The 72,089-nt window shown below is 32.1% G+C and overlaps 6 protein-coding genes across 11 annotated transcripts in view; 1 reads left to right on the top strand and 5 right to left on the bottom strand.

Annotated features, from left to right (window-relative positions):
- The window catches only part of LOC117692256 (uncharacterized), an 11,113-nt gene extending 10,483 nt beyond the window's left edge, over positions 1–630 (top strand). The window contains exon 5 of one of the 3 annotated variants that reach the window (XM_066072287.1): positions 118–629. In XM_066072287.1, the coding sequence (XP_065928359.1) occupies positions 118–362 (245 nt within the window). In that variant the 3' untranslated portion in view covers positions 363–629. Of the gene's footprint in view, positions 1–117 lie in introns of all 3 variants that reach the window. The other 2 variants (XM_066072288.1, XM_066072286.1) reach the window with 2 other exon arrangements.
- A 3,779-nt stretch (positions 631–4,409) lies between these two features.
- On the bottom strand, positions 4,410–12,828 carry LOC136271348 (transcriptional regulator ATRX homolog). Its single transcript, XM_066071211.1, has 6 exons — positions 12,750–12,828; positions 12,149–12,530; positions 9,430–9,595; positions 8,071–8,144; positions 7,258–7,388; positions 4,410–4,800 (listed from the first exon to the last, which is right to left on the bottom strand). The coding sequence occupies exons 2-6, from the start codon at positions 12,509–12,511 to the stop codon at positions 4,557–4,559; spliced, it is 978 nt and encodes a 325-aa protein (XP_065927283.1). The 5' UTR covers positions 12,512–12,530; positions 12,750–12,828; the 3' UTR covers positions 4,410–4,556.
- Positions 12,829–13,842: 1,014 nt separating this feature from the next.
- On the bottom strand, positions 13,843–22,021 carry LOC117692648 (uncharacterized). The gene is made up of 5 exons (XM_034481195.2): positions 21,854–22,021; positions 21,602–21,698; positions 21,334–21,465; positions 14,443–14,507; positions 13,843–14,246 (listed from the first exon to the last, which is right to left on the bottom strand). The coding sequence occupies exons 1-5, from the start codon at positions 21,938–21,940 to the stop codon at positions 14,034–14,036; spliced, it is 594 nt and encodes a 197-aa protein (XP_034337086.2). The 5' UTR covers positions 21,941–22,021; the 3' UTR covers positions 13,843–14,033.
- A 1,178-nt stretch (positions 22,022–23,199) lies between these two features.
- On the bottom strand, positions 23,200–29,924 carry LOC136271899 (eosinophil peroxidase-like). Its single transcript, XM_066072475.1, has 11 exons — positions 29,675–29,924; positions 29,277–29,322; positions 28,954–29,063; positions 28,652–28,750; positions 28,005–28,091; positions 27,443–27,768; positions 25,894–26,057; positions 25,560–25,772; positions 24,930–25,096; positions 24,083–24,185; positions 23,200–23,584 (listed from the first exon to the last, which is right to left on the bottom strand). Exons 1-11 carry the CDS (start codon positions 29,922–29,924, stop codon positions 23,437–23,439), a joined length of 1,713 nt encoding a protein of 570 aa, XP_065928547.1. The 3' UTR covers positions 23,200–23,436.
- Positions 29,925–30,017: 93 nt separating this feature from the next.
- Positions 30,018–34,634, bottom strand: LOC136271795 (lactoperoxidase-like). 4 transcript variants are annotated; one of them, XM_066072321.1, is made up of 4 exons: positions 34,522–34,607; positions 32,118–32,274; positions 31,004–31,124; positions 30,018–30,433 (listed from the first exon to the last, which is right to left on the bottom strand). In XM_066072321.1, exons 2-4 carry the CDS (start codon positions 32,260–32,262, stop codon positions 30,178–30,180), a joined length of 522 nt encoding a protein of 173 aa, XP_065928393.1. In that variant the 5' UTR covers positions 32,263–32,274; positions 34,522–34,607; the 3' UTR covers positions 30,018–30,177. The 4 variants fall into 4 exon arrangements, 3 of the variants coding, with proteins under 3 accessions (XP_065928393.1, XP_065928392.1, XP_065928391.1); XM_066072320.1 differs by having other exon boundaries at positions 30,023–30,433; positions 32,118–32,263; positions 34,522–34,619; XM_066072319.1 differs by having other exon boundaries at positions 30,023–30,433; positions 34,515–34,618.
- Positions 34,635–54,082: 19,448 nt separating this feature from the next.
- Positions 54,083–55,732, bottom strand: LOC136271900 (tripartite motif-containing protein 3-like). Its single transcript, XM_066072477.1, has one exon. It carries the CDS (start codon positions 55,730–55,732, stop codon positions 54,083–54,085), a length of 1,650 nt encoding a protein of 549 aa, XP_065928549.1.
- Between the last annotated feature and the right edge of the window lie 16,357 nt (positions 55,733–72,089).

A 72,089-nucleotide genomic window follows, 5' to 3' on the forward strand; every position in this document is an offset into this window, starting at 1 on the left:
AATTTTTTAATGCAATATAAAATATAACAATATACAATAACTACAATATAAACAATAAGAATCGTTGGATATTTTTAAGAAGGAAACATTTCTTATGATGATTCATTGTCACTGTAGCAAGAAAAACCTGTTTCAAAGGCTGGACACTTGAGTATCATGGTTATCTTATGGCGGGTCATTATTCACACGAAGCTGGAACAACATTCACCTGTATTGATAGCCATCCTGACACTCTACATGGTGGCTCTACGAGTAAAGATGGTAAATTTTTTTACCTAGTAGAGGCTACATGTGGTTCCTTGAAGTGTCCACCTTATGTTGCAGGAAGGGAATTGGTTTGCGCTGTTTGTTCTAAAGAATAAAAAAAATATTTATGAAAGAAAACGTTTTCAATCTTTCATACTTAGTTTTGAATGTCTGGGGATTTTTTTAAAACTGCAAATTATTCCAGAGTATTGCATGTAACAACTGTTTGGATCTAAACTCTCGTTAGTTCGAAAACATGTTTTACAGTTTTGAAATGTATCAAAACACATTGGAAACAACAATGTCGTCTATTCAATAAAAAGATGTCAATTATGTTTCGAAGCAAAACATGCTCTGCAAAAGAGGTGTTTGTTTCGAGAAAGGGGTTTGAGAGTTTCGTACCTTAATAACCAGATACTCTAACATGTATTTGCGTTAGAGTGAGATGATATATTAAGCTTTAGAACGAGCCTTGATTCTCTAACATCATTTTTAAGATATATACAAAAAATATATATTAAGGTTTGTGTAAAAATAAATTAAGAAATGTTTAAATAATGTTAGCACAATTCAAATGCACATGATAAACAAAGACGATTGTATGGAAGTCTGCCTCAGAGTAATATTACGCAAAGTGAATATTAGATTTATTTCAAGGTTTTTGTATAAATGAATAAAAGGTTTTAACGAGAAGCTTGATTATGAGCCTTACTTTGTTTCAAATTCCATTGAAAATCGCTGTACGAACGGATTTCATGCAAACTGGAAAGAGAAAACGTTCCTAAAATGCAAGTGTCGATAGTGTTCCAGTTGTAATCTGGGAAAAGTGCACATCTTTTATTTTCTGTCTAGGTTTTATGAAATGTTAATAGTGCTGACATTTTTCGAGTTTGTGACCTACACTGTACTTCCAACAGACACCATGATTTATAAGGATCGGCTGAAACTTAGGCTACATTAAAAGTACGTGATTCATTGATTTGCGCAGCTTTACCTTATAAACTTCCAAATAGTTGCTGATACGATTGTTCCCGTCACATGTGTGGAAAAATGTGCTGATTTTCCGTAATCCCAGCGGGATTTGAACTCGGTATGTGCGGATCACAAGCCCCACACTTTATCGACTCGGCTATGAGTTAGGATATATGTTTATGTCGATAAATTCCTTTTAATAAAACAAAATGTCGTTTCGACCAGAGGTCAGCCATTTCGTGACGATGTGTTATTCCACCTTAAATGAATTTATTTTCACTTTTATGTAGTCAAAATTGATATTAGTTTTGTTTAAATTCCGTTTCGTTTCGATTTTTGGTTTGGTTTGGTTTCGATTGGTTTTGTTTGATATCGATTGGTTTCGTTTCGTTCGATTTCGTTTAACTTCGCACTTTACAGGCGCCCCAAGGTATTTCAAATAAAAGAATTATACACATTGTCATTTAAACTATTAAGATCTCAAGATTATTTATATTATAGAAACTTTGTTAATATCAATATGAAAACACTACCTGTATATGAATACACTACGTCGCTAGGCTGGTATCAGGAGAAAACGTACCCAGGAGAAAACGTACCCAGGAGAAAACGTACCCAATTTCTAGGGTACGTTTTCTCCTGGAGAAAACGTACCCGGGTACGTTTTCTCCAGGAGAAAACGTACCCTATGAAAATAATAAATATACTACTTAATAGTTTTTAATACTTTTAAATACTATTTTACACTAAATATTCCGGAAAGTATGAATTTTATAGATATATGAATTTAATACTTTATATATTTAAAGGGTTTGGACATATAAGATAGTTTTCAAATGCTACTTTTATGCATATTTTAATGCATAAATATATAGAAATGTATTCATTTATTTTAGTACGAATGACCTGTCATACATTGTTATCTGTCTACTTCTTCTAAGTTTTCCAATTTCCATTTACCGTAAGCCTTACATATTTGAGTATTTTTATGCGAGATCCCCTGATTGCCTTTTAATTATAGAGATAATCAATTAAATACCTGAACAGTTATTATTATGTAATGTTATGCATTGCCTCCCCGCGCTAAGGAGGTAGAAATATTCACTCCCCACACATTATACATGTCAGTGCCATCGGAAGCAAATTGAAAGTGGGGGAGGGAGGGTAGGGGCTAGACTTATAAGGATTATTTATGGTCAGGAAATCACATATTTACTAAGACTGACTGTTCAGTGTGTTGTAGTTCATCTCGTAGTATTTTTCATATATATGAATCAAACAAATATTTAAAAGACTTGGACTTGATTTGAGCTAAAAAATTTCAACTTAGTTTTATAAATAATTTTCAATAGTTGATAGAATTTCAGTGTTCGTTATAAGTAATCTCCTATAAACCTTTGAGACTTTCAAAGTATGGTCAATTCTTGAGACATTTCAGCAATGAAAACAAAAACTCTGAATATAGGTGACATATTTTATTTTTTTATTTACAACCTATATATACATAAAACATGTAAAACGCGCTATCGACTTCTTGAGATACTCATCATTTAGTTCTCCAAATTAGATTGCAGTAAAATTCATTATTTAACGGTTTCCTTTATTGTGGATCAATTGCCGACTCAGGCGATGTTCGTGTATGTGAATGTAACAAATTATTGTCTAATTAAACAAAATTATTATCTTAATAATTTATGTACGTGTTATGTATTTAAAAACAACAGCAACATTTGAACAATGTTTATTGTATATTTTATTTTGTTTCATCCAAGAATATTTATGAAAAATACAATTTATTATTTTCACAGGGTACGTTTTCTCCAGGAGAAAACGTACCCTAGAAATTGGGTACGTTTTCTCCTGGGTACGTTTTCTCCTGGGTTCGTTTTCTCCAGCATTCACTAGGCTTACATTAAATATTGAATCGTGATTTAAAAAATAAAAATTAAAGGACAAATCTCTGGCACTTCATTACAATATTAGGTTTCAAAAGCCAGGACAAATGCATAATAGGTACAAATTACTATTGTCAAGTGGCCTAACCCTTTACTGTTCAAAGACATCTTGACATCAATATCATCATTTCCTCCCATGAGGCAACTGTCAGATATCATGACCAATAGGCGCACATCAACGACCAGTCATACACAATATAAATTGTCTCCCTTACCTCAGTACATAAGCAATAATGGCTAAGGTGATTTTTATACATTTATTATTTTAAATGATGAATATTTTCAATGAAAAATACACCCGTTAGACAAACACCTGAGAAACATAAAATCGACAATTTAAAAAGCTAAGTACTTAATACATTCTTCTCATCATATGTTTTCTTTTTTGTTGATTCATTCATTAATCTAGTATGTTAAGATTTTTATTCAAAAACAAGTTTAAAGAGACTGAAGAAAAAATACTTATTTTAATAAAACATGAGAATAAAATTCAGTATGAAATGCATTTTTAAAATGTTGAATGGTAAAATGTTTGGTTAAAAATCCATGTATTTTTTTATAAAGTATTCTGATGTACATAAAATAAAAGCCAATAAAATCAAAGAATATCATGGTATAATGCACATGAAAATGTATATAATCTCAGTGCAAACTTTTGTGTTTTATTGATATCATTTATACATATACCTGTAACAATGATTTTTTCTTATATCATATAAAATATTTATAAATTATATAAAAATACCCTGACGGTGTAATATCAGTGAATATAATCAGTGTTTTGATATATATTATTGTACATTCAATTTTTTCATTTATTTCATGATTGAATATACATGTACTAGATTTCAAATTAGCCAACAAAAAAAATCAGTTTTGATTGAAAAAAATAATGACATTTTTTTAATCACTTTTACCATTTCTTCTATCAGAATATACATTACATGCACATGTACCTGGTAAATTGAAATAATTATATTCAAATGTTTTAGACAATAAACTATTACAGAAATACTAAGTATAAGAACAATCCATTTTTACCTATTTCTATCTCTAACTAGCATTATTCTCAGTATGATCGAGGATCTTCTGAACAATCTACAATGAATAATCCAACCTTCCTCCCTTCTGTGGATATCGATTGCACATGGTTTATTTTAATACACATTAAAACATCTAATGCCCTTCAAAACATCCATCTAATTCACAACATAAGGAACACATCCTTCTCCTTCCACAGTCACGGTGGATTTTCTTCACCATTCTCCCTTTTCCTAGATTTTCTACACAACACTTTCCCTTAATTCTCTCTTCATTTATTTTCTATATCTCTGTATCATCCCCAAAACTCTCTCCGTCTCTCTGTTCCTAACTCTGGATTTTCTACACGACTCTCTTCCTCTTCAGCTGTTTGACCTTTGCCTGATAATCATCCTCCGTCAGCCGGTACCCCCAGTGTTGTAGGGTCTGTCTGACCACGGGGGAGATGTTGGGGTCATTGTATTGGGCCCCGCCCCGGTAACACTTCATGATCAGGTTGTTCTTCCACCGCCCCGTGGGGCCGGCACAACGGAGCCACCGACCCACCTGTCGCTCGTCATCAGCTGACCTACGACCTCTGTAGAACCTGGACAAAAGGGGAGAAAACTCATGCTCATGAAATTTTCAAAGTTTAAATACTTGAATTAATTTGATCAAAATATGTAATAAATCAAGTACATGGATAGGAATTTTAGATGCACGCCTTTTATTTCTAATATTATTCTAGTATTTATATCATGTGTTTTTTCTCATACTGTGATTTTACTAAATACATGTATGTGAAAGACTAACAGTATAAATGACCATTTCATGCAGTCTTGATATAAACTAGAGGTACTGTGAGCAAGCTCACAATTGATACCCCCCGCTAAGAAAAAAATCATAACGCGTGTATTTTTGCTATTATAGAAAATATTGGATGAATCTATTTCACTGACCATTTTCAATAAATAACAACTGCTCTATTTTTTGAAACTGTTAATGCTAATAGGAGTAAACAAACCAATTTCTATCCTTTAATTCCATTTTATTTTAAGTTAACTGTAAATGCATGAGGACATTTGCATCCTTCCTTTAACAACCATGACTCAAATCAAACTCGAATCAAACGAAATCCACATGTCAAGCAGCCATTTAATATTTAAACATTTTGAATTATTGGTATACTGAGCCCGATTTTTTCCGAAATTTTTTTTCCACACATTTTTTTTCCAAATAAAAATTTCATCGGGGCAGGCCATTTTCAGAGAGATGAAAATCTAAAAATAATTCTACGTGGCCTGAGAAGAGCAAGCTTTGTGTCAAATTTTAGCTTCTAATATTTCCATTAATACAAGAAATGACACAGAAAAAATTTAGCATTTTCGAAATAATGACCTTTAACTTTCTCAATTGACGTTGGGTCAAGGTCGTGACGCACACTTACTTCATAAGCAATATTTGTGTGAAGTAAGAACATTCAATGCTTCTCCAGAAGAAAGGTATGGACCGGACATGAATTTTGCAATTTTTTCCCCGGTGACCTTGACCTTGCATGAATGACCTTGGGTCAAGGTCATGACACACCCTTAGGTCATAAGCAATCTTTGTGTGAAGTAAGAACTTCCAATATTTCTCCATAAGAAAGATATGGATCAGACACGAATTTTGCATTTTTTCTGCCAGTGACCTTGACCTTGCACGAATGACCTTGGGTCAACGTCATTACACACCCTTAGGTCATAAGCAATCTTTGTGTGAAGTAAGAACTTCCAATGTCAATGTTTCTCTATAAGAAAGATATGGACCGGACATGAATTTTGCATTTTTTCTGCCAGTGACCTTGACCTTGCACGAATGACCTTAGGTCATGGTCATGACACACCCTTAGGTCATAAGCAATCTTTGTGTGAAGTAAGAACCTCCAAAGTTTCTCCATAAGAAAGATATGGACCGGACACGAATTTTGCATTTTTTCTGCCAGTGACCTTGACTTTGCCTGAATGACCTTGGGTCAAGGTCATGACACACCCTTAGGTCATAAGCAATCTTTGTGTGAAGTAAGAACTTCCAATGTTTATCCATAAGAAAGATATGGACCGGACACGATTGCACAGACAGACGGACAGACAGACAGACGGACAGACGGACAGACGGACAAGGTGATTCCTATATACCCCCCAAACTTTGTTTGCGGGGGGTATAATTACATATATGTTATCATTAAAATTAAATTCTGAGATTTCTGATGGATTGGAACTTTTAATTCAAGCCAGGGTAAGCCACTTTATGCTGCAACTCCTATAAAGAGCTGTAAATCTCCACTATATATCTGTGCCACGTGCATAGAGAAATGGAACCGCTGCTTGTTACATTTAATATTATTATGCCTACTGTCAGTTCTACATATTCAATACTCATCTTTTTTCGCATAGTATACAATGGGTTACCGTTACGCTACAGCAGCTGATGATGTAAAAGATGTTATTTATATATATAAAACGTAGAAACATCCGATTGACATCCAGCCATTAAAATTATTAATCTTTCCAAAAACACCTAATTATTGACGATAATTTTATAAGTTAAAGTTTTGTACAACAACCTGTTGATTAAATAATCAATCAATTTGAAATCAATTGATTAATTTGAAAGAACAAATGTAGCTTTTCCAGGGATTATTTTTGGGACAAGACAACACTCAAACATCACAGCTACTTATAGCAAAGCACGTCAGTATATGCAAAACTCGGCATAATAATAACAATAGTGTTGTGTTGTGCATGTACTATGCCTAAATAGTAGTCAGGGTTATTAGATCTGATATATAAATATCGGATCTAATGCAATACTTTATCTATTTCTTTTTTAGATTTATACTACATAATGTTGTGGCAATCGTGATTCTTTATCTATTTTTAACCTACAGCAAAATACTTCTCTTTTTAATCTATTTTACTTTCTCTTTTACTTTACTTCTCTTTCAAAACTTGTTGATTTTCAACACAACGAGTCAAGCACATCAACTTGTTATCACACCTGAGCAGCACCTGTGTGTTTTTACCTGCAGTACCACTGAAACCAGCCGTAGGGGTCCTGTTTGTGGATCCAGCCACTCTCCTCCCACATCTCCAGGCTCCCCCCACACTTGACCTTGTAGGTGTTCACCGCCTCGTCGTATTTGGAAGAGGTTACCTGCAAAGACACAATGCATTATACTGTATACAGGGAAATATATCCCCCAGTTTTATTTTCGCCCTCATTGCCAGAAGGCAAATTTAAAGGGACTTGGACACAATATTTCAAATGATTGACCAAAATATTGAATGTTAAAGTCAAGATATAAGCGAGATACAGAGATAAGAATTGGTTGTTATGTAAACAAAGCTTGAGTCTTAGAGTTGTTTACAAAAAATGTAGAGAATTACCATTTCATAGACAAAATGAAAATTTTAAGTCAAATCGTGTTCATGTCCCTTTAAGGCTGGACGAATGCCAATGTCTCATATCATCTTTCTTTAAACAAAATTGTGTCTAGGCGAATTCAAGAAGGGGCGAAACTGTTTGCAAGTGTAGAAGGGTGAAAATTACACCGGGCAAAAACCATCCTGTATACAGTAATACATGATGTGTTGACAGGGAAAACAAATAATTGTACTGTATACATCGATCTATGTACAGAAAAGTTTTGACAGTATTTTTTATTGCCCAATTTTCCTTTATATGAAAATATCCTTTGTCTACTGTGTAACCAAAATTAAAACTTCTAAAATTAAATACTGAATGTACCAGAATGAAGATACATACAAGAACATGTACATGTAACGTAGAATTTTCCAGACCAGAAAAATGAAGACATTTGAGCTTTATGTCCAACCTTTTTCTTGATGTTCAGTCCTTCTGTCCAATCTTTAGGCAGCTCTAGGAACGCCTCGTCTTTGTACTGTTTACCTGAAAAATTAAAATAACATGTAAATTTACATATAGTGTACCATATAAAAATAAATATCAAAAACAATAATAACAATTCAATATGTGATGATGAAATTTTATTGATTGTTTTTTTTTTAATTCTAATTCATACAACTTCGCTAGCCAAGGGTTACGATCGACGCTGTTTCTCTATTCAAGAAAACCATAGACCCACACCCTTGGTTTGTGAATATGTAAAACTTTCATTCATTTGTACAATGTGTCAGATTTTGTATAGTTTAAGCAAGTGACCACAGAGGAAGGGAATTTGAATTAAAAACAAAACACAGTATGTGAATAACATAAAATTGAAATACATGTAGAAAAAATATCATATGTGTTTCAAATGTGGTTTATACAAATAACCATGTTACGCAGAATTGGTTTTATATATAAATTTAAATTTAACTAAATATCATCTGTATCGACTACCAAATTGCCTATAATGAATGACTTTATAGTCTGCTCTGTGAGAAAATACGAGTTAACATGTCCTAATTTTAATCCCAATTTTTTAAAAAGAGTATCATATCTTCAGCGATTAGCATGAAATGAATTCCTGGGTGATCATGTTGACGATATTTGTCAAAGTCTCTTCTGAATTATGAACCTGTTCTTCTCTTACTAAGTAATTCGTTTAATATAGCCCGAAATTCGGCTCAGACGGCTGCTTGTTTTATGATTAAATTAGGTGAACTTAATCTCCTGCTTGCTTCAGTTTTTCTCTTTGGACATCCTTTCAATTCCCCATTTCTCAAAAACGTTTGCTTCTTACCTTTACAGGGCTTACATCCAACAAAATATCAAGTTATTGATTTGAGATGTTTTAATTACTTCCATGAACCGGAAGTCGTACATAAAATTTCTTAGTGTTGTTATTTTAACGATATTTTTAAAAATATATAACAGAATTCCTAGAAAATAAATAGGGTTTGTCCTTTAAACATGCTTATGAAGTGTATGAAGTTTGATTAACATGCATGCGAGGGTTTTCTTTGAATTTTGCTTAAAGGACTGAAATGGACACACACATACATACTTACATACACAGCACAGCAGCGATGCTATATCCCCCTCACAACAGGTTGCGCGAGGGGATAATTAGCATCTGCAGGCATATATTTTTTTTCAATACACTGGCAATTAGGTTTCTCTGAGGGAACTACCAACCAAAATTTGACAGTGGTTACTTCATTGGATGAATAAAATGTCATTCTGGGGTGTCTTAGTTTAGTTAGATTGACTGATCATTAAATAGCTATACCAGTAACAGATGAATAGATTGGACGAAAATAAGTCCCTCCAAAACTGCCTGCTTGGAGAACTTCCTTCGGTGTCATGTTTGGATGGAATTCTGGGAAATCAGGAAATACAAGTTCTCCTTTCTTGTTTCTGGTTGGTTCTTTTGCTGAATATTTAATTTGGCCAACCTGTTGACATAATAGTGGAGTAAAAAAATCAATGCCTATACATGTACTTAATGCCTGATAGAAATCAATGATTATCAAACGTGTTGACTAAATTTTATATATTACAAGGGAAATTTTAATAATATTTGTTTATTTTCCTACATCATCTACATACATGTACATTGACCAAAGATAAAAAAATACAAATAGTCATAATGTTATTATATAATTTAATTATGGTTGTAACGCGGCATTTGATTGGATAGAAAAATTTAGTTAAATTTGTATAACCTGGTTTGCACGTCACAAGACACGTCACAATGCACCAACGTACTAATTCACTTGACGTTACGTTTGAATTTTGAACAGATTTATAGCGAGCGCAGCTCGCCGGCGCACAGCGCCGGCGCGAAGCGAGCTCTACCGGCAAGGCATGTGTAAATAGAAAATTCGGACTAGTTGCACATTCATTCAACGGATTTTTTTGGCGTCAGTAAATCGGACCAGTAATGCATCGTTTTAATCGTCCCAGTAGTTCCCTGTAATCATGGCAATTTTTATCACTTCACACTCTCACGAGAATCAGCAAGACAAATTTAGACAGTAAAAACAATAACGATGTAAGCGACATACAGTCAATGTTACCTCTAAAGTTCACCTCAGTACACTTTCAATCAAAAATAATCGTGTGACGTCACAAACGTTTACACATTGATCCGATATATTTTTTCGGAGTCAGTAAATTTTGACCCACAATTCATAGTACCAATGGTTTCCAACCTCACGTTCCAACATCACGTTCTCCCGAGAATCAAAGTAAACCTTTGAAAAGCTTATAAGATGTGTAATTTTAAGAACATCATGCTTTTTAAGTTAATAAAACAGTATACTTCGCATACTTTTATTTCTCAGGGGAGTTTTAAAGAGTAAGACGACACTTAACCAACGTCAGCTTTAACGTCACAATAAGCACTGATAAGGGGAAATTACTCTAATTGAAGTTATTGTAAATCTGCTGAAATGACCAAAATCCTCTTAAAATCTTGCAAAGGCTAAGATAAAGAACAGCTGACGAATAAGGACATTTCTTCAGATACAGGAAACAGTTGTAAATTGCACTAATTTGGATGAATGCTCACAAATATTTTATTCACTATAATTACGGTAATTTCCTGAAACGTAACGTTATACGTAGCAGCGCCTTTTTTTAAAGGGGGTGGGTGGGTGGATGGCAGCAAAAAGAAAAATAAATCATGAAAATTCTAATCCTTCAGCTCTTTAGCAGTTCAATGGTTTCTTTATTTTCACTTCCATTTATTACATGCGGGGGGGGGGGGGGGGGGGGGGGGGGGGGGGGGGGGGGGGGGGGGGGGGGGACAACACCATGTTCTTTTAACATGATAAGCAAATATTTTTAAGCGTAAATTAAAAATAAAATTAAACTTTAAAAGAGGAGATGCAGTGCAATGAATTATTTATATATTAAAATCTTTATTATTTAACAACATTGTATCTGAGATTAAACTATTGTTCTATATATTAATACCGAGCGCAGCGAGAGGCGGGCGAAGCCCGCCTCGCGAAGCGAGGATTAATGGTAACACGTATATATAAGAAAATCAGTGAAAAATGAAAGTTGAATCAGGGGTACTAAGGCCAAAAAAAATTTCTTCCAGCCCTGGGCGCCGCCATATTGGCAGCCATTTTGTTTTTAAAAAGTTAGTTCGATCATTGATTGACTGGTACTTATCAATGTTTATTGCCCCTATACTCGATTAAAATGTTCTAGTGTTTCAATAAAAGGTAATTAGAATTAAAAGAAATAAAAGAGGACACCAAGATAAGCTTCAATAGTGCTTCAATCAAGAAACACGACTAGTTCTATGTATATCTTATCAAATTATCAGATGGAAAATAAAAACATTAACATCAAGGAACTGATCTTTTAGATACTGAATAAAGTACATGTATTCAATTTTATTACCGCGGCATTTATTTGAATTAAATTGATAAACAATGAGAGAAGAAATTTAAAAAAAGTTCGGAATAACGTAACTCTCTTCGGCTATTTCCGAAGACAAAACGTGCACGTTTTACGTCTGAAACATGACGTCATAATGTAGACTGAGCACGCGACGTTTAGTTAAACTTTATCTAATGATCTGAGTAGGCAACCAGGCGGATCCTACTGTGTGCGTTTCAAATAAATTTTGTTCTACAAAAATCAAACTGCACTGGGTGAAATCTGTGCTCGGTCCAACGGTCACACCGTTTACATATTATCATTTTTTAAAGTAAAACGGACTCAATTTGTACAGCAAATTCCAGAAAATTAAATTATAAGGAATGAACTCAATATCTACCCAAGTTATACTCGTATAACCTGGGTTGGAGCAATTTACGCTTTTTTATAATCCGCTTTGCGGATTATAAAGCGTAAATTGCCCCAACCTTTGCGGATTATAAAGCGTAAATTGCCCCAACCCAGGTTATACGAGTATAACTTGGGTAGACATTGAGTTCATTTCTTAATTCTTGTAGTTTCCAAATTGTTTTTAATTAATCTTTCTTTACCGTTTCTTTGTTTGTTGCAGGGTCCACAAGTTTAGGATAGGTTTTCTTTTGCTTGCTAGAAGAAACTTTACCATCATTTTCATCATCATCATCATCATCATCATCATCAGTTTTCGCTGAGGTTTTCTTTCCTTTGGCTGCTTTTGAAGAGGTTTTTCTCGTTGAGGCTGATTTTTTTGGCGATGCTTTCTTCTTTACAACTTCCTTTGGTGATGCCGTATTAATTGAGGCCGATTTCCGTGGTGTTGTTATCTTTCTTGGAGATTTCTTTTTTGATTTTGTTTCTACAGAGGATGCTGTCTTTTGTTTCTTAGTAGCTGAACTAGGGGATTTCCCCACTTCAGTAGATTTCCTCTTTGGCATGTTTTTTAATATGCTATTTCTTTAAAAGAAAATAAAAACAAACACACGTAAATAAGTAGCTTTCACTCTCCCGCGCACGTTGTTATATATATACATGTAGATTAAAGCGTGGGTTAGGCCTAACTTATGTAAGAGAGAAATTTTATCTCCAGTAAAAAGTATCGACGTTTCATGCAACACCCACTTCTATGGAAGCAGGGTAAAACATAAACTTAATTCAGTAAGATTTATCTCTCACTCTAAAGATCCAAGTTATCAATGCCAAATGAGATAAATACGCAGCTATAAGTGGAAGTTAAAAATCCCGGTCGAAAAACAACAGGAAGTAGTACAAGTACACTAATTATTAAAAACCGGCTGGTTTGAATCAACGAATTCCGGATTTATATTCGAAGAGAGAGAGAGAGAGAGAGAGAGAGAGAGAGAGAGAGAGAGAGAGAGAGAGAGAGAGAGAGAGAGAGAGAGAGCAAACTCAATCTCTCAATGAAAGTAATGTTTAGCTGTGTATTAAGTGTTTGCGGTTGGGGAGGGGGGGGGGGGGGGTCGTTTAATACATGCATGTACGTGACTGTACATGCCCCAGTACATGTATGATATATATATATATATATATGTACATATTGTAATAATTGATTTATGGTACAAGTTGCCTTTCAATATCATTTTATTTTATATTTAACATTGCAGTATTAACTTACAATAATCTATCTTTTCTAATTATTGTCTGCAAAATGATGGATTTCTGTATCCTACATGTAGGTAATACCCGACATATGTAATGTACAGTCAGAGACAATAGTGTTATTCATGTCTCTGGTACAGTGTATGTAATTCATTGAATTATCATTGATGAGAAATAAAGCAGCAATACATGACAATTATAACAATTACAGTCAAGAAAATTAATTACATTTTGCAGTTTAAAAAAGGTTTATACACGTGCACGTGAAAATTATGATTTATTTGAAAGTTGAAAATTCAATGCTTATTTTTAAAAGTTTGATGCAGAAAACAAACCCAGGTCACAAAATTACGACAAGAAGATATTAGTACCAATAAATTGATGACGCCTCGAACAGATTAATAAAGCAAGCCACCGATATCAATGTGTTTTTATAATTAAAGGTGATTCATATACCGAAACACAATTAAGCATAAAATTTAATAAGTTTTCATTTATTTCATAATTACATGTATGCTAAGCTGTAATTTTAGTGAATGTAGATGTACATGTATGCCAAGCAAGCATTTTTCTTTTAAATTTTCATAAAATTTGATTAAAAAATATTATTAATCTTTGAAAAAGCAAGAAAACACAATTTACAGATAATTTAAATGACTTTATTGGTGACTAAAACGCCACAACACCCCAACCCCTCCCCTAAGTGACTAAAACGCCACATTAAAATGCAAAAATACATGGTAAGGTGACTAAAGCACCACAACAAAAACAAAGTTCAATTGCCATGTGACTAAAACACCACATCTGCATCCATATAGTCAAGTGACTAAAACGCCACATTTATTGAATGTCATGGAACTTCAGCATCAAAAAGTCTTTCGAATCTCCTCGGCCGAACTTTTTCTTCAGTGACATTGTGACTCTCTCCAACAATCTGGGTCTTCTGAAGCGAAACGGACCGACTTTAATCTTCCTCACGTGACCAATGGATAGGCTCTCTGTATTTGGTTCGCTTGCTTTTCTTCTTTCAAGATGTCGCTGAAATCTTTTGATCTACAAAATGGAGAAACATCCAATTATGATAAGCATTTTTTTGTTTGAGGTCTTTAAAGTTTCTTCGAAGAATAAAAAATGCTGGCAAAAAAAGTTTATAACGCCTTAAATATTGGAATATTTCAAATTTGATATTAATTTACATGCAGTTTTTGAAAGATATAAATATGTATTTTACATGCAATTAAATACATACGTTAAAAATTGTCTCCTTGCTGTTATGCAGAATTCTTTCGTATCTTTCAGCTGTCTTTGTCATTTCTACCAGAAAAAAAAAATCAGGAATCAGGAATCGAACAATCTTTTTGATAAAAATTTCATTATTACAATCAAAAGCAGTGTCAAATTGAATAAGAGTTAAACCATGTACATACCGTTGTTGACCAGGGACAGGAGGTGCTGCCCCCACATTCTCTGGAGGGTGGTCAAGTCCGTCTCTGTTACAGTGTGTTTTTTCAACGCCTCCATGAAGAGAAAGCCGAACAGAACGTACTTCCTTTGTTGATCTGAAATTAGAATTAATTATCGTCAGGGTAATAAATAACTGGTCTATTAGAATTATGAAAAATCATGAATTAAAAAAGGGTAACTCGGGTCACATCTAGATTAGAATGAAATCTTGAACAGTGTATTAATTATTTACCAGCAACTTCTTTGTTCTTGGAGTAAGAGAATCTACCAAGTTGATCAAAATTCTCCTCTCCATACAGAAACATCACCAGCTGTAGAATTTGTTTCTTCTGTAAAACAAAAACATTAAGTAAAAGAATTAATTTTTAAAAAGTCCAGAATTTGAAATCAATATGCCAGATTGTGTATATGCAATGCGATGAAGCAATGTTAAGGTCTTTAAAATCATAAGCAAACAACAAAAAGTATAAATAGCAAACATACCACAGGCGTCATTGACCGTGTGTTTGTGGAGGACAAGTAGTCCACCAACAGTGAACGCAACCGACCCTCGAACCCTGCTTTCTCCATCTTGATCAGTAATAGAATCTTTGCAATTGATTTTGCCGATAAGAGCGTGTGTTTATCTGTCGATTGACAACGATAAAAGTTCGCGACGTTTATGACGTCATGTCATTATGATGCGCATCGAGACGACGTCACAAACAAAGAGAAAAAACAAACAAAAAAGTTGATGTTTTCCGGATTTAGTCTTTTTTCCACATGCATCGTCCTGCTTTGTATGGATTCTATAACACGTTGCCGGTTAGTCGTGTTTGTTAATCAGGAGGTCCGGATGATTGTGGCCATTTTAAGGCTATATTTAACTACTCTGTGTAAAGATATGGGAAATGAGTTTAGATATTTTTGCATTTATTCACCTCTCGCCTCTCCGTTCCGTGACATCGAGCGACATCATCTTTTTGAGCCAATTTAAATGATGACTACATTATATCTGTTTTTCATAGATGATATCTGTTTACGAAACTATATAAAACCATTATTTAGTACATATATAATATGTTTTACGGTGCTACCGTTCTGGCGAGCGCAGCATACCTTGCATCATTGTCAACTTATAGTTTTATTTAGGTATCAAGGAACTCAAAGAATTTTTGAGAGAGTATTGCTCTACAATAAGTATGCCAAAGGTACTAATTTTAATGGTTATGATACATACAGCGCAACCCCCTACCCAGAGAGAGAGAGAGAGAGAGAGAGAGAGAGAGAGAGAGAGAGAGAGAGAGAGAGAGAGAGAGAGAGAGAGAGAGACCTGTACCTGTTTGTAGGTGTGTAATTTTTCCCACTTTTAAATCTAATGGTCTGACTATATGCAATATCTACATAATTTTTTTTACCTGTTTATTTTTTCATTTTATTCCTTTTTATTTAGTTCAAAATCACAGGCACTTGTTTCTGAGAAAAAAATTACCCTATGGTATAATAATGTAGCAGGTCAGTGCCGTATAGGTTTTTATCAGTACTTCGCGTTGTGTTTATTTTTGTTTTGAGACTGAGTTTGACCTCTACATTAAGAATTAAACTTTACTAAATTAAAAATAAGGTATGAAAACGACTTTACTCTCACTATAGATAAACCAGATATAATAAACCAAACTCAAAGTAAATGAAAACCAAGATTAACAACCCTTTATAAATTTATTATAACAAAATAAGAACACAAGGCAATAGCAAATACTTAAAATCCCCCAACCCTAAAACCTAACTTTAACAGGGACCTTAAATAGACAGACGAGACGGGCCGGGATTCAGGAGAAAAGTAGCTAGCGAAACCAGCCGTCTCCCTCCCCCTCTCTGCTTCAGGAGAAAAGTAGCTAGCGAAACCAGCCGTCTCCTTCGTCAAATAAGGACTTACACGGCTTTATATATGGGACAGAACAATAGACAACTGTCATTAACGTTATTGGCTATTGTATAAAGTGGGCGTTACCAAAGTAATAGAATAAATCACATCGGGATCGGAATACGAATAATAATAAATAGAAACGAAATCCCGATCTACCACAATAATAACACAAGGTATCTAACTCCGAATGAGGTAAACCACCCCCTCCTGTGTGTTGCAGTCGTTTTCGCTTTTATACGAAATGCAATGCAAAAGTGTTTAGTACCATTTTCTTCTACAATAAATTATCTAAACAACCATATATAGCATGCTTACTTTTGTTGTATTCTAATGTGCATAATCTGCGTCAAAACATGATAGACTCAAAATGTCAAAATGTCCTATTGTTTATTTCCTCCCTACACATATACTTATACCTGCCTACTGTACATGCATGCACAATTAGTTTAAAAATGGATCGATATGACGGTAAAGCATGGCTCTTGCTAGTGTATATATATATATATATATATATATAATCTCTATATTAAAAAAAGATTAAAAACAAATCATATGTCAATGAGGCAGGTATCGCAGACTATACTGAAATAGCCAGTACACTCATTACAGATGTTTGATCCACCTCTAAATTTATCGCGGGAAATATAGCGCGAATGCACTGTGACGTCATCCATGACTTTGTTCGTCCTTGTTTACGTTTCTCGACTCAATGCGAAGGTATGGAAGCATGTAACAAATCTTTTGAGTCTCGCCAAAGCATATGCGGTACTCAAAACGTGTCTTCAAACTTTAAGTCACCGTAAATTACGAGTTAAAAGTCGGCCATTTTTGGCAAAGCACCACGGGTGAAAACATTAGGGAGCAGACAAAAAATTTTGTTTGATGAACTGCAGGTTTAGCTCGTTCTTTTTCCCGCGCACACTGGTTCTTAGAGCTCGCTTCGCTAGCTGCGCTCGCTATTATCAATACAAAGTTCAATTTAATCTGATGTTTAAATCACTTTAAATAACTTAAAAATATGGGTTTCCAGCAGGTGTTCGAATTTAAAATGACAGAAAATTTTGGGGTTTTTTTTTTTGGGGGGGGGGGTCAACTTTTTTAAATCTTACAGTTATTCATGAAAATAAATTAAAGTCCCTTCGGTATTCAATCTCGGGACCTGCGAGTCGGTAGGTCTAGGCTACACCCATTAATTGAGCCACAGACTGAGTTATTCAACTGGTTTGTATCCACACACCGTTGCAGTTATGATACAACATCTTAAAAAAAATAATGATTCAGCACCTACATGTAAATAAAGTCACAGCGACAGCGTTCCGATCTAATGCAGACCCTATCTTATTGTATGGAACCTGTATAATAGGGCCAATTCAGTGCCGTGGTGCAAAAAATAGGCGCCTATATCGCCACTTTTGAGACCAGATTCCGTCAGGGGACACTTGTAACCCCGAGGACCGGGTCTCAGCTAAATGGCATACCTCCTAGTTTGGGCGCTAGGCGCCCCGTTTAGAGACCCTATCTAAATTTACGGAACCTGTACGATATATGTAGGGTCAATTCAGCGCCCTGACGCAAAAAATCGGTGCCTATATCGCCACTTATGAGACTGGATTTCGTCAGGGGACAGCCGTATCCCAAAGAATTCAGTCTCAGGTATACTCTGTCGCGAGTTCTTGCTTCCACCACTTTTTGCATGTATTTCAATAATAACAAGAAATCATATTGACGCAAGCGTCAAATGGGCCGCAAAAAATATAATTGTTGTATAAATCATTGGTTGTTTACATAAAAACACACCACAAAGAAGAAAATAAGAGTTGGTTGTACTAATTTGTATGGTAAATTTCAATATACTTTCAGCAACTTGTTTTGAAGTTTAACATTTTACTATTATCATAAAGAATCGATTTCGTTACTGTAAGCATTTCTAACGGAAATTGTATGATCATTGCCATAGTATGAAGCAATGGAGAACACATTGATTTTTACATTACTCTAATAAAAAGTTCAACTTATCATTTTTCTCTTGGAGATTATGAATATCAAACCATTTTTTTTTTGTTGCATTGTATTGAATGAAAACTTACTAGTAATGCATTATATAGTCATTTTATTTGGCACGGCACATAGAAATTCAAATGTATCATTTATATAAAATTTAATGACATTCAGGTCTTTCGTATTTCAGGTCTTTAGTATGTCCCGCATACCGATCCTGATGCATTATTTTGAAAAGAATGAAGAACTCCGAAATTTTCCGAATAGAATATAGTCTCGATAAAAACGCGCCAAATACGACAATCTACTAAGTATGGCCTACTTTTCATTTACGAGTAAAACAAAAAATATGTGATATTTTCTAAAAGGCATAAAACATATTTCTACATGCAAATTTACGTTTTTTACGTTTAGTTCATAAAAATAAGCGTAGTATTAATTCTATTAAAAAAGAACTATCCCGCAGAAACGCAGTAACAATATTTAAATGTGTATCAAATAACGGCGGCCCGTAATAAATACCTTTGTGCTCAAACTACTTTCATCTAATAATATGAAAAATGTCCAGATTATCTGTTTTGAAACGCCCCATCTACCGCTTCAGGTTTCAATACACATCCCAAAATATAAAGTCTACGGGGATTTTGCATTGCATCAGCCATTAATAAGCCCGGATGATAACGTTGAAAAATTGCGCGAGGTGTCCCGAGTACTTCCGAATGGAGAAGAGATGTAAGCATTTCCCATTATAAAACTCCGTAAGAAATTTGTTTTCGTTCCAGTGAAAAGGGATCATTTGTCAATGAAGATATCTTGATATTTTCCGTTTCATTGATTTCAACTATACTTCTTTCACAGGTATGTGTATTTTTATTCAAAATGATCAATATGTGATAGAAGCAGTAATTTGGGACAGACTATAGATGGCACAGTTCCCAGTTTTGGTGCTAGGCGCCGTTTTTAGTTTCTGTATAATGCAATCGGGTTCGATAAGCTTCAATTTATAGTCGATAAAAAAACCATGAAAATTCGTTATTGGCAGGTAGTACACCGAATTTGAACAGAGAGAGAGAGAGAGAGAGAGAGAGAGAGAGAGAGAGAGAGAGAGAGAGAGAGTAAACGAGTAAACTCAATAACTGAATAAAAGTAATTTTTGGCTTAGTATTATGTTTATGCGGTGGGGAGTTGGGTCAGGAGTCGTTTAATACATGTACATATGTACCTTAAATCAATTGAATTCTGGTCCAATATGCCTTTCAATATCATTCTATTTTTATTTTATAATTATCTTTTCTACTAATGTCTGCAAAATGATGGATTTCTGTATCATACATGTAGGTTGTATTTTTTAAATATTATATGAAATATGCAATGTACAGTCAGAGACAGTGTTCCATGTATTTATGTCACTGGTACAGTGTATGTAATTCATTGAATTATCATTGATGAGAAATAAAGCAGCAACACATGACCATTGTATAACAATTATAGTAAAGAAAAGAAATTACATCTTGCTGTTTTAAAAAAAGTTTATACACGTGCACGAGCAAATTATGATATTTAAAAGTTGACAATTCATAATGATTGCTTATTTTAATAGTATGTTGGAGAAAACAAAACTATAGGTCGCAAAATTATGACAAGAAGATACATGTATTAGTACCCATAAATTGATGACGCCCGGAACAGATTGATAAGGCAAGCCACCGATATAGATATGTTTTTAAAATTCAAATTTGTAATTAACACATACCGAAACACAATAAAGCATTAATTTTTTTAAGTTTTCATTGTTAAACAAATTATTTTATAACTGTGTTAAACTGTAATTTTAGTGGATTTACATGTATGCAAAGCAAGCAATTTGCTTTTAAATTTTCATAAAATTCAATAATAAGATAATCATTGAAAAAGCAAGAAAACACAATTTACAGATAATTGAAGTGACTTTATTGGTGACTAAAACGCCACAACCCCTCCCCCCAAAGTCAAGTGACTAAAACGCCACATTAACATTAACATGCAAAAATGCATGGTAAGGTGATTAAAGCACCACAACAAAAACAGAGTTCAATTACTACGTGACTAAAACGCCACGACTGAGATCCATATAGTCAAGTGACTAAAACGCCACCACTGAGATCCATATAGTCAAGTGACTAAAACGCTACATTTACTGAATGTCATGGAACTTTAGCATCAAAAAGTCTTTTGAATCTCCTCGGCCAAACTTTTTCTTCAGTGACATTGTGACTCTCTCAATCGAAGCGAAACGAGCCGACTCTAATCTTTGTCACGTGACCAATGGATTTGGAAAGGCTCTTTGTATTTGGTTTGCTTGCTTTCGTTCTTTCCAGATGTTGCTGAAATCGTTTGATCTACAAAATGGAGAAACATCCAATTATAAATATGTATTTCTTTAAAGCCCAGCACAGTCGGAAAATTACGATCAAACAGCAACAAATGAAACATTGCTGACGAAAATAGTTTAAAACGCCATATATATAGGCGTATATTCAAAATTTGATATTACAAGCATTTTTAGAAAGACATTATAAGTATTTAACGTGCAATTAATTACATACGTTAAAGATTGTCTCCTCGCTGTTATGAAGAATTCTCTCGTATTTTTCAGCTGTCTTTGCCATTTCTGTTAGAAAGAATAAAAAAAACATGCATAAGAAATCAAACACAATCTATTTGATAATAATTTTATAATAAGAATCAAAATCAATATCAAATCAAGTAAGAGTTAATGAACAAGTAACATACCATTGTTGACCAGGGACAGGAGATGCTGCCCCCACATTCTCTGGAGGGTGGTCAAGTCGGTCTCTGTTACAGTGTGTTTTTTCAACGCCTCCATGAAGAGAAAGCCGAACAAAACGTACTTCCTTTGTTGATCTGAAATTAAAACTAATTATCGTCAGGGTAATAAATAACTGGTCCATTAGAATTAAGAAAAACCATGAATTAAAAAAGGTAACTCGGGTCACATCTAGAGTAGAATGAAATCTTGAGCAGTGTATTATTTACATACCAGCAACTTCTTTGTTCTTGGAGTAAGAGAATCTACCAAGTTGATCAAAATTCTCCTCTCCATACAGAAACATCACCAGCTGCAGAATGTGTTTCCTCTGTAAAAAAAAAAAAACATTAAGTAAAAGAATTAATTCTAAAAGCCCAGAATTCTAAATTAATGTGTCAGATTGTGTATATGCAATGCGATAAAGCAATGTTAAGGTCTTTAAAATCATAAGCAAACAACAAAAAGTATAAATAGCAGACATACCACGGGCGTCATTGTCCGTGTGTTTGTGGAGGACAAGTAGTCGACCAACAGTGAACGCAAACGTGCCTCAAACCCTGCTTTCTCCATCTGGATCAGTAATTGAATCTTAGCAATTGATTTTGCCGATAAGAGCGTGTGTTTATCTGTCGATTGACAACGATAATAGTTCGCAACGTTTGTGACGTCATGTCATTATATGATGCGCGGCAAGACGACGTCACGAATAAAGAGAAAAAAACAAACAAAAAAGTTCATGTTTTCCGGATTAAGTTTTTTCCTACATGCATCGTCCTGCTTTGTATAGGATTCTATTACACGTTGCCGGTTTTTTTCTGTTTGCCATTCAAGAGGCCTGGGTGATTATAATTATGGTCATTTTAGGCTACATTTCACTTCCTTAGATGAAAGGTCTGTATAGAGATATGGGAACTGAAGTTTAAATATGTTTGCATCATCATTCATTTTTACATGCAGTTTGTATTCATTTGGTGTTACCCGTACTGTTATTTGTTATTATCCACCTCTCGCTGCTCCATTTTTTTAGCCAGTTTTAATGCCGACTATATTGTATCTATCTTTCATAGATGATATCTGTTTACGAAACAATATACAGCCGTAATTTGGTAGATAGGTTATCACCATAAACCTCAATTTCTTTATGTTTAAATTTCATTTATTATAGAAATAGGACATTCGACATTATATAGTTTATCGCTTGCATATAAAAAAAACAATAGACGTGGTCCGTGACTTTTAAATTTTTATCGAATAATTCTTGGAAATTTAAAAAATTTTAAATTTGTTTTTAAATTTCAAATTAAATAACACTATTGTTAGAATATGTTCACCTTTGGTAATAATATGACATTTAGAAAAAAAACCAATCTAATCAAAGCAAAAGTCTTCGTATTTATTTATTGACCCTATGATACAAACATCTAGGAATGCATTTTTCTAAGCTCTTTATAGTTAATATTTTTCATAATTATTGGAGTCAAACATGTTGACTAGTAATGGCTACCAAGAGAAAATAAAGTCACAACAACATCGATCTAATGCGGAAAATCAACAATTAAAAATCAAGGAATTTTTTTTTTCTTAATTGAAAAGTAATACTATACGTTGATGACTCTTTGTAACGATATCATCTTCTTCCATGAAATTTTAAAGCTAAGTTATTTATTTTACATTAAATTACGCCTTTGTTTATTTTCTTTGCAACAGGCAGAACAAAAAACCCAGAAATCCATTTGAAAATCAATATTTTATTGAAAAAATCAGTTGGTTTGATTTACAAATATATGTTCAAGTAACAAGAGTAAAAAAAAATAAAAATTAGACGAAGATGAACAATAACATTTATCCTGTTTATAGAATTTTCAAGCAGATACATTGAAAGTAATCCATCATGGAATTAACCATACGAGCATGAAGAATGATAATTACAAATGAAAGTAAAACATGATACAAAATTCAACACCCATGGAAAGTATTCTTTCTCTCATAAAGTATCCTGTTATACAATACATGTAATCATTTATATAACACAAGTGTCAATTTGAACGAGATTCAGGGTTTCTAAATCACGGTTTCTTGCCTTTGCCTTTGTCTTTCTCCTTGTCCTTCCCTTTGGCTCCTCTATTCCATATCCATCCACCCACGTTGGAAGTTCTGTGTCTCCAGCGAGAAAAGTCGATGAATGGCAGGGAGGAACAAGTCACTAAAGGATTGCTGTAAACAAAACACCAGCTGTAAATGGGCTGTTAAACATACAACTCACTAAAGGATTGCTGTAAACAAAACAACCAGCTGTAAATGTGCTGTTAATTATATAATTCACGACAATGATTGCTGTAAAAAAAATAAACAGCAAGATGTGAATGTGTTTTCGACGGTTTTTGGTTTCTACATTGCTCATAACGTAATAGGGATATTTGCATGCTAACTATGTTTTAATTTAAAATTCGTTGAAAGAGAAATTCGTTTCTGAACTGGTTCGTCTGCTTGCTTGTTTTCCTATATAAAAGCAAGGAAGTTATATCAGGGACGTTTTTACTATATGTTAGTATATACGTCCCTGGTTATAGGCAAGCTCAAACATATCATTATTCCTTCCAACTTTTATCTTCTTTGCTTTAATTGAAATGAGACAATGACAATTTGCTTTCTTGATAGTGCAACAATTCACTTTGTTTCATTTTTTCTACTGAAATCAAGCAATAAACTCACTCTGCACTTGTTAAGGAGAGAGCATCCTTCTGAATTTCCTCCAAACCAAGGGTTTCACACAGAATCTTGGATAAAGTCACTTTTCGTATCTCTTGTAACTGTCCTGTAAATATAGTTTTCTCACACTTTTAAAGATAGTAAAAGAACTAAGACTCAGATCAAACAGATTGCTTTGACAGTGCATATGAAAACTGATTTACCTCTATGAGTTATATATACTGTCTATTTTTTATATTGCTTCGCAAGGTAAAAAAAAAATCTTTTAAATTTTGAAAATCTAAAGAAGAGAAGTTTTGATTTATGAACAAGCAGATACAAATTTAAAGTACAATTGAACTCTGCATGTAAAGGTTGTCATTCCAGTAAGCTGGATGGTCAATAATTACCAATAAGATACATGTACACCTTCAAATATTTTAGTCATACGAAATATTCCCTGTATTTTAGCTTTGATATTTCAATTTTCCCTAGATCTTTGAACAAATATTAGATTTAGGAGGTTGGGGGGGGGGGAGGGGGGTTCAAAATATAATATAACATAAAAGCCATCAGATTTAGCTGAACAATTTATATGTGATTTCTGAAGCTGTCGACTACTATTTGGTGAAGAAAAATTTCATATATTTTAGTATATAATTTTAATCATTTTAATCATTCAATCATTTTTATATGGAACTCTTTTTTTTTAAAGGAGATCATTATTGTCTATAATGACAGAAATCCCAAATCCCTTAATATAGACATAAGTTTGAAAATTACCACAACCATCCAGCCATCTTTAACCAACAGCAGCAGCTTGAAAATTATTTTTTCTCTTTCAAAAAGATTTTCATCACTTTGTACTTACGTCTTGGGAATCCCTCTACTCCATTCGTCTCGTACCAGTATCGGTCTCCGAACTTAATGTCATGGAACTGTCTCCCTAACAGGCATTCGAAGAGAGGCCCGACAAGTGCGTCATCACGTGGTGTCTCCGTGACTCCGCCCACAAACACATCTACGTCATTAACATCACTGTAATGGAAAGTTTTAACGTCATATATAGAATTTCAAACGTTTCTTTTGGATGTAAGTTTTGTTTAGTTATAATAAAAAGGAAAAGAATAATCATTTGCTTAACTTTAATTCGCAAATCGTAAAGTGTGAATTCATCAACAGTACTCTAGTGTGTTAACTATTTGTCAGAGAGAGAGAGAGAGAGAGAGAGAGAGAGAGAGAGAGAGAGAGAGAGAGAGAGAGAGAGAGATTTTCATGCAAATACAAATGTTTGAAATAGCTCCAAAAAAAGTTAGACTTTAGATGCTTTAGAAAAAAGGTGTAAATTGTTTTTAAAAAGGGGGCAGAGTGATACAGGTACAATGTATGCTACGTGTACAAGTAAAACATATGAAATGTGTAAAGAAATATCTAACAAAGGTTAATTAAAATGTAGACTGGAAACCAATATATTGATATAAATCACCAAAGTAAACCTCACTCATAAGTATTTTGTAGTCTAGTCCTGACGTCAGCGCTATGGTCCACTAAATTCGCAAAATTCTGGGCTACCGGAAGTCTACACCATTCTCGCCATGCATTGTAGGGAGGCAGAGCATGGTCCCTTCCTCTCTGGATGTTAAAGGACATGAGGTCAAAGGTTAATCCATTCACGTCACGGAAAAGTTCATTTCTCACTGCATCCTCAACTTGTCTGAAAATCATATGCATGGACTCTAACCACATTGAAGAAAGCTACACTGGTTCGTGTTTTGAAATGAATGAAATGCAAAAAAAAAAACCTGAAAATTTAAATTATGCGATTGGATTTGTACCTGTCCATTTTCCTAGCAGGAGTATCTAATAAAAAGCGCGCCAAATCCGGAATGTTGCTTCCGCCTTGCGTGACAACAATGTGTGGGTCCATTAAAACGTCTTCCGTTTTAAAAGTTTGGGTTGTTGCAAACTGCATAGTCTTGTAGCCAAACTCAGGGGGTATCTAATAAAATAGAAATTCATTGAATACTAGTAATTAATATCGCATCAGATCACAGACAGATCAATGTAATTTCATATATTACAGAAAAAAAATCACTAGCTTTCGTCTGCTAACGAACTTAAGGACGTTGTATGTTGTCAACAACTGTTGTTTCGTCTTACATATAACACCTTTTATTAAAATACATAATTTGAAGAAAAAAATTACAATAATATCTTATCACAATGAAGATGCGTTGTTAGATCAATAGCTGCTCTAAATACACATCAATTTATCACTCTCTCTTTTATCCGGAGGTAGAAAATTCTAAAATGACCGGGGCGATATGGTGCTATCTTAATGCTCATTTACTTTTATTAGATGTTGATTTGATTTGAACATATTTTTATTGTACAAAAATTACAACAGGGAATGGGCACAAGTTCAAAAACTTAGACCGCCCTCTCCCAATACAAGTATATAATACAGTAAAAATAATGTATGCACAACATGTAAGGTCAACAGATCATATGACAGTAATATAAAAATTTTCAATAGTGTACAAACATCAACTAAATCTTTTTGTACCTTTGATATAACGATAAACTAGAGAAAATAAATGTTTGTTTTCGCTGACACTGATTGCGTTGTCGCCCCAAAGTATGACATGAGTATTAACAATATTTAAATTTACAATATTGAAAATTTCATTAAGCAAAATATTTCTGGCCTCTTTATATTTATTACAAGTGAAAAAATAATGATAAGTGTCTTCGAGCTTGCCACACGAACAGAGTGGACTGTTGATAATATTACAACGAAAAAGATCACTATTTAGTACACAATTATGACGAAGTCTAGTATGAATAATATTAAAAAATCTGTCACCATAAGTAAAAAAATCAGGAGTCGCTTTCACGGACATCCTTTGAAAGCGCATTTCATTCATTAACAACAGTGGGAACAAATAAAGATTTATACAATTGTTAACGACGCGGACATTTTGATTCACTTTCAGAAGCCTTTAGATATTGTTTGTTGTAATTTCATTGGTATTACATAATAGTATAGTGAGTATAGTCATTTCATTATTATATCTTTAAATATAATTATTAGATGTTACAGTTCAAACTATTTTAAATCAGCCGAACATGTCTATATTGTCCATGGGAGATATAAACTATAAACAACCCTGACAGGAAAGTTATGGGCATTTAACAGCAGAGCAATTTATTGTTTAAACTGCTGACTCGAAAATAAAGAAAATATATAAACAATATCTAACCCCCATCAATCACCAGCACTGTTATTGACTCATTTAAATGAAGATTTTCTCAACCAAATATGTACTGACTATAATTCATAATTACAAGGGTAAAAATATAAAAACTCTTTGCAAAAAATACCTGTGAATGTCCATATCGGAGTGCTGCTGTGGCAACGACATTTTTCACGGTAGGGTTCACATCCTGGTCATATTTTCTCCAAAAACCACGTGATTGTAAATCCAAGTCGAGGTCCTCCCTTATTTGTTTTCCCAAAAGGACCGGAAGGTATTCTCCATAGGTAATTTGCTGAATAATGGCGCCCATAATTTTCTTCGTCTCCAAGAAGATCTCGTGACTTCTGCAGTTTCTTACTTTTCTTATTCCTTCCGCTATGATATTGTGTAGGCGGAGGAATACAACATGGAGTCCGCTCAAAGACGGTGCTTCATTCACTCTTTCATCGCCTGGAAGTAAAGGTTAAAAAGACTATATGAAATAGCTATGCAAATGAAACATTAAACTACCTTTTAAAATATTTCACACTTACTAGGGCAAAATATGACAGTGTAGTTTGTGTACAATTCAGATGATACCGCTTTGAGTTTGGCGGATTCTTAGTAGCAAAGACAAGTTGTTTACATGCACGAAAATAGTTATATTCTTTTAAAACATCAAATCTTTTATTATTACGATGCCGTACCTCCAAGTTGGCAGAAATCGCCTGCTTGATGGATATTACAAATGCCTCCATCAGGAAGTAAATCGCCTTCCGAGGTCCTGAGAGATCCTGAAACAGAGTGTGATTAGCTTTACAATTTCTACTTACATTTGAATGTAAGACGATTCATTATTTCAGTTAATAGAGACGTGAATAGGTAAAGCCTTTGGTCATACATTGTATGTTATTGAATGCAATGTCTGTCCACCTACATGTAATTATTGAGAATACGAAAACATCACTTTCAGAAGCCTTTAGATATTGTTTGTTGTAATTTCATTGGTATTATTACATAATAGTATAGTGAGTTTAGTCATTTCATTATTATATCTTTAAATATATATAATTATATGATCCTCACAAGATTATACACCTCTATCAATATTTTAATATGCCAAAAAATTCATTTGAGTATTGTTTAAACAGCTGTATAAGTATGGATACTAGTACTTAATGTTAAATTGACTAAAGCTTTAACTTGATATTCTATAAATGATTTTTTCTAAAGATTAGTTGAAGAGAGAGAGAGAGAGAGAGAGAGAGAGAGAGAGAGAGAGAGAGAGAGAGAGAGAGAGAGAGAGAGAGAGAGAGAGAGAGAGAAGCTCTATTTCAATCCTGTATTCAGTTACCCAATTTCCCACTCAAGTTTTCATTAAATGATTTAGTGTCGCCATAAATCATTCCTCCGTCAATATAAGAAGAAAGACGGTTCACTTGTTCTCTGTAACCTGAAAGTAGAAAACGAAAGTATACACCTAAACAGCATGCATTTATAAGCAAACTCATCACTATTATAGTTTGCAGTCATAATAATGAGATGTATTATGTAATTAGTAGAAATTGTGTATTCACATAAAGAAACACTTATAAATTTCTTATTTACTTTTTACTGTCTTTTAAAAAACTTTCGTTAGCCGTTTATTGTACTGACCTATAGAGCAGAAACTGTTAAAAGGAGCCGGGATAGACCGGGGGAAGTCCATGCAGGTGTGGCTATAGCGTGGGTCGTCGGCGGGAATCTCTATCCCAAAACATTCTGGGCTGAAATCAAGACAACATGCAAGGGCTCATTAATTGCTTTAACAATTTCCCTGTATTATTTTGAAGATATGAATTTGATTACAGTTAGAGTATGAATTTTTTTGTTGTTTCTTTTTAATTTCTGCGTTGGTATTTTCTTGTTTCGTCTTTAATTTCTAAAAAAAAAGGACTGTTTTCCCCCAAAACCATTTGAAGCTATATTCTGTAACTTACTCTGCAATATCGTCCCCGCAGCAATCTAAATGTTCGCCGTCCGTTCCTGCGAGTCATTAAAAATAAAAGTATAAAGATTAACACAGTCTTTTCCTATGTTAAGACAATTGTGTTGTCATTGTTGATGGCATTGATTATTTAAAATACGTCTTGGAAAAGTATAAACTTATCAATGATTTAAAAAAAAAAGATGAATATGATGTTTATGATAATGGTGATGAAAACGATGACAAGGATGATGATAATAATGATGATTAATGATGATGACGACGACGACGAAAATGATGACGACGACGACGAAAACGATGATGATGATGATGATGTTGATGTTGATAATGAAACCAAATAAACATAACAACGATGGTTCAAGTAAAGGTTAAAGGTTATGATGCGCTCACCGATAGCTATAGGAGTGAAAGTCAGGTCGTGGTCAATGAACTGACCAAAGGTAAACAGCATCAGGTTCCGCTTGTCGTCGGCCGGGGTTTCCGCGTCCCCCGATAGCACATTGTTACTAATCACTCGTGGACTCGGAAGCTGTCCGCCACTTTTACTTGTCTGACGAGGTATGTTGTATCCTTGAATTATGATATTTATGTACAATGGATATTTGTATGAATCTTGGTTTTTCATGTATCTGAATTTCATGGTTCATTAAGCAAATACTGCCGAAACGAACTGAACAATAGATGGATGAAGTTATGTTTTGGGATATGAACGACTCTCGAAATGTTATTATAGAAGAATAATTATTATTATTATAATTGATAATATTATGTATTAGCAGTTTTCTGTACTGTTGTTCTTGCAGCACGGTGGTAAATGTAACTAATACATATTTATCAAATTTAAGTATTACACTTTTATATATTGTACTAGTTTTTGCCTTCTGTGCTAAAAATCAAAGCATTGAAAAATCTATTTTGTGAAATTTTATATATTTACCGTCATCATAGACAGCCGGTAGATACCGCGCATGCGCATGTAGAGCCATGCCCCATGTTGGATTTTTGAGATTGTTACAAACACCATTGGCGCTTCTATACTTTGATTTTTTGTAGTCATCACAGGCAGGGGTTGTTTTATCACAGAGCTGCGTATAGAACGATTTCTGATAATTGTAGTTTCCATACAGATCAGTGAAAGAGAGCCCACTTCTGCAGAAAAAAGTATTTGAGTTTATTATACAAGAAAAAAAAAGACAATGGAAATCGTAGTATCCGAGAGCACTATGGACAGCGTTCAAATGTTTCCGTCTTCATTGAAATAATTCTTTTTAAATATGAAAAAATAAATAAGAGAATGAAAAGCTTAAAAAGAAGATATTTGTTTTCAATATAAGTTTGATATATGCATGCAAGTGTTTTTTCTCATGGCAAAACATGACAATGTAAACCTTTGAGGTGTATTTTTGACGTGTCTTTAAAACTTGTTTTCTTTACATAACGCTTTTTTTGGCCTTATATAAATACTAAAATTAAAAAAAAAAAGCATTGCGTTTATCTTATCGGTATTATTTTCGATGCATGCATACACATTGCTAAAAATGATAAAAAATCTGTTTCTTAGAAATGTTTATTTGTCAATACATACCTTGAGTTTTACAAAGGTTAAGTAGAAAATGTCGAATTTTGAACCATGTTTCGAATTGACAACTATTTTTTACTACTACTGATCTGAAATAAAAACTTTTTTTGAAAGATTTACCTGTAATTTTAAAGATTTACCTGTCGATAATGTTCTTGATGAGGTTGATGTATTTATAGCCATCCCTAGCAATGCTGTCCTCGTCGTTTCTTTGCTGCTGGAGAAAGGCGAATCCGTTCCCAGTGTCAGGTATATCAGAAACTAGGGGAAAAGAGAGCTACATTACAGTGGGTAACCAACACTCATTTGTAAGTTTTTAGGGTAGTGGAGGCAAGTTTCTTGGTATTTGGTATATCTAATTTGTAGGTCGTTATAATTTCAGGGTTAAATGGGGGAAAATGCTGCTTTACTTGTTTCTTTTCAATTTGTCGTGTTAGCTATGTTTTTGACATACTATATATTCAATGTTCCATATAGGTAACATACCGCTACCCATTCAACCCGGTAAAATAGAAAATCAGTGCACCTATGAGTTTCTGTATTTGAAATAACACAGTTGAAAACTTATGCCAATTTGCGTCATAGTTTAAAATTAATAAGAGGAACGAACTTAAAATGCTCAAAAGAAACCATTGGAAAACTTTGCCTAATTTTACACAATGACAAATAACTATACTATATACTATGAAATATTTGTCCCCGTTTTATTTTTGCCCCTTTTGCAATAGCTGTCGGCGGGCGAATTTAAGACTGGGTGATTTGTAACGAGACAAAATTATTTTTGTTGCAATGACTTTGGGCAATTTCAAGACGAGACAAAGTTTTACAAAGTCTAGAAGGGCGAAAATAACCCTGTCAACTGTAACCATCAATGTAGTCAACATTTTCATTGTAATAAAATATTCATCTTTTTAAAATGCCAGTTCATTGGATACAGTCATTCGACACCAAGAATCATGAGCGCCTCTTTGCCATGTGAAGTTATATCAAGGTATAATCTACATCTTGTATACTGTGTTATTTTTGTCTTTCTACATATGAAAACGTTGTCACACGTGTAGAATTCGCCCGGAAACAGTTAAAAATGGATATTTTTTTTTCTGATTAACACAGCAGTTTAAAAATTGTTTCAAATTCGCTCAGTTTTGAATTTGCCCTCTTACAATAAAGGAGAAAGGGGCAAAAGTAAAGCGGAGGCGAAAATTTCCCTGTATATTTTTGTTTAGATATTGTTTATATTACACATGTTCTTACCTTCCGGTCTTGAACAGGTTTTTCGCAGAGGTTCGTCGTATGTTTTTTGAATTGCCTCAGTGATGATGTCATCAATTTCGTCGACACTTTCAACATGTGTCGTCATAATGCTCACCAACAACATAAGCAGGTGGCAGTATTCCATTCTGAAAAGTATCTGTTTATCTTTATGATTTAAAGATTAATTAAGGAATGAATTTTATATTTATGTTTATGTTCATGGAGAAATGTGTTATTAAGTCCAGTGATAAGCCTGTCGACGCCGGGTCAGAAATCTAAATAAAATGCTACAACTGATCATTAGTATGCACTTACCTATTAGGAGGAGAATGTTGTAGCGCAGTGTCCGTGCGTATAAAATGGGGGTGCGGGAAACACAGCTCTCCAGTAGTCATCTGGAAGCTGTCTTTCTGCATCCTCTTTTTATACCGGTAAGAAAATTAAAACACTTTCACGCATTCTCAAAAGTAAAGTTAATAGATTCAGAGGGTTCAACTAATATTTTATTTTCAGAGATTTTTGTAATGAATATTAATGTTGATAAATTTCATTGTAATTAATATTTTATATTTATTGTTAAAATGTCATATTAATGTGTTATATCCAAATAATTTAATTCTGGTTGTAACGCGCTTTCTGATTGGCTAAAGAATTATTTTATATTGTATAAAGAATGTTGCCTACGTCATAGTAAGACTAACGTCAAAGATGTATTAATCTGCCTGACGTTACGTTTGAATTTTGTACAATTTGATGTCATTTTAAAGGTCAAATGACTGTTTTTATCTACAATTAATAGCAAACAATTAAACTATAAGCAATGAATTCAATACTAAGAAATACTGAATTCATTCCTTAAATAAAAGAGTAGTCATGCTGTCTTTCTGCCTCCTCTTTTATACAGACTGGGACACAGGCTACTCCCCATGTAGAGGAGGAGACATTCCGGTAACACCTTGGCTAGGGCATCCACCAGGTATCGGCATGTTGGAACAAAGATCTCGAGGATCTATATAAATTAAATATCATAACACTCCATATAACCCCTTGATGGACTTTTATAAAATATTACTGAAATCGTTATGATGTAGTGGTGGAGAATAGAGAAATCTAAAACATTGTTATCCAGCCCTCGTTTAAATACTCCTTTATACGACTACAAATATTTATAAGATACCTATCATCACGCCCTACAGGCTAACCTGATTATGGATTTTACACCTGTTACACCTTGATACGAATGGCAACATTTACCGAATTAAACGAAATAAAGAGTTTTACAAAGACTTAGTACAAATACTCCCTTAAAGTACAGTGTATTCGTTTTTACATAGAAAACCGACATTTAAAAATTAAAGAAGTCATATTTGAAGCAGATCAGTTGATTTTATCAGAATCGATTAATCATTGGAAGAGATATCTTAATTTAAGGGGCATGGTCACGATTTTGTTCAAACTCTATTTTCTTTTTTTTATTATTTACAATGCTTTAGGAATACATATGTAATGATTACCAAAAATTTTAGAGTCAGTCGTAAAGTTATAAGCAAGATGCAGTGCCAACAAGTCTTTGTCATGTAAACAAGGCTCGTGCCCTGTTTTTGTTTACATAGGTTCAATACACTCCTAAAAATCTTTTTCAACCTGATATATCTACCTTCTTATTCATTTTAAGCATAAATAAACAGATCCTAATGTTTAGAACGATCATTTTAGGTCTAAAACTGGAATTTTCAATTCAACGTTCAAAATGTAAACAAAAGCTTTGTTTACATAGCAAAGAATTGTAAGCTCTGTAACTTGCTTCTAACTCAACAAATGACACTCAAATTTTAGTTGCTTATTAAGAATGCCTAACTGAAGCATTGTTAACAATAAAATCGGAAAAATAATTTTTGACCAAAATCGTGACCATGCCCCTTTAATATTGAAACAATAGAATTCCCTTTCACAGTAGTTACTTGAATGGGTCGTAAGGAGGTTAGGTGTTCAATAAGATAACCATCAGATATGCATTAAAATTTTACTTATAACAATTTTGACATTAAACTATTTTTAGTAAAGAAAATATTCAAATGTATTAGAAATAAAATTTCAATAGTTGTCTCTATCTTTATATAGAGCTCTTTTTTTAAAGAAGATAAAAATAACTTTAAAATGGCCACGACCATTCAGCTACCCTTAACCAAATTGTTGAAAACAATTGATTTTAAAGACGGGGTCTTATAGAAATTATTTGACGCAAGACGTGGAATAATGCAAAAAATGAGAGGCGTTATACACATGCATGTGGTCAAGTCAAAATCCGAAATTTAAAGCTGCTTTATTTCATAATCGTAATGATGTTAGACATATATAGTATACGGTATTAATAATTGTGTAATTAAAATGGCTTACCTTTTACCTTATTTAGTTTCTTCAAACTGTTTCTGTAGTGTACGTTTCTGAATCATGAAATGTTTCTTTTGTGTCAGGATATTTATATTCATGTACATCCAAAAAATACAGACAAAAAACCCGAATTGGAAAAAAAAGACCGAAATTTTTCTCACATGCTCTATTTGCTTTCTGACAACATATTTAATTCGGCTACAGAAAATGATTGGTGGGATCGAATATCATTTTTATTATCAAGTGCATATTCAGTAAACCGAAAACAATAGTCGGGAATGAATCTTGCCGTAGGAATGGTTGTTAATTATTTAGAATTGGAGCAATAATATTGTTAGAAATCAATAATACAACGCTTTTGAAAATAATTTTTATAATTTTCATTTAGTAAATGATAAACAACTAATCTTCTTTCGGTATCATTTTTAAGTGTATGTGACTTTTACCAAAATATATGACTACAAAATAAAATGCAATTTTACAATTCACATTTCTTGCATTAAAAATCACTGTTCTTGTCACCTTTAAATATTCATACATCATTTGTATCATTGTTTTGAGCGTATTCAACTGTGTATAGTTTCATGTATATTTAAACAATGCAAAATGACGCTAAAGAATTTTGTCAAATGATGTGTTTTCAATGTCTATTGGGTCAGTTCATGTTTTGGGTACGTAAAACTATGCACAGGTATAACTCGGCGTATCATTTTTCATGAAGCCAACAGCGAATAAGGCAGTCAGACTGAATCAGTGTCATTTCATTTATAATTTTCACAAATCTTAAAACTTTCCCTCTTGACTAAGTGTTAAACGTATCGATTGTTTTGGTTTGTTTTGATAGGGATTTATTTTTTTCCTAATGCTACAGGTATTTGCAAGTTTTTCTTTGCACGAGAAAACAAGTAAACAACGTACTGATAAGCTGATAAAGTCATCCTCATGTTCTAGACGCGTTTTTCAAACACATCCATGCATGCTCAATGCAGAAACATAAACATACACAGTCTAGCAACAAGAATATAGGAGTGTCTTTACACAAAGATAAGAAATTTCTGCAATGAACACAAACAGAATCCAGAAATTGTGACAAAACAAAACAAACAAGAGCCATACAGATGTAAAAGCTACTTTCATTATCATGTTTCTAGTATCGGTAACGTTTAAAACAAATTTAAAACTTTGTCTTGCAAAGGAAGGGTAAACGCTGTTCTTCAGAATAGAGGAAAGAAGGTCTAGATTCTCAAATTTATTGCGCTTCAAAGATTTATTTTTAAATTGATAAACCTTAAATACAATGTACTTAAAACAATGTAGCGATGCATACATGTATAAGCATGCATCAAATGCATGTTACATGATAAGGGTCTATATGATTTTTACAATAAGTAGAAATGCTTGCTTAGGTAGTGTCAAACTAAAAATGCAAATAATGATGTTGCAAAGCTTTCCTTATAAGATAATAAATATAATTTCGCTTTTTATCCGATTGTTATTTTTCTAACCCGTGAAATAACTCTTATTGGTTAATTCTGGAGATTTTTAAATTAATATTTCTTTTCAAACTTAAGCTGTAGTTCTTGATCCGCTAAAATACTATGCATTGCATACTGAATTTTGTTCCCCTCTTTGAAATTTGACATGGGTTCTTGGTTACTCTTTTTATCAAAATCATTTTAATATTAATAATTTAAAAAAAGAAAAGAAATGCAAATTCCGGTGAACGATGGTACAACATATCGTTGTCATAATCTTGTCATGTTTTAATCAATGTCAGGTAATACCAGTTTACTCAAGGATATCTGATATTTCGGAAGCAGGCTTTCTAAATCAAGAAAATAGTTAACATTTTATATTAAACAAGATTATACCCCGCGCAAGCGCGGAAATTAACACTTACACATTAAAATGATACAATGCTTAATGTGTAGAACCATATTTTTGTTCATACTGTATATACTGTGCCGAAATATTTCTTAATTGCATTTTTCACTTATTCTGTAACTTTGAAATAAAAAACAGCATGGCTGAGAAACGGGCTTCAATGAAAAATATAATTTGAAATGGATATTAATATCTACACGTACGTTGCCTTAGCATGCAAAATTCTTCTTGTTGCAGCTGACTGAAAAAAATACAATTTTTTTAATCTACTTTCAAACCAGTTCGTCGGTATTAAGTGTGTCGCATCTCTAAGTTCTGTTCTTTAGGTCGAATTTCACTACAATTTTTGTCACAGTTTAAAGTAAGAATTTCAGATTTAAGACTGTTTTTAGAACACCCCCCCCCAACCCATTAAAATTCCTCGTTAAATGCATACATAATTTATTAATATATTAGACGTAGAACACAATATGTTCATTGTTTACAAATTAATGTGTAAGGTTTACTACCAATCCGCTAAAAATGTATGAAATTAAAAACAATGAACAAAATATCACTAAGTTTATAGATTTTAAGTTGGTTACAAAGTGGTTACCAAGGTGGCCATCTTGAATTTGATACTTAGCATAAAATATTTAGGCTACGAATATTTACGCAGCGGCTAGGCTATCTTACCGTTCAACTACCTAGCCCTACGTACCAGCTACGATCTTAACGCAGCCCTGGGTCACAAATATACGTGAACTTTTACTACTGACCAAAATCATATGCGCCAAGTCATAATTTTGGATGGACAAGATCTCATTTGCATATTAGGTTCGAATGTTGTGGCGCAGTGTACGGCAGTATAAAATTGGGTTGCGGGAAACATTCAAAGTATATTGTAACCATATGAATAAACATGCTGTCTTTCTGGCTTCTCCTTTCATAAAGATTGGGACATGGGGTTCTTCCTTTGTAGAGGCGACTTTCCAGTTAAGCACAATGCTATGACAAGGCCAGTTTTTGGCATATTGAAAAACATAAGATTATGAGGATCAAAATTGAGATATCATACATGTTCCATATGAGAAAGATACTAGGTAGATCCAGACGAGTGTTGTTCCATGTCGTTTGTTCTCCCGTTTCGAACCAGCCTGATCAATAGCAGACGTGCAGAATACTTATAAACATCTAAATACCGGCCATCGTCACTTCAAGTGAATTTCATGACTTGCCAGGGAGAAAAGTTAAAACATACGAGTACACGTGGCGATCTACATTTGTTGAGATGGTAGATTTGGTGGGGTGGGTGTGGTGTGTGGTAAATTTTATTTTACAGCGGGATCTGATAATCTTATCTGCAAGTTTTTTGGGTTTTTTTAAAAGCAGCAATCAAATTTAATCAAACGTTTTTGGCATAAACGAGGTGAATAATGTCAAACTGTTTCTAGTCTTGATAGCATGCAAAAACATGCAGACGTGACGTCAGGTGCATATGTGCATATACATCAAATCATAGACCGGATTTTCCTGGTTGCACGGCAAAGCATCGTGATATGCATCTAACGAAAGATCAAAACACAACTGTAAAATGCAAAAACAATTATTACGTTTGTCAATATGTTTAAAAATATCACAAAAAATCTCTTTATTAAAAATTCTAGTGGAACTTTGCCAAATGGTCGTGGCCATTCATTCTATATTTGCCTCATTTAAACAAAAAACTCTCCATAAAGATATAGGAAAATGATAAAATTTTAAGGCCAAAATATTTTTATTTTTTCTTTACTTAATAATATGCATGGACCAAAAAATCATATGAAAAAGCTTAAAGCAGATCTGAAGAGTAATTTGTAAACCACACAGTCTTCTGAAATACACTAATACTTTTTTTTTCAAAGGACTATATTTGGTATGGTCAAATATATGCCCCCAATTTTAACCTATTTTTTAATAGTATCATATACAACTCAAATCCTCATTAATCATTGTACAGAGGATGTCTATCAATTTAATTTTGGTTTGAGTCATAACTGCTCATTTGCTGTTTACCTATGACATCACCTTATTGACCCAATCCCACCAATTTTGCAAACAATGGGAATATTGTAATTTTTTCTTTTTATTTTGCATTCGAAAGAATAGAGCGCAGTAGTATGATTTTAACATATGTTTCTGTTCATATAGGTATACACATCATACTAGAAAATGGTGCTCGAGCAAGTCTACACTCGATATTTCCCAGTTGAAAAACCATCGAAAAACACTCATATTTTACTACAAAACATCAGTTCATCAAAATAAGACAAACTTCATGACGTCATTTCTACATCTTAACGGCACAGTGGTGATATCATTTCAACAATCTTCTACCTTTTTTTGAAAGCTCTTAAAAATATTTATTTTTGGGGGCGAAAAATGCACACAGAACTTTTTGGTAATTATTTTATTTGTTTGATGTATTTTTTGTGGGTTTGTATCTTATTTGCTTTTTTGTTTGGGGGATTAAAAGCCCTATCTTTTGCTATATGTTTGCTATGTTTTCGCTTGTTTTTGTTATCGCTGATGATGGAATGTATCTGAAAACAAAATCAAAATCGCGATGTCTACATATTTACGCCTTAGTAGTATAGGTTTTCATCATATTCACAAGAAGAGGAGTGACCTTTGATATTTGGAACTAGAATATGTGTGAAGATCGTCTTCTCCATAGAACCGCAAAGGGGCAAACAAATCAATATGGCCCTCTTTTAAAGGAGCGACCAATTGTAATAAACATATTGCTTTTTTTTCAAATGAAGTGGTATGTTTGCATCCAAAGGGGGTAACAAATCTCATTTTTATTCTTATTACCCGGTTTTATGAAATGTTGGTAGCCTTTAGATTATTGACCAATGGGAAAGATTACCAGATGTACGGAAATGCCGGTATTTATAATGCAGCTCCTAACATTTTTATCTTTTATTAAAAAATATGAAAGAATATGTTATCATATGCAGGTAAAAATAATCTGATTAGTGCAATTATCTGAAATTTGAAATCCATTTCATAAGATTACATCAGACATTAAAGTGAAATTTAAAGCTGATGAAACGAGTATTGAATATATTAACCAACTTCAAATGTGAAATGAAACATTGGCCCTGATCAAGTACTAAAAGGTTTACAAGAATATATTTAAGTTAAATTATGAACAAATCACTGATTATTATAAGAAAGACCTGAAACACTGCATGTATATTTTGTATGTGTATGTGTATTCAAATTACATTTATAAACCATTATGGTACAAACCTAAAATATCTTTTCTTACAACCTTCAAAATATAGTATTCTTTGTTTGAACCTAAATCAATGTAAATTCTTCATTAAATAGTTGGAAAGTTGTCCACTTTTAGCGACATGAAAAAACGGTAAACCTTTATAAAACATACCACGTTAAAAATACATTTTGCCAACAAAATATTTACCTATCTTAATGAACATATGACATTTAATTAAAAGATCTACAACAATTATATTTTCCTTTAATAGACATTTTGTTCGTCAAGGTTTCTGAAAAATTTCGATTATGGGTGTAGCAATACATGTATTTTTGTATCTGTCATAATTACAAAAACAACTACTGGTTGCTTGTAATTCATTTTTTATGAAAAATTTCGATTATAGACGTAACAATATTTTTGTACTAGTAACAATTACAAAAAGCAACTACCGGTTGCTGTTATTGATTTATTTTAATTTCCCTTTTTTCTTTAGGAGAAGAGGTACCTTTTTTGCGTGTTTTCTTTACCTGGTGGGTAACCGATCTATTTTTTGCTGTATTTTTGCTTTGTTATTTTGTCGGATGCGCTTTTTTTGTCGGGCCAAGATATAATTAACCCTGCATTCGCCAGACATTACATCAGACATTGAAGTGTAAGATAAATTCTTATTAAACGAGTATTGAATATATTAACCAACTTCAAATGTGTAATGAAGCACTCGTGCTGATCAAGTACTAAGAGGTTTACAAGAATTTAATTTTAATCTTAAATTCCTCCCTGATTATTATAAGAAAGACCTGGCATACATCATGTGTATTTTGTACTATTCAAATAGCATTTATAAACCCACTCTAATACAAGCCTCAAATCTTTTTTCACACAACCCTCAAAATTATGGTAATTTTTGTTTGAACCTAAATCAATGTCAATTGTGCTATTCATTAATAAAATGAAAAACACTCTCTTTGAAACTTTATAAATTATCTCATACTCTCTCAATTAAAATGCACAGAAATTTTTCTTACAATAAACAATATTTTCAATGGAAATTTATAATGCTAAATGATATATGTGGAGTATTTTGATTAATTTAAGTACTTATTTCAAATTTGTGTTTCCCTTTTGATTTTAAAACTAATCATTAAATTTTTTGTAAGTACTTATTTCAAATTTTTGTTTCCCTTTTGATTTTAAAACTAATCATTCAACTTTTTTAAAAAGAAAAAAAGATTAACCTTTCTTGACTTAAGATTTTTAAAACCAAGTTTATAGTGAATGGAAAATGAAAGTCATCAAAAAGTTAAAAGAAAAGGATTACAATAAAGGGAATGCTATTTTGATTATTGATATTGGTTACCTCTTTAATATCATTTTTATCACATGTTTACCTAAATAAACGGTGGATATCACTCATGTAATCATTTTATGATATTACACTGTGCATCATTACCCAGCTTGACATCATAATTAAACAATACGTAGGTCTGGACGGTTGATTGACAAAGAATAATCAAAGTACTGAAGTACTGACGGGAGTTGATTTTATCGATTATTTTTTATCTTAAAATCAAAGATATGTTATTTTGCTTGGCAAGTAGTTTATAATCTCTATTTGAATTACGCACATTTTTATAATATGGATTCTCGGACTTTTCCGACAAGAATATCGAGAACACCTTTTATGAATCATGTTGTGTTATATTAAAAAATAGAATTGATTTCATCAAACTATGTATCGGTATTCGAAATATTTCAAAACGTGTATGGATCCAACCAAAAATGAACTCTGGTCTCGTTCAACCAGATGCTCGGCTGTCTCCGTTAATCTCCGACAAGTAAGAGATAACAGGTCACGTGATAGCTTGATGATGCGACCTCAAAATATAGACTGATTCTCGGCTTGCCGGAGATGTAGGGAGACAGCCGATGGTTGAACGAGACTTTATTGAACTCTGGCGTAGGAATACATACGACTGCAAAAAACTTCTAAATTGTTCGTGCTATTTAAAATCTGACTATTTCTTAGGTATTTATAAATAAGTTTCCTTTTTAAAAAATGCTTCAGCGTACATTACATCGAATTTATCGATTATTTTCAAGAACTAACTCTTGTCAGCGGTGATGATTTGTGCTTAGGTCCAAACACTGTTTCAGTTTCGGTTTGCCAGAGTAACTGCATAGGAGAGTTGATTAAAATCAACTCCCAAAAAGGTGAAAACATAATTCAGTTGAAAAGTGTAGAGTTGTAAATGTTATTTTTTTCATAAATTAAAAAAAAAATATGTTCGAAAAAGAAATGATTGTTTGTTGATCATCAAGGAACTTTTTTCCAAGCGTAAAGTTTTTGACGTCTTGTAGTAAACGCGTTGTGCGACTCACAATCATAATTTTTACAGAAAAGATTGTGGTTTAACAAGACGTGGTAAAATATATGATAAAAAAATTCTCTCATGATTTGCGATGGTATATGATTTTTTACCCAACCAATTGTGTGTTTTCTATCCCCTCGCCAATTTGATTGATAAAGATCTTATCCATCAAAAATCATGAGATATCCCTTATATATTTGATATAACTACTTAAACTACAGATCACACCAAATGCGATTCTAGATGAACGATAACAAATATGGCATTAAGTGATATATATATATATATATATATATATATATATATATATATATATATATATATATATATATATATATATATATATATATATATATATATAAATATATGTTATTTGAGCCTTTTGTGTATCATATTGCTGTTGGCCATGTGTTGTCCGTAACCAGTTTTACATTTTCAACTTCATCTTAAAAAAATTTATTTCCTGTGTATTGTATGCTTGTAGCAATAAACTGTATGCATGTTGGGTGCATTTTATAGGAATTTGTAAAGATTTTAGAATATTGACCATTAAAGGCCAACAGGTCTTATTCTTCCAAAAGTTAACAGCTTTAAAGATGAAGATAAATAAATCATAAATCGTGTAACTCCCCCATCCCTACTCCTTTTTTAATGATGCTTGCAAACAGGAAATAATTTAAGTGGATTAAAAGTCAGAAAATACTTAGGTAAGTGTTTAGATCCAAAATAAGGTTTAAAATGCAAATATGGGTACATCTCACGGCTTTGGTATGCAGGTTATCGTCAAGGCCTGTGTGCCTTTTCATTTTTAACCATTTCGATGTACAGATTTTTGAGTCCTTTTTACATCTGCAAGGAAACTTATACAATCAATAAAAGGCATTTATATTCCAATTTCTGTTGCACTTTATAAACTTCAAAAATATTAAATCTAACTGTTTCTACTATAATATATAGAGCATGTACATGTATGCCCAATATTTTTAATAATTAGCTTTAGCTTGAAACATTTTCATTCATTAAAATATTTACTTTTAAAGAACATAGCTAATTATTGTCATTTTTGTAATTTCTATATTCATGAATGGTATATTCGGATGACTATAATGTATTATTTAGTAAATACATTAGTTCTAAATGCATTTGAAATTTAAAATCGAAGCCGATTACGGATTACAAACTTACATTTGCAATATCATAAACAGACTTGGAGCGAATTACATTGTACAGTAATGCATTTCATTACCATCACTTCATGAATTTGGGCATTAAATTACCATTGCCATTGCTTAATTTTCTTTAAGTAATGCATCACTATTACCATTACTTTGTGAAAAGTCAATAATAAGTTTTGAAAAAGTAAAGCTTAATAAAGAGTTTTTGCAATTTTTTCAAACATAAAACAAACTTTTACATATATATAGGTTCACGTTAAGTTCAATGACTTATACAAAATTCCTTCTTCATTTGCTAAGGATATTATCATCATATGGCATTATGAACAACATAAGTAAATAGATAATCATAGACAGCTGGCATGGTGCAATGTCAGGTATGAAATAGAGACACAGAAGTATAACAGAAAACAGATTATGGAATAACTTTGTGGCTATTAAAAGCTAAATGCAGACATTTCCCCAGATTAAACAATTCTTTAAAAATTTTGACACTTAATAATTGTATCAATTTACAAACAGAGGGTTTTTCTAAATTTCTTACTATTTTTTTTTACTGAGGACGCATTTAAACAAAAGACCGCTGTTGCACTTATTGATCAAAGTTTCAAAGGTTTCATCTTTTAACTGCATCCTGTCAGGTTTGAAAATATTTCTAGCTATATCAAATAATCATTTTACAGGAGCAGTGGAAGCTGGGACTGAAAGATACTGTTTGACAAAACTTACCTTAGGATATATTAAGTGCAATAATAGAAAAAATACATGAATCTTTTATTTTCTACGTTAGTCCAAACTGATGTATTTTATACTTCTTGATCCGCTCCACGATTTTATACTTAAACCAAACGATGCCAATAAGGGACACGCCTTTCACAAAAAAGAATTGATTTTCACATATATAATGCATAAAAGGTAGATGAATTATTCATGCATAAAAATAGGTAACATCCATAAATTCTGTATAAGATTTACAGTTGAATAAAAAAAAAACTCTGCGTAAAAAGTCTTTAAAAAATTGAATACCCTTTATTGATATCGTTAGATCGTTTATCGTATGTTTTTTCATTATATTAAGCTTTCTGTTCTGTAAATTCAATTAGAAAATGGAATATTGATAAAATAATTTTAAAGTTAGTAATTAAAAATGTGTGTTTGTAAATACATAAACAATATCTTATCACTTGTTAGTAATTTTATGTTAAATTATTCCAACTGCCATAGTTCCTAAGATCAACTCATGTTTTCACATACCTAACATATACGTACCATAACAGCGTGTTAGAAACAGTTTTGTGCATGAACAGTACAGTGTCATCAAGGACTCGTATTCAACATCCATTAATGCCGCTTTATGCAATGCAAAATACGCCCAAATAAGTATCAGTTTACGTTCTGAGGCCAATCTAAAGCTAAACCTAAAACTTTCGACTCTCTATGAAACTAACTCTCTGTGCGCTACATAAGCTATATTACTCCTAGCCATTTGATCCATAAAAAATAAATGATTATGAAATAATTTCATTTGCAGCAACATGACCCTAAGCCCGTGAAATGCTTCTTCGTGAGCCAAAGATTTTTGATCCACTACTACTTTAACGACCTTGAATAAAGTAGCAGACATTCTTGTCTAGCAAAGATGCCAAAAATGTGAATTTGCTCCATTTACTAAAACAAAAGTCCAGGTCTTGGGAATTACAAAGTTTCGATTTATTCCAGCTCAAATTCCGGAATATTAGGATTATTTTGCCGATTATTAGGTTAGTAACGGTAGTAGAAAAACAAATAAGTCAAGCGTGCAATTTTAAATTTTTGAAATGTTTATAAAATACAAAACAATTGAAAGTTCTCTCCAAATTGATTGGTGTTAAAAAGCACAAAAAACTCATAAATTTAGTAGTATAGAGAGATGCTGTCTTATAGAAGGACTGCATTCTCCTTATCTTTATCAGTGTAAGTTAATACATGAACCAGTTAATCTAACTGATGTCTGATATTTTGGATGAAGGGTCACTACACCAATAATACATTTTGCATTTTATATGGAAATCATCATAGATTTCCCTTTTTATCAAGCTTAAGACAACAGATAAAGCCAGTGTTGTTCAGTTTAATGATGTTTCCGGATTCAAACGAATTTGTTCATTATCAGAAACCCAGCGACACGGAACACTAATCAGCATCGAAACATTGGACAATTAAACTACATGAAAATGTTATAATTTTGTAGGAAAAAAGTTAAGGAATGTAAGTTATCGCCACGATTATTATGTATCATTAACAGGGAATGGGCGGGATGGGGTTTCATTCTCCGTTCATTTGTCGAAAGTTTTTTTTTAAAGCAACACGCACATTCAAGCAAACAAGTAAACAATTTATAAATAACGTAATTTATTGATAATGTTATGCTGTCTCTTGTCTCGACTATATGCAAAAAACATGCAGGCGAGGCTCCAGCCGGATACCTACATGTAATATTCAAACTAAAATAAGTTATCTTATGAAATTATTGTTAGGATTTTCCTGGTTGCACGGCAAGGTGTCAAGGTACATGTATGCATCTAAAGAAAGATCTAAAAGCACTCCTGTAAAAAAAAAAAGATTTAAATGTTTGTCAACTTGTTCATATCATGCGCAAAATCAGTCTCATAAAATAATAAACATTGTTTTAGTATGTTTTAACTGTTTGATTGTAACATGAGAATTCTTAAGATATACTGGATTGTATTGTAAACATTGTGACACGACAGTAAAATCATCCTAAAAGTTTTAGTTTCTGCGACGTAATTTATTTTAATTTGTATAAATGTATACATATATATATATTCAAGTTCATGAAATTTAATATTTTTGTATTGAACGCTGACGAAAAATAATGATTCCCCTAAAAGGTATCAGTATAAGGCATTTAGTTACTACAGCCTTACAAAAGTTCGCCCTTCACATGTAGTTGGTACTTGATGGGTTACACAGGCAGGAAATTCCAGTCTATCATTGCATAAGTAACTTAATTCAAGACATAGAAAGATGTATTTCATTGAACGACATCCTTTCAATCCTTATTTCGAATATAGAAAACAACATTTACCACCAATTCTCATCACTACTACTTCTACTGGTAATATTACAGAATAACGCATTACGTTTTAGCATACAATGCGTGTTCCAATGTCTTTAAAGAAACTGATGTATTGACCAGCTGGTTTTTTTTTTATTTTTTATTGTTTTAAACATTGATTGGCTTTCCAAATTAAGTGTATTCGATTTGAAGATTAAATGGTAAAATGTTGAAGGTCAAAGGTTGAAGGATAAATAAAACTAACTAGACATGATTCATGTTTGAAATGCATTTTGCGAAAAAAATAATTCTTTCTCTTGAGTGACATCTTACCTTTGATCAGCTACCGATGTTTTATGTTTATTTTCTATTCATTTTCAATATTTTTTTTGGGGGGGGGGGGGTGGGGGTATCTATTCTTGTCAGTTGTAAATTGGTCTTTCATATGCCAGACTATTCCTGAGTCTTTTGTCGAACAACCCGTTTCTGTATGTTGGGCCAAATTTTAATTTTAAATAGTTTTTGTTAAAATCTTTTACCTGTCAGCCGTCGAGTTTGTCTAGCCTGATAACGGACTGCTTTAAAAACAAAAAAATAGAAGCGGGATGAAAAAAAATAAAAGTGCTTCACATAGGTCAACATATGTTTTCATTAGTGGTAAAACATACTATTCACAAGACGGTACATGTATATTGTCAACCGATAGTGTTTTTATACCATCGAAAAAAACAACATTTTAGTTATCTGTTTATTGACTAAAATGTGACAGAGGCACATAACCCGATATGAACTAGATCTTTCCCTTAAAGATAAACAGTGTATCAAGTGTTATCCATGTCCAATAGAGATTTTTTGAGATTGAGATCATGTATACATGTACAAGACCTGAACTGCCAACCGGAAGAATATCGATCAACAAAATCTAAAAATTATAATGGCCTTTTTAAAGGAAAGATAAACAGGGAAAAAAAACAATAACATAAGGCCTTTTTTTCCAAAGAGGAGCTCGGGGGCCATACAAATTGGAAACAGGGCATAAAAATGAGGAGGGGAAAAGAAAAGTGTGAATTCTTAGGTTTTTTGACTTTGTAAACTTTTATTGCTACTAGATTATTGACTACTGGGTTGGCTGTTCAAAATTTGCCAAATTGAACGAAACTCTGATATACTAGGAGAGAGGAAATTACTACGTGTACTGGATTCTCTACACTACTTATGCAGCTCCTACTATAATTACCACTTAATATTTAAAAAACGCAAAGTTGGAACGTGATCATACGCAAGTATACATGTCGTTGACAGTAATATGACTGGAGAAGAATCTGAATTGTACGCTCCATTTCTTATGATGATATCAAACATTAAAGTTTTAGCTGATAAAATGAGCATTGAATATATTAGCGACCTTAAATGTGAAATGAACTTAACATACGCTTTAAATAAGTACTAAAAGGATTCCATTTGAATTCATCCCACACAAGAGAAAACTAAAAATTATTGTATGTAATAAGTACCACTGAATTAGCATGAACCCACATTAATTATTCACCCAGCATTCAAAGTTATGATATAATTTTAATTTATGTAATATCATGTAAATGACGTTAATTATCTTTTAAATTCGTTAAGTAGGAAATAGTTTGGTATAAGAAACTTTCTAATTCGTCTAGTAAAATGCACATTGTCAAATATATTTGCTACAGATGGACATTAAGGTTAGAACATAATAGTTGATAAACAGATCAGAGAATTGATTGAAAAAAAATTGGGTACCAGAGGCTGGAGCAGTTATCCCAATGAATAAAGTTCTGAAAATGAAGGTATAATAAAACAAAAATTATCATTATTCTTTTTTTCATTATATTGTTGTTGTTATTCAATTAACAGACTGTTTTCTTGGAATCCGAAATGCAAGCATAACATGAAATGAATAGTAGATGAACATGAAAATGAATATGATAAAAAAACCAGAGAGAACTATGCATCTATGCATGTGTTAAACAATAAATTTAATGCATTTTGATGGCAAATTACCCAGCTTTGAAAATTCAATTTTCTGTATCTTTATATAAAATGTATGAATATGTACCACAAAGTTATAAAATATTTGTACCCGAGTTCATCGATAAAACACTTTTATTTAAACGATTGTTTTTCTGTTGAAAAAAAAAACCAAAAAACAAAACAAACATTGACATTATGAAGAAATATTACAAACATTTTTAAAATTTTAATCTGGTTGATATGAAATAAAGGAAAAAAGTTTAAAATTTGGCATATTTTGGTCTTTTTTTGTTAATGTTTCTAAGATGAAAAAGCATGATACGTAAACTATTTATCTGTGTTTTGTTTGTCAACTTAAGAAGTCGTTTATTTTAATCGTTTTATTTAGTTCACCTTTTGCTCTATCTTTGATTACGCCCTGTAACCATAAAAAGTGATAAATAGAATTAAGAAAGTATTACTTAATTTTTATATTTGCGTTTTCATTTGTAAATAACTTTCGCATAATAGACAGCAAAGAAATTTGAATTATTTTATATAGAAAATAAATTCTTTACAATATTATTTCTTTTTTATCAAATTGTTTTTTCTTGAAAGCAGCAACTATTTTTGTGTGTACATGTACATTTACATGCATTATTAAACACAATGAAAAATACCGCAAAAGAATTATATTTTTTTGTATGGAGACCGAGGCTTAGGGTGTGATAAATATACAAGAACTTATTGTCAGCAGGGGAGGGGAAGAACAGATATAGGTTACAGGTAAACACAGTGTCTACTGTTCCGCTAAATGATGCCAAAAAATTAATTGCCGCGGGTAAGTAAAAAATGAAACATTTATGACCGCAGACACCACTATGCTAGTATTTTATTTTATAGCAATAATTATGCCTTGTTATATCAATATGATTTAAAGTACAGAACAGATTTATCCCGCTTCATTTTATAGTTAGTTTGAAGATATAGACAATTTTTTTACATTCTTTGTTGTTCACTGGCTTTCAGCCGGTAGAGTTAAATCGATAGAGGATTTTACAATTTTATCAGCCTTTTGACTTGTTTGAGACTTGTACGAAACGTGTATTTCAATCAGTTAACCCAGTTTTCTTCCGATCTATTTCTAGGTTACAATTTTATTAGAATAAAAATTACATTATCATCTTATCAGTTTTATCATTTTAATGTATATGATTTTGACGGACGATATACGGATCTCTCAATGTTTTCATATCTGATCAGCCTTAATATCTTAACGTTAGGCTTTCCCCCTAAAATATCCCCCCTTGGAAAATTGGATCAAGAGGAGGATTTTCATTAAGTTAAACTGGCAATATAGTAGGATTTCCCTTACTGTATTTCACAAAACAGATTTAATATCCGGGGAAAGTTAACTTTAATGAATTGTCCGTTAATCTGTTGGGTTGCAAATTACTATCGTTTACCAAATATACGAACAGTATAGAGTGGCCCAGAATTAATCAATTTAAAAAACACGTGTCTTTTTTTGTTTCCAAACACTATGCACCCTCATTGATCCGTTTTGTTAGGCCAACTATTGTGTAATGCTTCTATCGTCGGCACATCCTGACCATTATAAAGCACAGAAAATCTGCTTTCGTCCCATGGCAATCTCTCATAACAATTGAGTATTTCTCCTCTTTTTTCTCAATAAATCTCCAAAAGCTCTACTATATTCTAACATTTGAGACCATCATCAACTAAAACAGCAATACACTTTTTTGTTTTAATCAAATTATTTTAAAGGGAAATTTTTGTAATAAAAGGTATGATCATTTTTAAAAATTTGACAATTAAGTTGGAAATTCAGCGTTGAACGTCCTACCCAAGACCCTTTGATGTTTTATAGTAGATTTTGGGGTGGAAAAGGCTTATTAATATGTGTTTGTGACAAAGGCCCCATTTTCCCTCAAAAACCAATCATTCGTTGCGATGCAAAAAGAAAAAAAGAATGCTTTGCTTGAAATCGATCGAAATATTTTCCTTACCAGGTCATTTATCTGATCTTTATCAGGAATATTCGGCCCAAATGTTTTTTAAACAAAACCTGTTTATGGGTCAGCCAACAAAAAATATAGACTTCATAAAAAATGTATAATGGGGTAAAAAAAAACGTCCAAAATTGAAAGACATTTAAAATAAATTAAACTTAGATGGATAGTTTTTTGCTTAATTTTCAGTATAATTATATAAAAATGTTCAAAAACATTTGATGAAGAAAAGTTTTCAGATTTATACTAATACATGTATGTAAAATTTTATAAATTGTACCCAACTTATATATGTCGATAAGATCTTATTATTTTCCTATCAGTGTTAAATGATTCAAGGTCATCAAAGATAAATCCATATAATCCGGAATTAAAACCGAAATAAATTTAAACTTTGTAATCGCCAAGACTTCATCTTGAAGATTAGGAATATAGCTAGGACAGCCCACCAACAGTTTATTAAAATGTAATCATAAGATTTAGATTCGCCGATGGGGTTAAAATCAGTTGAGTTAAACATGGAACAAAATTGTATGGGTTTTTTTTCATTAAATTTTAAACAAATAGTAAAATAAACATTTGAATAAATAAACAATTGATTTTTAACCTCATTTGAATTATAAAGGAGGGTTAACAGAAGCAATTCTTACCCCATGTATTGTAAAATAAATCATTGCTTTTTTAGAAGCATATTTGAATCATCTCATAAAATATTGAAATATTTTTTGCCGTGACGATATATACATGTTCATGTCTAACAAACATATTATAGCACAAGTTTTTAACAATCCCGTTCGGTTATGTATAAAAGAGTAGTCATTCTTCTTTCAGAAACTACAAACAATGATTTTCCAATAAATACAATTTTTTGTCTTGAATTTTTGAAGATTTGTTTAACATAATTTATCGAATTCAAAATAGAAACAAATACAATAATAATAATCTTATTTCTTTACTAACTGTTTGATATCTAAATTAAATATTTAATATCAAGTTAAAATATGTAACCTGAGACTGCACACTTTAGAGAAGAACAGCAATATACTTGTACTAGTATATATCACAAACTGATTTTATCAATTACACTCTAAAATAAAAAAAACTATAGTCCCCTTCGATGAAACCGGTAGAGAACTAAAGAGGGGAAAATGAAAACGTTAGATATAATGTAACAATAAAATGTGCAATAATCATAGAAAATTATAGGTTACCAATTAAAAATAGATAAAAACAACAACAAATCGATGAATGTTATTTGGTAAATTATATGATGCATAAGAGCAAACTTATCAACTTTTTTCTGTTTTCGATAATACAAAAAAGTTCTAATTAATCTTATTTTTATTTTCAAGTTTAGAGGTTTTGAAAAGTTATAATAAAAAGTTATCATAAAAATTATTATAAAGATTTTTTAATTTTTTCAAATTTGATTTACAAATATCATTGCATTCCAGTATTGTCTAACCCTAATATAATTGTAGATAACAAACCATTCTTTTCCTTCAAATTCTGGTATGAAAAGGAGTATAGGTTGTGCTTGACTTTTGTAATGATTGTAATCCTTTAGTTTTATGGAATTTAAAAAAAGCATGTACGATCGCACTGACAGTTGTATGATGCAATGCATACTTTGGGTTAAGATAAGTCATCAGATGAAGGGTATTCAAAACAGAAACAAAAAACAATAAAAAGATTGTGATAATTTATGCATGGCCTTAGTATCATAAATTAAGATGGTTTTGCCTGATGGTATTTATTTTCCATGTTGTTATAAATGTATTGATTGAAATATAGATAGGATTTGTAAAGGTATTTTAAAAACAACATGACTACTTATTTGGTATCAAGTTGATAGAAATGATATAAGAAATTATTCCCCACCATAGTTCACCCAAGAAAGATAGATTTGCAAAAAATGTCCTACCCCTGTACAGAAACACTGACAATTTACTTACCAATTTTTTATTTTTTCTCCCTTTTTCAGCATCATTTGAATGCTGAGATATTGGTATTTTTGTCGTGATGATATATATTATGTATTATGTGTAAAAAAATGTGCAATTCTTAGCAAACGAATCATTACCTTTAATTATAGTAGAGTAATCTTTCTTCGTTCAGACTACAGAAAAAGCTCACATTATATAAATATTTAGAGGTTCGCGATAACGACTTTAACAAATACGAAATATAAGCGAATGTATTGATAATGCTCTTAGTCCATTACTAAGTTTGTGATTTCAACAAGAAACGTATGTCCTTGAATATTGTTAAGATGCAATCCATACCTTTGTATCAAACATTAAAGAAGGATAGCAATGTAAAGACAAAAGAAAAGATAAAAATAGTGTTTTGTATATCACAAATTGATATTCATAACTACACTGTTAAATAAAATTAAATACATGTAAAAGGAAAAATTATAGTTATAATGTAACACTCAAATGTGCAAACAACATAAGAATTACGGATTACCGACGGAAACTTGAAATATAACAACGTATGACATTTAAGTATATTTTATTTAGTACACAGTGATACATAAATGCAACCTTCACAGCATTTTTTTCTGTTTACAATCCACCACAAAGTTAATCGATATTAAAATGCTATTCTTTTAATGTTTGACGAATTGAGTGGTTAACTAGGGCATTCTAATGCTTGGCCAACATCTGAATATCAGAATTCATCAAGATACAGATTCTATAACTCTTTGTACAAAGCTCTTTCAATAATTTTTTGTGTACTCCATAAATATCTATCTAACAAAAAAATCACATTTTGAATGCAATTTTTTCCAATATTTACAAGCATAAGGCACAAACTTTCCTTGGGAAATTGAAATTTCAAAACATAGTTTCTTTATTGTTTTTATATTGTATCTTCACTAATTGCAATCATATTTTGTTAAAGTTAAGCTTTCTAGACATAAAAGATTAAAAAAATATAATTATCTATAATAAATTATCACTCCCAATACAAAGGTTATTACGTTCATTCAAGCTCTTTGCCCTTTACATTTTGCTCCAGTAAATTTCATAGCGATTGAACCGCTTGTGAGTTTATTGAAAAAGACGTAATAACACATAGTGTTTAACTCCATATACTTTCTTAAGTTTTTGTACATGCATTTAAGGATAATTTGATTTCCTTAGATAAGGTTTCAATCAAATCAACATGGAAAGGCAAATAAAAAAAAAAACATCAGCTCAAATATTTCATATTTTTCTTCCACTGAAGTCTGGTTTGATGTCACCATCCATTTTGATATACTTACAGGAGAGGAATTTGGATTCAATATTTAAAAAGATTGTGTATGTAAACGTCAACTAAATTAGTTATGTCCGAGTTAACACGATGCACTATAAATAAAAAAGGGTACATGGGAAGAAAAATATTAAAGATTTTGATCAAATCATTCCTTTGTAGAAATTCCACCCCAATGTATGTATTTCACATCAGATTTTTTTTGTATGGGAATCTTTTGATTTTTGAGTGTTTTGGAGTGTTGTTTATTTGTTTTATTTTTTGTTTGTTTTTTTTTCTTTTTACTTATTTTTGTTTATTTGCATTTTTTATTTTTTATTTTTTTTATTTTTTTTTTTTGCATACTAGTATCTTGGGATATCGATAGAATGTATAACGCATAGAAATTGAAGAATTATTATGAACACAGACAGGTTGATAACATGAACATGTTCATATATAGTTTATCTTAAAACAAACAGTAGTATGTACTCTGTTCAAACACAATCGGCATCAACTGTATTAAATTATTGTTCAAGTATATAAACATATATTTTGTGTACAAACAATACACAATGTTGTTCACATTATATACTGTATTTTCTTCACTTTACCTGTTACATGTACAGTCTCAGCCACAAAGAGATTGTTTTTGGTGTCTACACATATACCACTTGGACGGTTTAAATGACTTATATCAATGTACCGGAGGAACTGTCCGTCCTTATTTAAAACGTGAATATTAAGGTTACTGGAGTCTACGATCAGAATCTGACTCCGGCTATCTGTAGTGATGCCATATGGTATAAATGATTCTTTTGACGAAAAATTAGGACCAGAGTAGGTAAAACGAAATTCACCAGCCTTATTGACCACGACTACTGCGCCTGCTTCACATTCAGATACACATATATCTAAGTTACTGTTCTCTGTGATATATTTAATGTCACCAGATGAATAGAGAAGTTCCCCTTTGTCACTGTACTGAATACTTTGTTTTTCGCTGGAGCCAGAGTAACGAACAACTTTTGTTTGCTCATCGTCATCACATATCATGACAACCAGGAGATCATTAGAAGAGGTAGTACACACACTGAGTGGTCGCCATATCCAAAGCCTGATCACTGTCTCTATCTGTGTGTTCTTCACTATGTTCACAGTTCTCTCATCGTAATCAGCATAAATAAGATCCCCATTCTTCTTCATTGCTATGTCCCGTGGATAATTCCCTGACTTAGTTTCGATTGATTTCAATAATTCTCCATGCGTGTCATAAAGTTTCATGATCTTGTCGTAAAAACTACACGTCCACACTTGTTGGTCATTCAAACACGACACACTACATAAACCATTATTGCTTCCATATTCAGTATTGATTTCTGAGATGATCTGCTGTTTTTCAATGATGTCTGGAAGGGAGGACTTGGCACCAGAAGAATCGTAGCCGTGATCCTCTGTTCTAATAGTTCTATACGTTGACAAAGAACCACACTGTTCTCTTTTGATCTTCTGAGGGGCAAAACTTGGGAAGGTAACTGTGAGTTTTGGAGGCAGTCTCCTGAATTCAGCATTCTTAGATTTGTAGGCAGACACAACACTAACGTTTTTGGAGTATAATAAATCGTTGAGATGAGTAATGATCTGCTCCATTTCGGAGATACGGCGTTTGATTTCTTCTCCCTGTTTATTTAAGACATCTAAGTGTTTTTGCTTCATATCAAACACGTCAGATTTGAATTTAAGAATAATAACATCTATCACACTTCGTAAGTCTTCTCCGTGTTTGTCGATAGCTGTGGTCAACTTGCGATAGTTTTTATTCAGATTGGCTGTCTGATTTATAGTGTAAACTGCAATTTCTTTAAGTTTTGGATGAATTATCTCCAGCTCTTCTAAATCTCTTTTAAAGTCTTTTCTTTTCTGTTCGAGTTTTACCACCACATCCGAAAATCCATGACCTTGATGCTTTTTAGAAGCACACACCACACATATAGGAATAAGACATTTTTCACATAATTGATCACATATCTGTGAGGAATGTAATTTACATATAGTGATGCACCCCCTTAATGTAAATGGCACCAGTTTGTGCATATTTAATTGATCCGAGACATGTTCCTTCTCACAGTCTTTGCATACATGCTTGTTACAAATGTCACAATGCAAAGAGGGTCCTGGGGCTTCACAGTGATGGCACCGTGCCACATCCTGGAGGCTGTTTTCAAGGTTCATTGTCAATTACTACCTGGAAAATTAATGTTAAAGATAAATTATATTAAGCACATTTTCTTTGAAAGGTCTGTTGCAACCAGTATTGAAATAAAACCACTATTGAAATAAATTATTTCAATAGTGGTTGGGAATGCATTTCATTAGAAAAATCACTTTGCAACCACTATTAAAATAAAAACACTGTTGAAATACAACTACTATTGCAATGGATTATTTAAATAGTGTTCCATAATGTATTCCATTTTGAAAATCAATTTACAGACACTGTTGAAGTACAAAAACTATTTTTAAAAAGAATCAATCGTAGCTTAGAATGAATTTCTTTATAAATATTACTTTGAAAATTTATATTTTGTTTCTTTACATGTCTCTTTCTACAGACATATCATGTCCTATACACATTATATATTATTTGCACAATAGTGAACATCTTGTAAATTGCCAGAACTTTATTCAAACCCCCTGTATATTGAATAATTATTTATTGATAAATATTATTATAGATATCACTTTTGAGATAAACTATTTCAATAGTGTTTTGGGTGTACTTCATTACGGCCACTATTGAAATATATTATTTCAATAGTGGTTAAAGATGCGTTTCATTTCAACCACTATTGAAATAAATTATTTTAATAGTGGTTGATGATGCATTTCAGTTTTATGTCTATTATTATGTCTGTTTGTAACACTTTCCTTTCTGCTAGGGGAGTTTCTTAAGATAAGAAGTATGTCTTATGAGATTATGAATTCCTTTTTGATTATGATGTTCTTTGATTTACCTCTATATGGTCATTATTCCCATACCACCTGTCATCTGGAACCGAAATTGTTATGCACAGTAGGAATATTAGGCATTAAAATGAAATGCATCCATACCACTATTGAACTATTTTATTTCAGTAATTAACCGCATCCTTAAACACAATTGAAATAAATTATTTCAATAGTGGTTGTAATGAAATGCATACCTAACCACTATTGAAATAATTTATTTCAATCAATATTAGTTATAATTAAGTACATTCCCAACCACTATTGAAATTATGTATCTCAAAAGTTATATTCATGATAACATATATCTATAATGATATATTAGCTATAAATCATTGTTTAATATGCAGGGGTTTTGAATAGAAATTCTGGCAATTTACAACGTATTTTTTTTCTAGTACAAATAATTTACAATTTTCACTAAACATGATATATCTAAAGAAAGAGAAAGGTAAAAAAAAATGAAATCAATTCTATATGTTAATCTGCGAGGATTGGTTATTTCTGCACAACAGTAAAAATCCTAAAATAAATACATTTATTTCATAGTCTGGATTATTATAACCATAAAATATGCAAGTCATTAGTACCTTAATTGTGTATTTGAAATTGTTTGTTAGATAAAAGCAAATGTATATGCATGTTTATTTGCGAGAATTGGTTATTTATTTCTACACAGCAGTGAAAATTGTAACATAATTGTGTATTTGAATTTATTCGTTAGATTTCTTGCATTTCAAAATAGTTTGCAAATATGATATATAACTTCTTTATTTCCAAATGTGTGACAATAGTGATTTCATAGTTATATTTATAAAATAACTCATCTACAATTGAAAAAATAAATTTAATAGTAGTTGAACTTTAATGGTGTCTGTTAAGTAGTTCTTATAATGAAATACATTCCCAACATCTATTAAAATCATTACTTCAATACTACTTGTATTTCAATAGTGGTTGCAAAGTGATTTTTCTAATGAAATACATCCCCAACCACTAATTAAATAATTTATTTCAATAGTGGTTTTATTTCAATTGTGGTTGCAAGGTGATTTTTCTAATGAAATACATTCCCGACCACTATTTAAATAATTTATTTCAATAGTGGTTTTTTTCAATAGTGGTTGCAACAAAGGTCATGCGCACTTATTTTATTACTTTGTGTGTGGTGTCCGTTCGTCTGTTCGTTTATAACATTCTAACATGTTTACTCCTTCTCAAGAACTATGCCAAACATATTGTTTGAATGACTTAAAAAGAAAGTAAATATGATTTGATGTTTTGTTTTGTTTTGAAATCTTCTCAAATAACTTGTAGCATCTTATAGCATCTTAATTTTCATATAGGAGAAATTTAGCAAACTAACGTAAGAAAAACATTTGCACTATGTCATCAGTTTTTGGCATGACAAATTTCTACACATATGTACACTAATATACAATTGTGAAGATGGCTAAGTACCAGTATGATCGAACTTGAAAGTTATTTTCTTGTCGTATTATTTTATGCAAATACTGATTGAAAGAAGCATACATTTTCACTAAAAGGTAATGTAGTTTTAATACCCTTAACTTTTACAAAACATGCGATACTTTTTTTTTTTATCTCACATCTTTATTAAAAAATTTATATATGTATAAATGTATAATTTTTTTTAGACGAGAGTGTTCCATAAAAATCACTAGCAATCTTTGAATATTAACTGTCGTTATCAAAAATTAGATTAAAGGAGAGAATAAAAAGAATACATTTGAAACATTTTTTATGTCTCAGCTCGTCGTCAAAGTGGTGCACTGCCCTCAAATTTGAAATTGCTAATTTCCAAATAGCTCTGCTTAGATTAAAACTAGTTTGTGAAATAACGATAGAATAACAAATAACTTATATAAAGCATCACCTTAAACGTCTGATTATTTTTATTTATTGCTGAAAATTGAAAAATAATGATTAAAAAATAGCGCCAAGGTGCGATATGTATCTCAGTAAGGAAGGTAATCTACACTACGGTTTTGTATTTAGTACAATAGCACGCTTTATTTAATATCAATCAAAATTTAAGGTATTCGATGTATAACGACCACATTTTATACTTTATAAATGAATGGTCCGATATTCTTAATCATGATATCATTTTAAAGTTGTTATCAAATAAAAATACTCCACCAAAGAAATTTTCAAAATTTTGATTATGGTCTAACTAATTACACTATGAATTTTGCATTGAAGTCTATGGGCAACGAAAGCTTTATTAAGATATTGTAAAAAATTACTTAAAATTCGTTCAACTCTCTTGGTTAATACATGCATAACCTCTCTTTTCATTGAAATATGAAATAAAATGATTCATTACCGCAGATATTTTGACGAAATTAAAATTTTCTTTTTTTCATCAAGGGGAGATAACTCTTGATAAAACTTTAAAGTGCAAAATGACCAGCTCCTTATATATTGTCTGTCATGTGAATTAGGCTCAATCCTTTCAAAGTTATCTAGCAATGCTTATTTAACTAGTTTAAAATCATTCAAAAGTGTTTAATATCCCTTCATTTTACATTGAATACCTTAAATTATGGAGGATATAGAGAAGGAGGAAACAAGACCAAATCGTAGGAAATCAGAGTTTAGATTGCAAATTAAGTGGTTAAATTAATGAACGCTCTCCTATTACCGTTCTCAATCAACTTGTTATAACAGTAGTCAATTTGGATTTTTATGAAGGGAATCGACAAGAAACTTCCGAAATTCCAGTAAAAAAAATTTGATTCATTACAAAGTTGCGTACGTTGTTTTGATCTCGGCCCTAAAACAACCATGACACGTTAGATTGACCAATGAACTCTAGCGTAGCAAAAGGATGTTATTAAGTACGGCCCTAGTAAATTGCTAAAAAAACTGATCTTTGATTTATGTGCTCTTTTAGAATCCCTTCATGAATCCCCATGAAATCAAAGTACTGGAGTATTGACGGGAGTTGACTTTATCGATTATCATTTATTTTAAAATCAATTTATCTTGAAAGGCAATTAGTTTCTAGTTTGTATTTGAATTGCGCATTTTTTATATAATATGAATTTTAAGACTATTTCGACAGAATTTCGAGAAACCCCATATCAATCATGTTGTGTAATATTTAAAGATAGATTTCAACTACTAGTATGTATTAGTTATCGAAACAATTCTAAAAATTGTATGGATCCAAGCACTATTGATATCGAACTCTAGTCTCGTTTAACTAGACGCTCGGCTGTCGCCGTTAATATCCGACAAGCAAGAGAGCCCCTTCTCTGCTTGTCGCTGATTTAAGGAGAGAGCCGAGCGTCTGGTTGAACGAACTATATCAACTCTGGCGTAGGAATACATGAGACTACAAAAATATCTAAACTGTTCGTAGTATATAAAATTTGACTATTTTGAAAGTGTTTATAGATAAGTTTCCTTGAAAACAATGCTTCAGCATACATTACATCGAATTTTTTTCTATTATTTTCAAGAACTTAGTCTTGTCAGCGGTGATGATTTGTGCTTAGGTCCAAACACTGTTTCACATTCGGTTTGCCAGAGTAACTGCATAGGAGAGTTATTTTAAAGTCAACTCCCAAAAACAATTACATAGATGATATAATTTATCATATAGTGTTGGGGTACACGCTTTACATTTACGTCTCCCTATATATTTAGATTCGCGACATATTTGAAAGCCTTCAAAATACACTATAGCGCAATTGGGTACATTTTTCACCTTCTGCTTGTCAATGTATTTTGTCAAATATATGTTTACAAAATATTCGTTACTGTGTTCATATGTACAGTACCGATCAAATCATCAGACCCAACCTGACAAAAAGAAAACTCCAACTAAATCCTGGGTTTACTTTCGGGTTTTACTCTGGGTTTACTCCGATTTTACTAGAGTGGACCCAGAGTAAACACTGAGTAAACCCAAAGTAAATCCAGGGTGGAAACAAAGAGTTATTACCGATCTGAAGTATACTCCTGAAACAAGACGGTACATGTGTATTTAGAATATACAAGGGACAGAAAACAAAGGCAGTTAGATGGAACGATAATTAAAAGCGGGTCTGCCTCACACTTCAGTGCAAACGTGGACCCAAAAAGCAAACCCTGAGTTATCGCAAAGTAAACCCCGAGTAAACCAAAAGTAAAAGTAAAACAGACCTAGAGTAAACCCCAAAAAACCAAGAAATTAAACACAGGGTATATTTGGGGTTTGCTCTGGTGTAAGGTTGGGTCTGTTCGGTAATGTAACCTCTTAAGAAAATGCAAATATCCATTCGGTCATCCCTATTATAAACTAAAGTTACCTGGTTTGAAATCGCTTAACCTTTCATATTGTTACTCGTTTGTCTCACGCGTGTCACAGGACATAGAATTCGGTAGGCATGCTCCACGTGACTATTATATATTTCATTTCCTCCCTGTATGAGAACACATTATTTGTAAGTTGTATAATATACGGATTTCATTTCTTAAGTTTCTGCTCAACTCGTGAGAATTTTCGATAAATAAAGTCACCTAATATGTAAACGAGTATTGTCCAATCTGCTTATTTCTTTTATATACATATTGCCCAAAGTCCACCCATTGTATGAAAAGACAGAGTTACAAACCAAAACAAAAAATTCACTGTTACAGGGTGTACAAAATCATCAATAATACGTCAATCACAACAATAAAAACGATTCAAGCTATTAACAATAATCGAGATGTGTCATATTTATTCACTCTTCATTTGAAAGTATCAAAAGCATGAAAGATTTTCTATGTTTCATTGTTAAAAAAGGGACCGTTTTCACATCTTTAGGGATATAACCTTCCATGTTCGTAAATGTAACTACAGTGTACATTGCTTAATACATCACACTAAGAAATGAATAGGAACACAACAAACAATGCACTTGAAATTAGGGCCTATAATAAGGTAAGTATTTGCTCGGCATTAAACCCGTAAATATTCTTCGTGAGGTCATTGAATGAAAAATGCTAATCGAAAATGTGGTTCATTTGGATCACTAGCTATATTTATTTTGGTACTGCTGTGTATGTTTGAAAACGCAGATCAGCAAAGGGGATTAGGAAGGCTAAATGTTTCAGAAAAAGTTAGTGTTGAATAGTCCAATCCACACTTTGTAAAAGTTGTTCCCTTTTGCGGGGTCAACCCAAAGGTCAAAAGGGGAAAACTAACTTTTCCCTTCTTTATGCAAACAAATATTTGGGCGCTCTGTGAAGAAATCTCTTGAAATTTGATTTAATCCTTCGATGTGTGGATTGCCCCAACTTGGGGCACTTTAGATTCAATGCGGAAACAGATTTCTAATGTCAAATTACGATGTTACAACCCTCTAAACTACAAAGGCTACTGTGAGAAATGCATGGGGTTTTCCCCAAAGATAACGGCCATGGAACATAACTTTTGTAAAGTGTGGATTGGTCTATTTTTGTGGAAAATATTGTTACTCAATTTTCCTTGAAAAGCATAACCAAACTTAAATGAAAGATGCTGTTTTAAGAAAAGGAGCTACTATTTGATTAAGTTAATGCTTAATTTGTTTGCAACAATTTTTAGGCGATTGACATACTTTTTTGGCCCATCCGTCAAAAAAAGAATGAATGAAGTTTAACTATTTTTTATGATATTATGATGATTTCAACATTCACGTATAAATGATATTGATAAACAATAAGGAAACACTTTTACTTGAAAAGTGATAGAGGAGTGTAAGTGATCGTCAATTTCGAAATGTTTGTATAACTCTTTAAACTCTCATATATTCCAAAATTTGACAATACATTCAACACTACATAAAAAGAAGCCTACTTTTTGGATATAATATCTTAAGATAAAAAATGCATCAATTGGACAATTTAATTATCCTTGGCGTCAACATATTAAAGAATTCTAAAATGAACTACATTTGAAACAATTTTCCAATCTATACTTATAATTTAAGACATTTTACTAATAAATTACTGTTCCTGAAACCGACATTTTGTCTAAATGTGCAGACAGTTTATTCGAGATTCCCGACAAAAATATAGCCGGTGATCCAAATCAACTGTACTTATGATTAAAGTTTTCCATATAGTGGAGGCCTATGATATATTTCAACAATTAAATGTCTTTTCAGTCTTGTCCTAGAGAAGTTGGTTGATGGAAGGGAAAACTAAAAAAAAAAATAATAATTTAGTAACTGGTGATGAGACCTGGGTATACTATTTGGAGTCAAAAATAGGAGTCGTGGTCATGTCTTATCTTCTTTCACATAGGTTATAATATGTGCAATTAAAATCGTTATTGATGCAAGTAAAATTACAGATCATGAAGGTTTAGCCATAGCTTTACCCCAAAAGTCCGAAAGAGGTAGGAGTGAGGATGAAAGTGACTTTGGTTATAATTATATAGAGATTAATATTTTACATGAAAATAACTTATTACTTGTAGAAAGTAATTTTCTATGATTAAAAAAATTGATGTTTTAAAAATAAAAACAATGGGTACGATACGCCGCAAGAACAGTAAAATTTCAAATGACTTCAGGGGGACCGAGTTTAAATTCTGGGGTGTTTTTTTATTGACTTTTTTTCAGGGACATGCTCTTTCTCTCGATGAAAGTTATGACACTTTCATACATGTAGGTTTAAAGTTTTTTAAATACTACCGGCTACTGTGGTTTTGACATTTGATTATTCATTAATACAAAAAATTTGGCAATAGTTATTACAAACCTTCTGTCCTACAGTGGTACCTGGTGTACGTACGTAATACAAAATGGCGACACTTATCGATCACATGCGACAGACTTGATCATATCGGATAAGAAAGAACTTCTTTTTTACAGTCTTGATGGATTTTCTACACCACTCCCCCTTTTCAATTTTTTCACACCACAATTTGTAGATTGTGAAAATTACTCTCTCTCTCTCTCTCTCTCTCTCTTTCTCTCTCTCTCATAGATTCCTAAATAAACGCAAGAAATACCGGTAATATTCGCGTAAAATAGCGAGTAGCTAGCCTTGCGGGTTTTAAAATCTCGCTTTAATTTTTTAAGACAGTTTTGAACTACATCAAATTATAGCAAACATTGGTGCTCGCGATTTTATATTCTCGCGATTTGATACAAAACAATGAATCACTGAATAACGAATTCGCGTAATCTCTCTCTCTCTCTCTCTCTCTCTCTCTCTCTCTATCTCTCTCTCTCTGGTATTGATACACTACAATACACTTTTTTGTTTTTGGATTCTTGTCGGTGAGGTTGTAACTCTTTTATTGTTTAAAAATTTGTAGCTGAAATCTTCATCATAACCTCAGTTTAAATGGTTGATTTTAACATTGATTTTCGTCCAATTAGTAAAGCCACGCTCATAACTTACATTGTTTAGATTAAAATAGGTCCTTAAAAATGATTTTTCTTCGCGAACCGATTTTTACAAAATCAGGGCAAATATACCCGGGATTAAAATGTATCACGGGAGAATACATACAGGGAAGGAAAAATCACCTAAATGTGCGAAATACATAGTATTCTACTAATTTGATTGCTTATACTGTGTGGAATAATTCATTAAAGTTATTATAACCATGATCAAACCATTAAATAAGAGATAATATGACATCTATTTGTAAGGAAGAACAAATACAGATGATCTTTTAAGAGAAGAATTTGATGTACTTAGTATACAAATTTTCATATTCATGATTTGTTAGTTAGTTTAGGTATTAAATCTTCAATATCGTATGCCGTATTTCGAATCTCGTATTTCAAATCTCAAATGTCAAATGAGCGTTTATGTTAGTATTTTACACAACCTACAAAATTATGATTTCATTTAAAACTAGCTAGATAATATAATATAAAATAATGTTAATTATGTTCAATATTAGTTAAGCTGGAAAACAGTCTATACGAAAAATTCTAATTTATTTTATGCTCTTAAAGTTGAAATACAAATATTCTATATGGACATTTGTATTCCTACATAACCTTAGAAAAACAGATGATTTTAAAATTGATAAAAATAATGCGGAAACAGACGATAGAAGCAGATAAATAATCAGAAATTTACTGGATGCAACTCTTAGATATTATATAATATTGTTGAAGCGGAAATATATCTTCATTTGTATAGAATTACCTCCTAATTTTGTAAAAACAAATAATACTATAACAGCAATATTGCGTGTATGAACATGCATTGTTATTTGCACTATCAATTTTTTTTTCTGTAATTTCTACAATCTTTACCCATAAGATTTCAACAATCATAGCATTTTTAAAAATTAATTTATCTTTCTGAATATGAAAATCTAATAACTCAATAAAAAATTGCATTTTTATTTTTCCATTATATTATCGCTACTTCACTAAAAAAAAGTTTACATGGAATCCGAGATGCATAACATGAATTGAATGGAAGATGAACATGAATATAAAAAACAGAGTGAGGTAAGACAGCTATGCATGTTAATTACATATGAGTGGAACACTGCAATAAAATTGACATGCATGCATGTTTCAAAGACACTTTATGCAGCGTTTCAAATACAATTTTCCGTGTCTTTTTATGAAAAGTAACAATTTGCACAGCAAAGTAATAAATTATTCAACCCCACTTATTTCGTGAATGCATTTTTATTTAGAGAATTATTTTTCTGCTGCAATAAACAAACCTTGAACATATGAAAACATTTCAAAGCGGTTTTTTAGAATCTTTGTTTTTATTTTTCAAAATGAATTTAATAAAGAAGATTAAATATTAAATTTTAACACATGATTGCCCTTCAATATGTCTCTCAGATAAAACGCCTGATATGTAAAATGTTTTATCTCTGTTTTATCAGTGAAATTAGAAGTAGTCGTATATTTCAATCCTTTAATCTAGTTTAATCTTTTCTGATCATGTTATGTAACTAAAAATAGGTCAGGACTCAAAGTAAGAAAATTTAGCGTAATATGTATTATATATGTTATCTAATTGCTTATGCCGTTGTAAATTACCTTTGAATTATTTTAGGTGAATAATCAGTTATTTACAAAATGATTTTTTTTATCGAAATGTCTTGAAAGCAGTTATATTTTTGTGCATGCATGAACATGATTATTTAACACAATTAAAAGTACCCAAAACGTGTTGGTATACCAAGGTATTAATAGTGATAAATATATAAGCACTTACATGTAACTTATAATCAAAGGGTGGAGGATAAGAAAAGACATAGGTTACAGGTAAACGCAGTGTTTTATGTGCCCGTTATTGACGCCAACAAAATTTGATTGCTACAAGTAAGAAAAAAAGGAAACATTTATGAAAAATGTTCAGATACATGCATTTCGTTTAGTAGTTTACATTACGATATACTCGTAGCCAATAAAAAAATGATGTAGTGATATATATGTCACTTTCATCGAAATTGTATGAAAGGACTATATATGAAATGGGCCTAAAATGGCCCCCTTAAATGAACATCATCATTTTACTGTAATTTTTTGTTTTCTTTGTACAGATATATATGTGACGTTTTACATAATGTTCATTTTGATTCAAGTGCCCACAATTTAGAAATATGACATCATAAAAACAACAACCTGTTTCCGCCATTTTTTGCATTTTTAGCATAAAACAGCTTGTTTTCTAGCAGTTTTTTTTCAGAAAACATAGAGTGCATGCTTGAACAAACAAAAAATTTGAATCAGAGATGTATCCAGCCAAGACAAGTAAGTGACAATTTTTTTCCTGGTTAAAGCATGCGCTCTATATTTTCCATTCGTAAAAAGATACGAAAATGTCAATTTTTGACTGATTTTGATTAAATTATAGAAACAGCGTCACTTCTGACGTCATACACTTCCACTGAGTGCAAATAATCAAATAGTTAGGCGAAAAATATTTAATATAAACTCTTCTAAAAAATTACATAACATTTTATTGGAACCAAAACACTTTAAAAATGACAAATTATGGGGACCAAATTGTACTCATATTATATTTAGTTCTTTCTCGATGATGTGCTTTAAAGACGTTGTTTACTCAGGGTTTGAGTTCTCAAATTCGGATTGTTATAAAGTTCAATTTCATGAGTAATATTTGTTCTAACCACTGAAAGTATTTATGAAATGAATTATTATTGACAAACCGTTCAATATTTTTACTATATTATGGAATTAGGCTCAAGCAAAGTTGGACTTTTAGCAAAACAGAGGAAATTCAGACTAAAATTTTCAGATTTTGTTTTTCACCAAAATATTTTTGGTAGTTCTGAAATATTCAAAGTTTAGATTTTATTTGTTAGTTAACATAATTTTGCATATTTTCTGTTGGTTTTGTCTCCCTTTTTCGTTAAGATATTCGTAAGGCACACAATACAACAATATTGAAAACTGCCTAAAAACAATAAAAGACACCATATCTCAAAATTTTGATCATTGACCTCATATAACTGTTATGCCTGCAGAGTAAGGTCCATATACCTAGTTGATTGCTATTAATGTTTTAGTATTATCATCATTCAGTTTTTTGTAAAATTAAATCAAAAAAGGGTAGGAATTTGAAAACTGATAGAGGAAATTCGGACTGGAATATTAAAAAAAATTGTGAATGAAAACTCATTACTTTGTGTCTGTTGAGTGTCACTGCCATTCATAAACTGTATTTCATTTTTAAAAGTGTTTAGCAATTTGTATTATTTTCACAATTAAGAAAATTTCAATTATTGTGTATAATTTTTAGGGACTTTTCTTAAATTTCCAAAAGATATTCAATGACCATTATCTCAAAAAGTAGGTCATTGACCTACTTTTTTGAAAGTAAAAAATAGCACTCCCATGATAGGTCTTTAACACACAATAGATGGTTTTTCATTATCATCAGTGGAATTTTTTTTTCATTCTGAGTAAACGTATACCTTAATGATAAGACAAATATTCTTGTATCATGACCTAACATAGAAAAGATCACACAAAATGTTTCAGACCGTAGATACTCCAGAGCTAGTATTTTATAACAATAAGTATGAATTACTATAATTATCAAGATGTTTAAAGTACAAAGCAGATTTATTCTGTTTTATTTTATTGTTTAAAACGTATAAAAAATTTAAATTCAATTAAACATGTTTTTACATTCCTTATTGTTCACTGCCTTTCAGGTGGTAGAATTAAATCGATAAAAGATTTTATCAGTCATTAGACTTGTTTGAGACTTTTACGAAACGTGTATTTCAATCAGTTAAACCATTTTACGTTCTCCTCTATTTCTAGGTTACAATTTTATAAGAGCAAAATTCCTTACATTATCGTCTAATCAGTTTAAAGGTACCTGCAGCCAAGCCGATGTAAAACATATGTCAAAGAGTTAATTTACCAAAATTTAATGCAAAAAAACGCATCGAAATCGAAGCAAAAATATTGGAGTTACGCCGATTAAAAGTGGCTATCTTACCTGCTTTGGGAAATCTTATCAACAAAAAACAGAATTAGGCGATAACGAGGCTTCAGAGGAATGACATCACGAGGTTAACAGGAGGGAAATTTATTTACAAAGCTATACAAATTAAATTCGATTTTTCAGCCAAAATGATTAATATAGGACTGATGTTTTGACGTATCTAGTTATTTTAAGTATTGTAGATTTAGAAATTTGTATCCGTATTTATTTTATTACAGTCAGATTTATTTTCAAAGGATTTTAAAATTTGCTTTTCTCGTCGCCCTTTAACCGATGAATACGATATCTTAAAACGCTTGCATGGGCAGATTTATGTTCATTATTCATTTTTTGATTACATAATATCCTTTCACACATGAGTGATCCGAGACAATGACACAGGTAAACAGGTGAACTAACGAAGCCACTGCTCCAGACACACGTGTATCTGGGGTATGTATACACATGGTTCACGAGTCTTGTGAACAAAGAGAGGGTTTCACACCTCTAGACTGGTAAATTGATTTGTGTATAATTAGCTACTCAAATGTTAAACAATAAAAAAAACTAGATGCTGTCATTAAACAGCAATACCCGCACCAAGTATTTACCCCTAAATAACACTGTTTTGTACCAGTTTAATTAAAAATGAAGGCCACATGCAAGCTCTGGTAATGCATTTTATATTTAATATTTATTATACTTTATTGTTAATCTCAATAGGAAGTATACATCACAATATGCAGGTGTCCTCCACCACCTTAATGCTGTTATTTACGTAATAAATAGTGCTAGTGGATTTGAAAAATCGGTCATAAAAATACATGCATGTTACAAATAACTGATCTTTGTATGAAGTTACGTACACAACACATGTCTGCAAGTCTCATTAGCATGTACTAGTTTTACCCAGCTCTTCGATTAGATGGGTTCACGTGTATACATACATGTCTGTGTTTTCCATATGCAGAAAAGAATTAGATCAGCTACAGGAATTCATTATTGTATTTTAATTAGATTATCATCATGATGTTGACCATAAAGTATAATACATGTAGTAGCACAATATAGATGCCCGCATACATCTACTTTCTACTTTCACTTTCTAAATGTGTTCTCCCGTATCATCATCTTTTAATAATAAATAAGCTTATCATCGTTACATATCCTATCGCATTTGTAAAGTTTTTGTCATTTTAGTTGCAAAAGTTATTTTTTTCATTTGTCAGACTTGCACTATTGAGTTGACCCCATATTGACCATGTGTAAACAATTTCTTATTAAATTTGTGTATTACATGTAAGTAAGTGTAGACACTTATCATTTTTATATGAGTTATAATAGGAAGGAAGGAGTATTTCTTTCTTAATGTATCATAATGCATCAAATACAATGTAGGTCATGACCTTATGGGACTGTTCTGACCCCACGAAACAGGAAAATACAAAATATCTTCTAATGTCATTATGATGCATCAAATGGTGCAAAGTACATTAATGATCCCCATGTGTTGTATTTAACCCCCCCCCCCCCCGCCTTTATGAAATAGGAAATGATGATACACTGTATATTTTGTTAACTTTTGAGACCCCCATCCCTAAACCATATAATTTATTCTTGCTCTTTGTGTCATTGTGCGTAAAATTGTATATTGATTAGGCCCCCTTGAAGACATCCTGACATTCTAGAAATAATAAAGTATTTTATCTTATTCATATGTTACAGTTACTGTAGTGTTTGATCTGTGTGGGTAATTCCTAGCCTAATGATGTCACTGCTTTGTTTAGGAGACTTTACAATTGCCCCAAATAGGCGAATATTAACACATGCATATAACATTTTGTTTATAAATCTTATAAAAACTGAATTAAGCAATTTCCAAAATGTTATTGTACATCAGGAGAGAAAAAGCAATCAAGAAATGATTTAAAATTTACTACTGTACACATGTAAGAATGCATTAAAAAGACTGAATCTTTAGAATCAGCTAGGTTAGATGGGGAGGGGGTGTGAATGTGGAGTATAAACATTTATAATTTGAATCATTTTTTGTTATTAATTTTAACTTGTCAATGAATACTAGTTATTGATCCCAAGGTAGAAATATGACCTTTGTTCATATCACAATAGATTATTTGTCAAATATGCAATGTTTAATGTAACTTTTTTTAAGAATAACATTTTTTACCAGTTTATAAAAGTTTTTAGACATCCAAAATATATTTTGATTTTAATAGATCATTCGACAATTAAGGGGGAATAACAGTTTATATTTGAGTTTGTTTGGAGGTGGGGGTTCCAAGGCATATATTTGACAATTTTTTAATGTAATTTAAAATAAGACTAAGCTATACTTCAGTCATGAGCATTAATAGTATAGAACAAAACACAGACTAATACATGTATATATACATAGGAAGTATTACAAAACATAGATGATTGATCTATATCTGGGTTCTTAAATTGAATCATATATCATGTTCATATTATATTATTGTTTCTTTGCTCAAGACATTTCAGATGGTATGTAGATCATGATCCCAAGTGCTCTTCCTGAAATTATAAAATATCATAAAAACCATTGAGATCCCCACCTTAATCCAAAGACATTATTCCTCCTTAGGTCATGGCACATCAGATCATTATGGCATGTAAGTCATGACCCTAAGGGGTCATCCTGACCCCCTTAGAATCAGAAATTGTCAATTATCTTTAAATTATTGATGTTTGATGATTCTACATGTATCTCTATTTAATCTTTATTATTAAGTCTCCCGAATGAAATTTGGAGACTTATTGTTTTTGTACGGTTCTTAATACATGTATTATAATTCTTCGTCTTCTTCTTTTTCTTCTTTCCTGCTCTGAACTTGTTTCTCAGAGATGGCTGAACATAATTGTACAAAACTCTAGGATATTTTGGGTTAGACAACCACCAACCACTTTCATAATCATATATTGACTGTCACTGGCAATATATAGGGTTTAATAGATCTGACCCCTGGGGTCATCCCCCCCCTCCAATAAATTTGAAATTACCATATATCTCAGAAACTGTTGTAATCATGACCCCTAAACCATATATGTTCATGTTTCTGATGTCAAGGGGCATCAAATACTATGTAGGTCATGGGCCCTGTGGGTGGTCCTGACCCCCTCAAACAGCAAGTCCCTTAATATCTTTAAAACAGTTGAGATCCCTACCCTTAAACCATATATATTCTTGTTTCTTGTGTCAAGGGGCATCAAACAGTATGTTGGTCATGGGCCCCGGGGGTGGTCATGACCCTCTGAACAGGAAGTGCACGAATATCTCGAAAACGGTTGAGATCCCCTCCCCTTAACCATATATATTCTAGATCACGAAAGGGCATCAGAGGGTATGTAGGTAATGGGCCTCAGGGTTAAATTTAATTTTTCAAAACCTTACTGCACATCTATGGAACAGTGTCTATCCATTAAATCATAAGAGGAGCTCTTTGATCTAAGATTTTTTTTAGTGATAAACGTCAATTTTCTGTTACTATTTGACTCCCTGGATGAAATTTAAATTTTTAAAACCTTATTGCACATCTATAGGACAGCTCTAATTATATATCCCAATAGATGACGTAGCTACTCCAAAAGTTGTAAGAGGAGTTCTGGGAACCATACTTTTTTGTAAGAAAAAAAAAAAAAAAACGTCATTTTTTGCTGCCCACTCATCCCCTTAATAAAAAAAAATTTCTGGAACCTGCTCACACCTCAATATGACACCCCAATCATATTCTAGAAAATCATTTGGCTACTGCCAAAAAAAATGACGTTTTTGAAACCAGTTTTTTGGTAAAAAACAAAAACAAAAAAAACAAAAACCAAAAAAAACACGTCATTTTCCAGCCATTAAGTGACCCCTAGGACAAAATTGAAAATTCCGAAACCTTATTGCGCATCTATAGGATACCGTAAAACATATTCCAAAAGTTGATTTGTGTACTGTTGAAAATGTAGGAGGAGTTCGAGGAAGAAGGTTTTTTGTGAAAAAACGTCATTTTTTACCATTTATTTGACCCCCATGACAAACAGAGATTTTTGAAATCTTTTACGAAACAACATGATACCCCAAATCAAACTCCAAGAGTTCAGTTTGCTGGTTTATAAG

Source organism: Magallana gigas, chromosome 9 (genome assembly GCF_963853765.1).
Source record: "Magallana gigas chromosome 9, xbMagGiga1.1, whole genome shotgun sequence".
In the NCBI taxonomy this organism is placed as follows: Eukaryota; Metazoa; Mollusca; class Bivalvia; order Ostreida; family Ostreidae; genus Magallana; species Magallana gigas.

Coding starts and splice junctions, on each gene's coding strand:
- LOC136271795 (XM_066072321.1), bottom strand. CDS start 32,262: ATGGAATACTGCCACCTGCTTATGTTGTTGGTGAGCATTATGACGACA. Junction 31,125..32,117: donor AACCTGTTCAAGACCGGAAG/GTAAGAACATGT, acceptor CTTTTCCCCTAG/TTTCTGATATACCTGACACT. Junction 30,434..31,003: donor ATCAAGAACATTATCGACAG/GTAAATCTTTAA, acceptor TTTTTTCTGCAG/AAGTGGGCTCTCTTTCACTG.
- LOC136271900 (XM_066072477.1), bottom strand. CDS start 55,732: ATGAACCTTGAAAACAGCCTCCAGGATGTGGCACGGTGCCATCACTGT.
- LOC117692648 (XM_034481195.2), bottom strand. CDS start 21,940: ATGGAGAAAGCAGGGTTTGAGGCACGTTTGCGTTCACTGTTGGTCGAC. Junction 14,508..21,333: donor CCTGTCCCTGGTCAACAATG/GTATGTTACTTG, acceptor TTTTTCTGGTAG/AAATGACAAAGACAGCTGAA. Junction 14,247..14,442: donor GCAAGGAGACAATTTTTAAC/GTATGTATTTAA, acceptor TCCATTTTGTAG/ATCAAAAGATTTCAGCGACA.
- LOC136271348 (XM_066071211.1), bottom strand. CDS start 12,511: ATGCCAAAGAGGAAATCTACTGAAGTGGGGAAATCCCCTAGTTCAGCT. Junction 8,145..9,429: donor AATCTATTCATCTGTTACTG/GTATAGCTATTT, acceptor TTAATTTTTCAG/GTAAACAGTACAAAGACGAG. Junction 4,801..7,257: donor TGGTTTCAGTGGTACTGCAG/GTAAAAACACAC, acceptor CCTTTTGTCCAG/GTTCTACAGAGGTCGTAGGT.
- LOC136271899 (XM_066072475.1), bottom strand. CDS start 29,924: ATGAAATTCAGATACATGAAAAACCAAGATTCATACAAATATCCATTG. Junction 29,323..29,674: donor TTTCACTCCTATAGCTATCG/GTGAGCGCATCA, acceptor AATGACTCGCAG/GAACGGACGGCGAACATTTA. Junction 29,064..29,276: donor TGCGGGGACGATATTGCAGA/GTAAGTTACAGA, acceptor TCTTGATTTCAG/CCCAGAATGTTTTGGGATAG.